This window comes from Apium graveolens, unplaced genomic scaffold (assembly GCF_009905375.1).
Source record: "Apium graveolens cultivar Ventura unplaced genomic scaffold, ASM990537v1 ctg4715, whole genome shotgun sequence".
In the NCBI taxonomy this organism is placed as follows: Eukaryota; Viridiplantae; Streptophyta; class Magnoliopsida; order Apiales; family Apiaceae; genus Apium; species Apium graveolens.
In genome coordinates this window covers 20,829-92,917 of record NW_027418655.1, presented here as the reverse complement: position 1 = coordinate 92,917, position 72,089 = coordinate 20,829, and the positions used below count along the sequence as shown (strand labels likewise).

The following is a 72,089-nucleotide window of genomic DNA, read 5'->3' as shown; positions in this document are numbered from 1 at the left end:
TCAATCCAGAAAGGATATGGAATTCAAAGAAGGAGACCCATTGTTATTGAAAATGTCACCGTGGAAAGGATTATCGAGATTCGGGAAGAAAGGGAAGTTGAGTCCTGGATACGTTGGACCTTTTGAAATTTGAAACGTTTCGGCAAGGTAGCATACGAGTTGGCGTTACCTCCACACATGGAGCACATTTATAAAGTTTTTCACGTATCGATGCTTAAGAAATATAAACCAGATTCTAGGCATGTAACTGAGTATGAGCCGATAGAACTTCAGGCAGATTTATCGTATGTGGAGAATCCAATAGAGATTCTAGAAAAGAGAGAAAAGGTATTGAGAAATAAAGTTGTAAATTTAGTAACAACATTGTGGAGAAACCCAAAGGTTGAAGAGTCAACCTGGGAGCTAGAAAGCGATATGCGAGAAAAGTACCCTCATTTGTTTACTTAGGAGATTCTGAGGACAGAATCCTTTTAAGGGGGGAAGGATGTAATATCTGGGACATAGCGTCTAATTATTTTTATCAATAAATAATTATTATGTGATTATTATATGATTATTATGTGATCTTTGGTGAATTATCTGATGATTGGTGTTGTTATGTGGATGTTTATATGTGATAAAGTCTAGGTATGTTAATTTTATTATTTCCAGAATAAAATATAGATAATTATGGTATTTTTCTAGTAATTTTTGGACAGTTATATGATTTTATATTGATTTATGAATTTATTAATTATTTTCTAAATAATTACAAAACTATTATATAAAGTCGGGAATCGTCCAACTTCAATCGTTTTTATGTTTTTACAACCCGAAACTCTTCGGAAAACTCCTTCCTAACCTATTCTGATTATTCCAGACATTTTCCGTGTTTTGACTTTTTCGATTTGGATTACGGTTTGACCCGTGCGCGTCCCGACGCAAAATTTTTGATACGATAATCATTTCGATAACATTATTTTCGTATAAATTGTTTTATAAGAATCCCGGTCTTGATAATTATCCAAAAGTGTTAATAGTTATCCAAAAGTTTTGATAATTATCCAAAACAGGTTGATAGTTATCCAAAACATTATCCAATCGGATCGTTTTTGCAGTTACTTAGCGGCTAAGAACTTATTTCTTTCAATCCAACACGATCCAAGACGTACTAATATTCCATAAATATGAATAGCCCTTTTGTTATTTCATTTTATTCGTATAACCATAGTCAACCAGTAAAAACCGATAAAATACAGAGAAAACCCTAATTAATCGTTGTGTTCTTGAAAATCAAACTGACAAACGAAGGCGTTATCGAATTCAGAATCAAGCGTGCCATATATCAAATCGAAGCTCTCGAAAAGTTCTTTCATAATCAATCATCCATTTCAGTGCAGAAATCAAGGTGATTTTATTATTTAATTGTTTTAATTTGAATTATTTAAGGATTAAAATAGGAATTTTTATTCTTGATGTTGTTTGTGTGCTTTGATGCTTGAATCATGTAGATCTTTTCTTCCTGGTCATTTTGGTATATTATATGACTGATTTGGAGTTCAATAACATGTTCAAATTGTTGTTTGATTCTCGAAATTAAAAATTAGGGTTTATGTGTTTGAATGTTCTTAATTGAAAATTAAGCGTTTCTTTGTTAGGGGTTATCAGTTAAAATTGATTGTATAATCTTGTAGATCGTTGAAAAATGATTCGATTGGTATATAGCTAGTTAACAGATGATTCCTGGAAGGCTGTGATCGGAAAATCAAGGTTCGTCGGCGGTGGAACTTCGATCAAATTTTCCAGTTAAAATGTCGATTGTTTGGGTGAATTGATTCCGCAAATACATTCCTGGAAGCAGGAGCAACATTTCCTGTTAGTCTTGTGCGTTTCTGGACAAAAATCATGTCGCCGGAAAAGCTCATGGACGGCGTCCATGGCTTCCCGACGAGAGGGGGAGACGACTGTAAAATTACAGTTTAGTCCCCCGATTTTGCAAACTTTGCATTTTTATACTTCTGTTTTAAAAACTTTTGAAAATCATATTTCAGTTTAAAAAATGTTCAAAAATCAGATTTCTGTTTTATTATTTTTAGAAAATGTATTTTCTTTTTTTATATAATTATTTTTAGAAATTGTTTTTAATTATTTAAAATTCAAAAATTCATTTTCTATTTCCTGAAAATTATTTTTAATTTAAAAAGAAATCTTGATTGATTGATTAATTAATTTTAGTTGACAATTAATTATTTAATTAGTCAATTCATTTAAATATTAATTGATAAATTAATTTAATTAGTTATTAATTAATTTTAATTGATTATTTAATTAGAGTTAATTATTTATTTTCATTTAAAAATTCCGAAAAAATAGTTTCGAGCTTTAAAATGTTATTTAAAATTATTTTCAACTCTCGATAATTATTATTAAATCATTTTAAAGTCAGATTCGAGTGTTCCCTAATATCTAATTATAAAATGATTCGGAGACCCGTTTTAATTCCGAAAAATGTTTAAAAATTTGTATAAAATACTTGAAAAATCATTTTAACCCCGAATCTTCTTTGAATATTTATTCTGATTGAATATCTTACGTGCTATGTGCTATATGTGATTTGATTGCTGTATAATATGACTGTACGTGCATTGTTTGACTGTTTTTGCTGTAACTTTCAATCCGTACGTCCGATTTGGGTGAAACGAAGGATAGATGGAAACGTGTAACGAATAGAAAGAGATCAGAAGTAGTATTGATAAGTACATGTGTTGTTTAACAGAGAAAGCGTGACGTAGAAAGGGAAAACAAGTGGTCAGTGAGTGGGAACCAATTGACAGTGCTAGTAAACTAAAAGCGGATTGATAAGGCAAGTGTTTCTGCTCTTCCTGGTAGTATAATTGCAAGTATTCCTAATCGTTCTTGTTCTATATTGCAAGTACTTTGAAGTACTTAACCCTAAACCCTAATTTTTTTTAATCTTGAGCCGAAAGCTTGATTTCTTGTAAACCATTGATTGTTGAATTCTCATATATGAACCCTCACATACGATACTACTCCACAAATACATATCTACCACATACTGATTCTTGATATGGAATTACGTAACATACGAACCTTTATGCCTTGTATAACAGAAGACCAATCCTAATAACCATGGCACCCTTGGTCTTCTACATTCTGATTCTTTCCCTGGATTGAAAATCAATCTTCCTGTTTACTTTGTTATACCTTCAGGGTATTGTGAATCACCCTATGTTTCAAGATAAATATTGTTTATGGTTTAGTTTATTGAATTACATTATTTATCATGTTATTATTATAGAATTGGATTATTTTTAAATATGGACCAGATTCGTGGTCGGACCAGATTCATGGTCATGATAGGCCAATGTGTGCCTTGGATCCAGTATATAGAGCAAAGCTGGGAGCCTTGCTCGGGGTTAGTGCGTGACTGATCAGCAGCCTAACCTTGGTCTTTTTTAAAAATGAAAGTGAATATCCAATTCTAATTATTTCTTATCAGGAAACTTGATTCCTTATATCATTTCAATTGATCATTATTAATCTCAGTGATGTTAGTCGCTAAACACGCGCTAAATTACACGCTAGTATACGCGTTCGCAAGTAGTATAGAATTATTTCTAGTTCATTCCCACAGAGACCGGCTTGGTTAGTAAATTAATTTATGCACTTATGCACCGATGATATTGCTATTATTCAATGCTAAGACGATAACAAATTGAGATTTTTTATAACTAAGAATTAAACTAACAATTATAACTAAGAGAATAAGAATGATTGAATTAATATATATATGGGATTCTAACTTCATTAAATACTTCATTCAATAGCCTTTCCGTTCTTAACCTTAGCATATAATGGTGATGACACTAATCAGATAACATGAAACTAGTAAACGCCAACTCAAAACAAAGATTCACAAGAATAAACTAGATCGTCTTCGCCTTTGTTGAATTATGCTATAGGTCTCTTGCCGTCTTCTCCTTAGCTCTGATATGTCTCAGGCTTGATATCAGGATAAGTTATGGAAAACGACCTAAAATTATGATTATATAGCAGCCCTGATCAGCAGAGAAGTCCAAAAATCAATCTTCTATTCAAAACAGGATTCTTGAAACCCGACCCTGATCAGCGCGGGTGCGCTGGCTCTCTATAGTTTGGGCGCGGCCGCGCGCTTGATCAGCGCGGGCGCGCGCTTGATCAGCGCGGGCGCGCTGGGCTTTTGCCAAATATCATCTTTCTTCATTTTCTTGCTGCAATGAGCTGGTCTTCGCGAGCTTTTATTCCAACACCTTCCTAACACCAAATTAGCACCAAAATAATGCTAATTCACCTGATTACCTGGAAAATGCCTGAAAATGCAAAAACACTAGAAAACACATTTAATCACCAACAACTTGAGTACAAATACTCCAATTCAAAGCTTTCCGGAGCGTAATAAATTGTCATAAATGCCACTCAACATACCCCCAAACTTGAATCGATGCTTGTCCTCAAGCATAAACAGACTCAAAGAACAAGAAATAAAAATGCATGAATGTAACTAAATGAATGCAATGATCCCCATAGAATAACTAAACCAATCAACAAGCAACATCTCAACAAATGCAGTTATTCGCATAAAGATCAATCAAACCATACAAATCAATCTACAAACCAGAGACGTGCGTGTGTGCAACTTCTTACAGATATACTATCGCAACTAGATCAACAATCATGACTCACTACTTATAAAAGCAATCGCAAGTTTATAAATAGAATAAAAGCTAGACTCAAAATAACTTATAACACTTCAATTCTTATTTTGGAGTTTTACATGGATTCATGCTTTTATTCACAATAAAATAACACAAGTATGCTTATTTGACCGTGCAATGAGTGAGGCCACAAAAGACTTATACAATAGTACCCATGTAACGAGCGTTAGGTTAGCGGATACCAGACTATAAAAGCCTTAGGTCACTAGGCACAAAGTCCCCTAAGAACTTAATAACTCGAGTACTAAAGAGCCCACTCGTGATCAATTAGACATAAAACTTATTTATTTTCTTTTTTTCTCTTTTTTTTCACAAATTTCTGAACGAGTGCGTTTCGCTCCATCTCGTTCAACCCTAGACTACTCATATAAATATGAGCCGGCTACTAGCCATTTGACACATAGCCACAAAACTAGCAATGAAATCCAATTTTCTCCAATTTTTTTAAATATCCATGCTAATTTATTATTAAGAGAATATCCTAAATTCTAAATATAAGTAAGCGATTAAACCTCGACAAATAAATAAACCATGACCATGATCTAGCATGCAAATCAATTCGATAAGACTTAACATCACTAAATACAACATCACAACACTAGCATCAATATCATAAGTTAATCGGAAAAATCATCTAAGGGATCATGTTATTATGCAAATGCATGATACTATATGAACAAACTATCATAAAAACTACCAAAAATTAAAAACAAAAACTATATCGTAAAATATGCAAACTATATGCACTAAACTATCATGAATATGCAACTATATGTGACTCACACAAAATATATTCCCTAAACTACTACCCCCAAACTTAAAATATTCACTGTCCTCAGTGAAGGTAATAGGAAGGAATCAGGCATACCTAATCCGAATCAGGATCCTCACCCTCAACAGGTGGAGTGTCAGGCATGTCTGGAGGTGGATACATGGAATCCTCACAAAAAACTGGCCACTGGATGTCAACACTGGTGGCTCTGAATGCAGTCCCAAGTGCCTGCGCAAACCTACTATGAATGTTATGCATATCATCCATCCCCCTCGCTAGACGCCTATACTGCTTCGTACTCAAACAAGCTCCAACCTCTGCTCCTGCTTCCTCCTGCTCCTGCTGCGACGAACTAGCTTCTGCACCCAACTCAGCTCTCCAAGCCACCTTGCTAGCCTGTTGCGTACCACCAGCATATGACTGAGGCGCTGGACGTCCTCTTGGCAGATGATCATATGAATAACCAAGCCCCTTAGGATCGGGCTTGCCGCCATACCACTCAACCATGATCAACAGCGTAGAACTGTCGATAGGAGCACTGGGAAGCTGCAACTGCTCATGTGCTGGCCAATGAACATCAACTGCCAACACAACTTCGTCACAACGGACGCAAAGGGTATCGAACCTGTAGTACCTCCTCTCAAGAATCTTAAAATCCCCTGGTAAATAACCATCCCCAAATCAATATAGTCGCCTTGAAGAATACCCCATAGCAGACGAGCACGCTCCACAGTAATCTCATGCACATGTTAAGATGACATGATGTTAGCACAACTAAACGAGTTCCAAGCTCGTGCAAACCTATTCATGCACAATGCAGGGAACGTAGAGTAATCAGTAGTGCCCCTCTTGAACTTCCAATGAGTCTCAGGCACACACAGAGTAGCAACAATAAGATCCAAGTTGAAGTCCTCGGGAGTCTTATCAATCCAGGTGTCCTAACCGGGCTTCCTCGCGGGCTGCTCAATCACCCTCCTAATGGCATCAGCACTGTACTCTACAGTCATCCCCCTAACCACCGTGAAGCCATTCTTCTCCTCCTTTGCATTAGCATAAAACTCCCGCACAACACTCATGGGCACAGCAGCGGGAGCCTCATAAAAAGAAACCCAGCCCATCTCCAGAATCATCTCCAACAACTTACCCTCCTTCCCTGATGGCAGAAACCCTCGCTCCTTCGTAATAGGCTTCGAGAGAATCCTCGTACTCCTCTTTAGCCCCAGGAGTATAAAAGCATGGACTCACACCACCTGCATATAAAGAATCGGTGGTGCTGCTGTTTACTTACGTTCTTTGTCTCTTGGGTGCCATTGGGATTGAGTAAGAGAGAATAAAAGATAAGTGTTTGAGAGAGAATTGTGTTTGAGAATTTGTGAAGTGGTGGAGAAGTTTGTGTATAAGTGTATCTATTTATAGGTGGGAAGATGAGAATTAGATATGGAATAGAAGTGGGAATTGATTATGGGAATCGTGGGAATAATGGGGTTGATTTGGAGAGAGAAATTTGGGATATGGAAGAGCAAAATTCGGTTTAAAATTGATTTTGTAGTTTAAATCCCGAAATTCCCTTAAAAAGCTGTTGTTTTTATTTTTTTCTGATACAGGGACCCGACGCGGGTGCGCTCACCTTCTGGAAAACCGGCGTGGACGCGCACTAGATCAGCGCGGGCGCGCTTACCTTCTGGTAAAACAGCGCAGCCGCGTGCTAGATCAGCGCGGGCGCGCTTGGCTAATGAAGTTGACCCTGAATTCTTTTTCTTTTTTTGATTTTTTTGTATTTTTCTCCTTTCTTCTTGCTTCCTCTACCTACTAATGTACAACAAACTTGGGTTGCCTCCCAAGAACCGCTTCTTTTACATCGCTAGCTCGACGTAGAACCTTGAGCTCAAATGGATAATAAAACGGTACGAAGCACCTCGCGGTTTGTCGTGTCACCATAGTAATGCTTCAACCTCTGACCATTGACCTTGAATGCTTGGCCCAGATCGCTTTCAAAAATTTCCACCGCTCTATGCGGAAATACAGTTTTGATTATGAAGGGCCCTGTCCACCTTGACTTCAACTTTCCAGGAAAAAGACGGAGACGAGAGTTGAACAAAAAAACTTGTTGCCCCGGCACAAATGATTTGAGCACCATACCCATATCGTGCCACCTCTTGACTTTCTCCTTGTATATTTTGTTGTTCGCATAAGCTTGAAGTCGAAACTCATCTAGTTCATTCAATTGAAGCATCCTCTTTTTTCCAGCCGCATCCAAGTCAAGATTCAATTTCTTCAAAGCCCAATACACCTTATGCTCGAGCTCCACAGGCAAATGACACCCCTTACCATACACCAACTAAAATGGCGACATTCCCAATGGAGTCTTGTATGTTGTTCTATATGCCCAAACAGCTTCATCAAGCTTCAAGGACCAATCTTTCCTCGATGGACACACAACTTTCTCTAAAATGCGCTTAATCTCTCTGTTAGATACCTCAGCTTGACCATTCGTCTGAGGATGATAAGCCGTAGCAATGCAATGATTCACATTATACCTCTGCATCATAGCAGTGAACTTACGATTGCAAAAATGCGACCCCTCATCACTGATTATGACTCTTGGAGTTCCAAACCTTGTGAATATTTTCTTATGAAGAAAATTAAGCACTACTTTCACATCCTTCGTTGGCAACGCCTTAACTTCAACCCATTTTGACACATAATCAACCGCCAATAAGATGTACTGATTGTTACAAGATGAGACAAATGGCCCCATGAAGTCAATTCCCCAAATATCGAAGACCTCAACCTCGAGAAGCACATTAAGAGGCATCTCATCCCTCTTAGACATATTACCCACACGTTGACATCGATCACATTTCAAAACGAACTGATGAGCATCTTTAAACAAGGTTGGCCAAAAGAAACCTACTTGAAGAATACGAGCTGCTGTCTTTTCTACATCATAATGTCCTCCATAAGCTGTTGAGTGGCAATCTTGCAAGATCCCCCCCCCCCCCATTTCGCTGTAAGGAATACATCTCCTGATGATTTGGTCAGCTCCTTGACGAAATGGAAATGGCTCAACCCACATATACCACTTCACTTCATGTAGAAACTTCTTCCTTTGAGCATATGATAAGTCGGGAGGCATGATATTACTCACAAGGTAGTTCACAATATCTGCAAACCACGGTTCTTCTTCTTACAATCCAAACAGCTGATCATCGGGAAAAGACTCATTTATCAATGTCTTATCCAATGAAGTAGCATTAGGGTTCTCTAAACACGAGAGATGATCAACAACTTAATTTTTAGTCCCCTTTCTGTCCTTGATCTCTAGTTCAAATTTTTGAAGCAAAAGAACCCATCTAATCAATCTAGGCTTCAAGTCCTTCTTCGAGACGAGATAACGAATTGCCGCGTGATCAGTGAAAACTGTCACTTTAGTCCCAAGCAGATAAGATCGAAATTTCTCAAAACCATAGACAATAGCCAAAAGTTCTTTCTCCGTAGTTGTATAATTCAGTTGAGCACCATTCAGGGTCTTACTAGCGTAGTAGACCACATGAAATATATTGTTCTTTCTCTGCCCAAGAACTGCTCCAACTGCATAGTCACTTGTATCACACATCATCTCAAAAGGTTCATTCCAGTTAGGTGCAGTTATGATAGGTGCCATGATTAAACTCTTTTTCAATGTCTCAAAAGTGGTAAGGCACTCGTCATCAAACTTGAAAGGGACATCTTTCTCTAGCAAACTGCACAATGGCTTCGAAATCTTAGAGAAGTCCTTGATGAAACGCCTATAGAAACCCGCATGACCAATAAAACTGCGAATTCCCTTGGTAGAAATAGGTGGATGAAGATTCTTAATGACCCCCACCTTGGCTTTGTCCACCTCAAGACCCTTACTAGAGACCTTGTGCCCAAGAATAATGCCCTATCGCACCATAAAGTGACATTTCTCCCAATTGAGAACCAGATTGGTCTCAACACACCTCTTGAGAACATGTCCAAGATTTTGCAAGCATTCATCGAAAGAATCGCCAAATACCGAGAAGTCATCCATAAACACCTCCACATTCTGGCCAATCATATCAGAAAAGATGGCCATTATACATCTCTGAAATGTGGCTGGTGCACCACACAGACCAAAAGAAACTCGTCTTAAGGCGAAAGTACCAAATGGACAAGTGAAGGTAGTCTTCTCCTGATCCTCTAGAGCAATACAAATCTGATTGTAACCCGAATAACCATCTAGAAGACAGTAGTACTCATGACTAGCCAACCTGTCAAGCATCTGGTCAATGAAGAACAAAGGGAAGTGATCCTTCCTAGTGGCCTTGTTCAGTTTCCTGTAATCCATACAAACTCTCCATCCTGTGACTGTTCGAGTAGGAATGAGCTCATTTTTCTCATTAGCAACAACTGTGAAACCTCCTTTCTTCGGTACACACTGAACTAGACTCACCCAAGAACTATCAGAAATAGGATAGATGATCCCTGCATCTAGCCACTTAAGAATTTCCTTCTTCACTACTTCCTTCATGATTGGATTAAGTCTTCTTTGCTGCTCAACCATAGGCTTGCTACCTTCCTCTAGCAGAATTTTTTGCATACAATAAGAAGGGTTGATTCCCTTAATATCTGCTATAGTCCAATCAATTGCCGATTTGAACTCTCTAAGAATCCTCAAAAGCTTTTTCTCATCGCTACCTGAAAGGTCAAATGCAAGAATCACAGGCAGAGTAGATGCATCACCTAAAAACGCATACCTCAAATGCTCAGGTAAAGGCTTAAGCTCAAGAGTGGGAGCTTCCTCAATAGATAGCTTAAGGCGTTTAGGAGCTTTGTTAAATTCCTCCATTCCAAGATATTCAAAAGGCATATCAATCTTCCTCTTCCAGGGAGAAGCATTCAAAAATTGCAACTGTTCATCCCCTTCATCATCTTCACTATCGGAATTCCCCAATAAGGCCTTCTTTAAGGCATCAGACCTCAGCAATTGATCAAGTTCCGAAGTCACCGCAGAATCGACCAACTCCACCTTTAAGCACTCCTCATTTTTCGTAGGGAACTTCATGGAATTGAACATATTAAAAGTTACATCCTGATCTAGCACTCACATTGTAAGCTCACCCTTCTGCACATCTATCAAGGTACGACCAGTTGCCAAGAAAGGTCTTCCCAAAATTATGGGAATATTCTTATCCTCCTCGAAATCAAGAATTACAAAATCAGTAGGGAATATGAGTTTATCAACCTTGACCAAGACATCCTCCATAATACCTCACGGATATGTAATAGAACGATCGGCCAACTGCAAAGTCATATAAGTCAGTTTTGGATCAGGCAAATCCAATTGCTTGAAGATTGACAAAGGCATCAGATTGATGCTAGCTACCAAGTCACATAAGCATCTGTCGAAAGATACTTTTCCAATAATACACGGAATAGTGAAGCTTCCAGGATCTTTAAGCTTCGGAGGCAACTTCTGTTGCAGCACAACACTGCATTCCTCCGTGAGAGCGACTGTCTCTAAATCGTCTTGCTTCACTTTATGAAAGAGAATACCTTTCATAAACTTCGCGTAACTAGGCATCTGCTCAAGAGCCTCAGCGAAAGGTATGTTGATATGAAGTTTCTTGAACACCTCCAGAAACTTCTCAAACTACTTATCCAGCTTTTTCTTCTGCAGCCGCTTAGGAAAAGGCGGTGGAGGATAGATCTGTTTCTCTTTTGTATTACCCTCAGGAGAAGTGTGCTCAACATTATTCTTCCTTGGTTCCACTTCTGCTTCCTGCTGCTCTTCTTCTTTCTCAATCCCAGCTTCTTCAGTTGAAACTTAAATTTGTTCGGGATTCATAACCTTCCTAGACCTCAAAGTTATTGCCTTTACCTGCTCCTTAGCTTCCTTCCTTCCTGGCACTTCAGTGTCACTAGGCAATGTACCAGGTTGACGATTTAGCAAGGCAGTGGCAATTTGTCCAATTTGATTTTCCAAGGTCTTGATAGAAACAGCTTGGCTCTTGCACATAAGCTTTAACTCCTCTAATTCAGATTTTTCATTAGCTTGTGGAAGCTGAAGTTGTGTCTTGGTGCATATTGCGGTTGCTGAAAACCAGGGGTTGTATTGCTTAGTTGGGTACTGCTGATAAGGCTGTTGAACCGAATTCTGAGCGTTGATCCAACTGAAATTAGGATGATTGCGGTTGTTGGGATGATAAGTGGTTGGCACAGGTTGTTGCGATCTCTGAAAATTGCTCACGAACTGGGCTGATTCACTAGAAATAGCACACTGATCAGTCTCATGGGCACCAACACAAAGCTCACAGACACTAGTGATTTGATTAACTCCATAATTAGCCAAAAAGTCCACCTTCATCGTTAAAGCCTTAAGTTGGGCAGCTATAACCGTTGCTGCATCCAACTCCAGAATTCCTGCTACCTTTCCCTGAGTTAGTCTCTGGGAAGGATTCTGGTATTCATAAGCAGCCATCAGTGTAATCAATTCATAAGCTTCATTGTAGCTTTTAGCCCACAAGGCTCCTCCTGATGCCGCATCGAGCATGGGTCTAGAAATAGCACCCAATCCATTGTAGAAATAATTTATAATCATCCAATCAGGCATGCTATATTGTGGGCACTTCCTTAGCATCTCCTTATATCGATCCCAAGCCTCACACAGAGATTCTCCAGTTTACTGAGCAAACTGAGTAAGAGCATTCCTGATTGCAACAGTCTTCGCCATAGGGAAGAATTTAGTGATAAAATTTTGAGCAAGATCTTCCCATTTAGTGATAGACCCTGGTGGTAGAGAATGTAACCAGCACTTTGCCTTATCCCTCAGAGAGAATGGGAAGAGTCGCAGCTTGATAGCATCTTCAGTCACACCATTGAACTTGAAAGTATCGCAGATCTCGATGAAATCCCTGATGTGCATGTTGGGGTCTTCAGTAGGAGAACCCCTAAACTGAACTGAGTTCTGTATCATCTGAATCGTGCTTGATTTGATCTCAAAAGTGTTAGCTGAGATGGCTGGTCTGATGATGCTCGAATGAATATCATTGATCTTAGGCTGAGAATAGTCCATCAGAGCCTTAGGAATTTCTGCTTGATCTCCCATCACTACTAAAACTGCTTCCTCGACTTTCTCTTCTTCTTCTACCTTCTCTTCTTCTTCAAAAACTTCCCTTCGAACCACTACAGCTTCTTTCTTGGCTTTATCCAGAGTTCTCTTACGAGACCGAGAACGCGTATGCATACATGCTCGGCAGAGTACCTGAAATAAGACAAGGGAATAGATAAGTAATAATGTCCGAGTCAATGAACTTTAACGACCACTGATGACAAACACATAAACTAATAATTAACACTGCAGTCCCCGGCAGCGGCGACAAAAACTTGTTAGTCGCTAAACACGCGCTAAATTACACGCAAGTATACACGTTCGCAAGTAGTATATAATTATTTCTAGTTCGTTCCCACAGAGACTGGCTTGGTTAGCTAATTAATTTGTGCACTTATGGACCGATGATATGGCTATTATTCAATGCTAAAACGATAACAAATTAAGATTGTTTATAACTAACAATTATAACTAAGAGAATAAAAATGATTGAATTGATATATATATGACAAACATGGGATTCTAACTTCATTATATACTTTATTCAATAGCCTTTTAGTTCTTAACCTTAGCATGTAATGGTGATGACACTAATTAGATAACACGAAACTAGTAAACGCCAACTTTCGTTGCACGAATACCATACTACCAGACATCCACAAAAAAGATAGAAACTAAATAGACACCAATTATATTGAGACCCTATATATCTATAGAATTTGACAACATAACGGTTTAATGCACAATTTATCTATCGTGATTACATAGGGCAAGTAAGATGGTTAAAATTACCTACGAATTATGCGTATCAATACATGAACCTATGCTAGCATGGCAAGTTCTAAATCCTTAAATTTACTTTTGCTTCATTAAGAATTAACACACTATCTTATAAGTTCGCGATGCTCATAAGACGAATAAGCACAACCAATACTAGGTTATCATACAATCACCATACACTAAGGCATTGAAACAAATCAACTAAAGAAATCCATAAATAAATCCGCTAAAACCCCATGATAACGATTAGCCCATAATCAGACTCATTTTCTATGTGGGTTCCGATGAAAGCATGGTATACTAAACGTAGTCTTTATAAACGAATAATATCAAAGTTAACACAAGAGTATAGGTTCAACAAAACAAGAAACAAGCATCCAAGATTACAACTCAAAACAAATATTCACAAGAATAAACTAGATCGTCTTCGCCTTTGTTGAATTGTGCTATAGGTCTCTTGTCGGCTTCTCCTTAGCTCTGATATGTCTCTGGCTTGATATCCTAATAAGTTATGAAAAACAACCTAAAATTATGATTATATAGCAGCCCTGATCAGCATAGAAGTCCAAAAATCAATCTTCTATTCAAAACAGGATTCTTGAAACCCGACCTGGCACGGCCGCGCGCTTGATCAGCGCGGGCACGCTGGCTCTCTATAGTTTGGGCGCGGCCATGCGCTTGATAAGCGCGGGCGCGCTGGGCTTCTGCCAAAAATCATCTTTCTTCTTTTTCTTGTTGGAATGAGCTGGTCTTCGCTAGCTTTTATTCCAACACCTTCCTAACACCAAATTAGCACCAAAACAATGCTAATTCACCTGATTACCTGGATAATGCCTGAAAATGAAAAAAATACTAGAAAACACATTAAAATACCAATAACTTGAGTACAAATACACCATTTCAATGCTTCTCAGAGCGTAATAAAGTATCATAAATGCCACTCAACAAGTGACTATCATTATGACTTGCTGAGCTAGTTAGCTCACTCTTGCAAATATGTTTATGTTCTTTTCCAATTAAGAAGGAAACTGGTGGTAGCGAGGATCCCCAGACAAGTGCGCAAGCTAGGTTTTCAGGTTGAAATGAAATAAGCTAGCGGAAGATGTGTGGCTTAGTTTGTGTTAAAAGTTTATAATAAAGTTTCACTTCAGTTGTAAGATAAATAAATTTGGGATTTGGTATGTTTGTAATAATAAGGTTGTGGCTTATGGACATACTTTGGACTGTTGGGCTCCGTGGATTATGATAAGTAGGGTCATTGCATATATTATTATTATTATATAAATAGGTTTATATATATGGTGTGTGTGTTGTGGACCCCAAACTTCTAACCCAGGTTTGGAGGGCGCCACATGATCTGATCATTATGAGAAGTAATGAGAAGAGGATCGTCTCTGAAAATCTTGATGAGATTGAAAGGTTTTGATTTGAAGATTACAACCTTCATGATTTTAAAAGTCTTAGATGATACATATCACATGCTGGTGATGTGAATCTTGAAGAGATCAACGAAGCTAAAGTTGTCATACCTATAATGGATTTGTATTTATCTAAGTGTAGATGAACAAGGATCTCTCAAGAAGGATTGCAAGTCTGTTGTACTTTTTAAAATTATACAAAATCGGACATAGACTACACAATTGGTAAACTGAGTAAATGCACGATTATAATGAAAATTTGTCACTTGGAAGTGATTGCAATGTGATTCAAGGTGTATGATATGCGATCGTGAGCTTGGACTGCGATACGAAAGATATCTAATTGTACTATGTGAATAGAGTATGTAAATCAGATATTTGACTTTAAGAACTTAAAAGTCATTAGAAAATATATTTCACACTTAGCAGTTGTGTCATGGAAATCCTAAACTTAGCTCGATTCATGATGGAATACGAGTCTGGTGCATAAATAAATGTAGTTAAAAGGCTGAATAGCCACTTTATAAGGATATTCTCAAATGACAAGGAAAACGATTCTTCAATATGCATATATTATGTAATCAATCTATAAATTGGGAGATCATATTGTTGTGTATGCAATTGTATGTCTCACCGCTATGATGAGGACATGATACCGTTAAACAACCATTCTCAATGAGAATTGTCATGATTGACTATGTAAAGTCAAATGATAATGTTTGGATCCACTAACCAGATGGTTAAACTGAGCGAATCCGTTTAAGCCAAGGGAATCTAGTTAGACCGAGAGATAGTTGTAAAATTATCGAGAGGAATGGGCCTTGCCTATTGCTTAACGGCGTCATGGTGGACACCCAACCTTGCTGACTGGAGATCCCAAAAACTTGGTTCAATGGGACAACTAAATCATGATGACCAAATCACTGTGGGGGTAACCCCTAGCCTATTTATATGATGATGAAACAGTGAATATAATGATGAAACAGTGAGACCCATGAGGTATGAGGTTAAGCTTTATGCTTTTAATGATCTTTGACGAATACAAGGATTTGAAGTTTGAATATATAATATTCGGTTGAGTAAACGCGGGTTACTCTATAAGATAAAGATCACCTATGTAAGAGAGAAGTTGGGCCACTTCAAAGGAGAATTGTGAGGCACAATTCTTTAGAAACTCTTGCAGAACTAGGAAGATGTTCCAGGGCCAAAATGGACATAATCATGAGAACTGAATGAGTCAGGAAATATATAGTGATAAGTAAATCATCGTTTACACAAACTGTCGAATAGTTCAAGAACATCACGTAATACTGTCTACCAGTAAAGTCGGTATACTCATTCGAGCGAAGGTTCAAGGAGCATTCTCTACCTATCGTATGCTATATCTGACCGCCAGAACTATCACCAAGTCAAGCTCCGCGTCTGTCTGTGTATGTGGTGTGTGCTACTGGACCATCAATCTCATTTGTGAGGGATTGTTGGACAAACTTAGTATTTTAGACTAAGTTGTGAATCATTTTGAGACTCTATATGAGTGATACACATTATGTGTTAGTGGTGTGTATTTATTGGAATGTATTCTCCTCTTCGAGGGGTTTCCAACGCATATTTACACGCTCAAAATGAGTAAAAGGTGAATAAGAATTGATGTTCCAAAGTGTGACCTTTTAATGTGAAAAGTGGATTTTGTACCACATAAAGAGTAACACAAACCTATTCCTTGGTTTTTCTTATAAATACCATATACCACTTCGAAAATAAATACAAGTTCTTTCAAGCCTCTCTTTAAATATAGAGTCTTAGGGCATCAGTTTTATTAAGTCGAGAAAATAAGAGTCGTCTCTTTAATTCTTGGTCTCTTTAATCTTAAATTTTCCCAATATTCTGGTGATAGTTCTCGAGCTCAGTTCAAGTTCGCTGAGAATATTTTCGATTTATCGATTATACTGGTATCTTGTTTTATCCTGGGAAGCAGGTCGCTAAACACGGATGGTTCGGGGCGAAACCGCTTTAAGGACACAGTTTTCTGGACTCGAGATTAAATCCAATCTTTGTTTTCTTTCTCAAACCCTTCTCCTAACTTAATTATTAATTCTTATATGCTTATGTGATTTAAGAATTAGCAGTGTTCTTATGAATGAGTTATATATTCAATTTATATAATATTGTCTATATCGTACAAGATTGCTAACACTTGATTAATCCAAAAATTGAACCTTTTATTACTCCTTCCATATAATAAATGAAAATAAAAATAAAATAAAATAAAATAAACTAGAGTAAAATAAAAGTACACCACCCAAATATTTCAATAAGGGTTAGTTGAGCATATAAAGACTCACCTAATATTTTAAATAATATTTACTCGAAATAAAGAAATAATAAAAAAATGAGTTTTTCTTATCAAAATAATTAGATATAAAAAAAATTACTAAATAATAATTTCTGAAGCACCTATCTTAGGAATTTTAAATAATTTTCTCAAGATTTATTATTGGCAATATTTGGATTTCTAAAACTAACACTTATGTAACAAAATTGTCAATATTTGGATTTCTAAAACTAACACTTATGTAACAAAATTGTCAATTTAACTTAGGATTAAATAACTGAGTAACAAAATTATAAGATATCTGAATTCTATGATACACTCGATTATAAGTATAGAATAAAATGAAACTCTCTTTGAGAAAATAACCAAATAATTATTAATTAACCAAAAATCAGAAATCCCATATTTAGTTAAATTCCCACGAGATATTTAACGACACAAAATAAGATTAGCGCAAATAGGTAAGAGATAAATAATATCCGAATATTGTTGTGCACTACGTAATAAAACTCTCACTTTAGATTTTTAAAGTTATACATATTAGAGAGAAAATATGTAAATATATATTTAAAAGAAAATAAATATTTAACATTATTTTAAAGATAACAGTTTCTGCAGTTCTCGATAAATATAAGTGTGGCGCCCTCCAAACCCGGGTCAGAAGTTTGGGGTCCACACACACACCTTATTTATAACCTGCTTATAACAATAATAAAGATAATAATAATATGCAGTGACCCTACTTACCAACCACCACGGACCGCAACAGGTTAAAGTATGCACACAAGCCAAACACACTATTATATTACAAACGTTCAAATCCCAACTATTCCAAACTCAAAACTGAGTATTAAACATTATTACAAAGTTTTACAAACTTAATTTATTCCAAAAGAAGCCTACTAGCTCAGCTTCCTCAACCTTAATCCCTAGCTCTCGCGCTGGACTGGGGATCCTCACTACCAACTGGTTCCTTTTTAACTGGAAAGAATATAAACAACATCGCACAAATGAGCTAACTAGCTCAGCAAGTCACAATGACAAAACTGAGAATAATGATCATCAAGTGAACATGATTATGATATCAAGTGAACAATGGATTATGATTTAGAATTGGATATTATACTTTTATTTTAAAAACCAAGGTTAGGTTGCTGATCAGTCACACACTAACCCCGAGCAAAGCACACAGCATTGCTCTAACTACTGGATCCAAGGCACACATTGGCCTAACTTGACCATTATATGGTCTGACCACAAATCTGGTCCACAATTTTATAAAAACAATCTAATTCTAACATAATAACAGAATAAGCAATAATAAACAATAACCAGAATCATTAACAACAATGAGTGTTTAACAATGAAAGGGTTTCAATCCTTGTAAGGATCAATAAGGTAATTTCAAAGCTTGGATGCTGGGTAATGAAAGAATTGGATAACAAGGAATCAACGTTTCAGGGTTTCAAAGATTTGGGCTTTCAAAGCATAAAATACAATAGGTTGAGTATATAAGTAATTCAGTTCAGTTTTTGGTATTTAGTTTGTATGTATTTGTGGAGTAGTATCGTAGATTTGTGGTTCGTGTTTGGGGTATACAATAATCAATGGCTTAGAAAGAATAAGGTTCATGGCTCAAGAACAATAACTGGAATCAGGGTTTGGGTTTCAGTGCTTCAAAGCACTTGCAATATCAACAAGACTATCAAGTACTACAATATCTCGAGAAAGTTCAGAACACTTGCCTGGTATTAGCTTACTATATTGCACTTGCTTCCAATCTCAACCGTCTCATTCCTCAACTACCTGTTTCCCTTTCCTATGTTTTGCCTCTTCTGCTCACATATCATAAGCATTTATCAATATTCAACTCATATGATTCTATTTAACACATACTTCTATATACCCTTTGTTTTACCCAAATCCGGTTAACGGATTGAAAGTTACGCAATAATCAAGTAAACACCGAATATATAGACCGATAGTCAATCAACAAGTCACGTATAACACATAATACATCACGTAATCAATGAAATATCATTTATAAAGAAGTCTCGGGACATAAATAGGCTTTCTGGTATTTAAAATGATTTTTAAAACATTTTTCGGAATTAAAACGGGCCGTTGGATCAATTTCAAGGTAACAAACAGGGTTCGGTTGGCCAATTCTGGCTCCGAAACAATTTTATAATAATTATCGAGCCTTGGAAATAATTTAGAATAATATTTTAAAGCTCGAAACTATTTTTCGGAATTTTTAAATCATTTTTAAATAATTAAATCTAATTAAATAATTAATTAAAATCAATTAATAATTAATTAAATCAATTAATCAATTAATTTTCGAATTAATTGACCAATTAATCAATTAGAAATTAACTGAAATTAATTAACTAATTAATTTAGATTTATTTTTGAATTAAAAATAATTTTTGGAATTAAAATACTAATTTTTAGAATTTTCAGAAATTAAAAATGAATTTTTATAATAAAAATAAATAGGAAATATGATTTTTGAATATTTTTAAAACAGGAATCCTATTTTTGCAAATTCTGGAAACCTCAGGGACCTAACTTCATCATTTCCAAAAGTACAGGGACCAAACTGCAATTTTGCAGTCCAGTCGCCGGAAAACGTCGGGGGTGGCCGGAGAACTCGACTCCGGCATCCTCCCACCACCACAAGCTCCAGATCAATACTACACAACACCAGGAATCTATATCTGCAATCAAAATTCACCAATAACCCCAGACTTGGCCGGAAATTGGCCAAGAACATCGTAAAACTTAAAAACACAACTACCTTCAATTCACTAATCCTCTGTTAACGAGCTATATACCAATCGATTTCAAATTTCATAAGGAACACAACCCACTATAAATCAACAGCTAATAACCCTTGAATCAAAAATCCCCAAATTTCAATTGAAAACATTCATATGGGTTATAAACCCTAATTTTGAAATTCGAAAATCAAACTCGGATTTGAACATGTTATTGAACTCCAAATCAGACGTATAATATATCAAAATCATCAGGAAAACAAGCTCTACAACATGCAATCATCAAATCATACAAACAATCATCTAAACAAAAATTCATATTTTTCATAAAATAATTCGAAAATAAATAAATTTCCAGAAAATAAACCTTTGATTTTGCAGTTCTAAACTTGTATAATCTGATAGTACTCTTCAAAACCTCCGTTTTGGTTACTAGAGCTTCCCGAGCAGATTTCAATAACACCTCCAAATAGTAGTTTGATTCTCAGAAAGATTTATGAATATATGATTTTTCTCTGTAAAATTATATAATTATCTGTCTGCAAATGATTTTGATACGAAATAAAATACGGTAAAAGACTATTTATAATTACGGAAAATTAGTATCCCGTTGGATCATTCCGGATATAAAACGGTACGTTTATTTATAAAACTGATCCAAACGGTATCGGTTTTCGGGATAATTATCCAAACCAGTACAATTTGTACTGCGGTCTTGGTCTCAGCGCCTGGTTACACGTATTACGAAGTGATAATTGGATAGTTTAATAAAAAGCTCCCGTTTATCGAAAATATGGGTTTTATTGATTTACCGAAACGAATATTGTATCAAAAATATTGCGCCGGGACCCGCGCAGAACAAATCGTACGCCAGATCGAAAAAGTCGAAACATGGAATATGCTCGGAATATTACAATTAGGTTAGGAAGGAGTTCTCGGAAGAGTTTCGGGTTCCAAAAACGTAACAACGGGTGACGTCGGTTGGTTCTCGTTTTTATAAAATAGGTTTTAAATACCCGGAAAACGATTTTATAAATTTCATATGATCCTTATAAATCCATAAATCAACATAAAAATAATTAGAAAGATATGACAATTATCTATATTTTATTTTAGACATATAAAAATTAAAATACTCAGTTAATAATATTTTTAAATATCCAAACACCGATAACACTTAACAATTAATTCACAGAATAGATACTGAACACACATAATAATTATTTAATAGCAAAAATAATTACACGATATATCCCGGATATTACAATAAGCGTTATCAACTAATCGACGCGCGCACTTGCGATGGCCATAAATTAATAATAAATAATTTAATTCACGCACTTACTTTCTAATTGCGATAAGGATAATTACTTGTTTAAAATTTTTTGCGGACGTTACAGTAATAAATGATTGGAATCTCTCAAGACGCATATGTTGCCTTCGATGATCAGTCGCGAAATAACACCGGCATGCCGAAGCACATCTAAAAAAATGGGGGTACCCAAAACGGCAACACATTGGACTATAATAATAATCATATATATTATTGTATGTCATAATTTATGCACACTCTGGGCCGGCGCCATGACCTTTTACGCAACCATCCAATCTAGAATATAAGAATTCGGTAAAAAAATGGAATTCTTATACAACAATCAACTACTATTCCTGTATATTAGGAATAGTCAAAACCAACTTTTATACCGAACAGTGTATCTCATTGTCCAAGAAACAACCAATGAATCACTGTTTACCAACAACAATGGATTCTAGAAAAATAATTACTAGAAGTATTTCTGAACCAGTATCACAATGATAAGTTATATTGAAAACAATATTATAATTCAACTAACAAAATATCGAGTTAAGGTGAAAATAGTTCCATAAACATAAGTAAACATTTTTGTATTCAAAACATTTAACTATTCCAGAAGTAGAATAACAGATGAAAACTTACCTTTTAGTTTTTAGCAATTAGCCACACTCGCAGTTAAGGGTGTGCAAAATTTGGGCAAAACCGAAACCGAAAACCGCTAAAACCGATAAAAACTGAACCGTATAAATTTGAACCGAAATCAGACCCAAAAAATTAAAAAACCGAAACCAAAACCGATTGTGCGTTTTGGTTATACCTTAAGACCGAACCGATAAGAACCAAAACCGGTCCGATTATTAAAATAAATTAATAAATAAATTATATAAAATTTTTAAATTTAATAAATACATATATTTTTTATTTATAAATATAAGTAATAAAACTGAAGGTTTATACCTGAACTACACAGTGGACATATTGGGCTATTAGTATTTTAGTACTTGGGCTTTAGCGTGTAATGCTAACTGATCATAAGACTTAGCATTTTTTTAAACACATAGATTACATCTCACGATGATTCAACCAAGTAGAAAAATGATATCCGCTCTTTGTATAGACATGAGGTTAGTAAATTATATTGACTAGTAGTTCCAGATGGGGCTATTTATAACCAAATCATTGTAAGTTAACGGCCAACCAGTTATATTTGAGTGAAATACATAGGGTGAGGATAAATTGTTGTCTTTGTGTCATGACCTGTGCCTCACTTTGCTATACACTACTTAGCAGTTCTTCTCTTTTTTTTTAAATACAAGTCGTATTTATTTTGTCAAGTTTGTGTGATACAATTTTAAATCGGAAACCGATCCGCTTATAACTGAACCAAGGTTTCTTAAACCGAAACCGAACCGATGGTTTCGGTTGCGGTTTCGGTTTTAAATTTTAAAAATCGAGAACATGCGGTTTTGGTTCGATTTTATTCAAAAACCACCCTGATCTGACCCGCCCTCTCCCCTACTCGCAGTAACTATTCTGACATCTTGTCTCAAGACAATCACCGTCTTTTATTTCCACCAATCCTTTAATCTGTTTCTTCTGCGGTTGTTGCAAACCCGAGATGCAATAAAATTTCACTTTAATATTGATATCGACATCTAGTCTCAATCGTCTTGAACCATTCACATCTATAATTAAAAGATATCACTTTAGTCGTGTAGACGATAATAACTCGGCGATTTCCTCATCTAAAACTTTATCGTCTACCCATACGATAACCCATACATAAGACAACAATTACATACAATAATCTGACAACACGTACTCACATAATTCACATAGCACGTAAACACATAATTTACGTAACACATAATTCAAATCATCAAAATATTTGACTCGGTATGTCTAAAACTCAAACCGAGTCCAGATACGACTTCTCAGTCAATACGCGACTTAGAATTGTTTACAAAATGAGCGATCTTTCGCTAAAAAATTTTTATGTCTCATAGGTATTTTTAATGGAAGCGAAATATTTTTCTGAGTTTAGACATATTTGTTTCGTATTAAACATATGAACATTCTATTTATTACGAATGAAATAAGAATGTTTCAATTAATAATAATATTAATTGATTATTCAATACTTTTATATATTTTGAAAAGCTCAAAATAATTTTAAAATATTATTTGGCTCAATTACAAATAATTACATTTTATTTAACTGTTTATAAATAGAATTAATTGATTAAATAATTTAATCAACCAATAAAATTTATAATTAATTAATTAAAATAAATTATAAATAATTAAATCAAACTTGGATTTTCAAAGAAAAATAATATGGAAAATAACGTTATGGAATTAAAATGATTTACTTGATCATTTAAAGATAATTAACTAAATTAATTTTGATATTAAAATCAATTTTGGAAATAAAATATGAATTTTGATTTATTTTTAAAATAAAATCTCAGATACAGATTTTGGAAATGGTTTTGGGGATTTTAGGATCAAAACCGGGTCTAAATTTATAACAAACGGGTCAAGAAAACCCACCAGACTGGGTCGAACGTCGGCCGTATTCTGGGAAAGTTCCGGCGGCTTCGCGGCTCCAGCGATCTCTGACGACGCCCAAAACACGAGTTTCTGGCCCCATTTTCAGCACAAAATCATGCGACAATCTCACGAAACCAGAAACAACAACTAACATCACAAATCTTTCCATGAGAGTCGATTCCGCCAAATCAAAAATAACCCGACGATAATTTTCCGGCCGATAATCAACCCCCACAAAACGATAACCAAACTTGAAGATTTATAACCCAAAACGGAGCTCTAAATCATACCAATCTAACCCAATAACTCTAATTAACAAATAATCAAGAACAACTTCGAAAAAAATCAAAATAAAAATGATGAACAAACCCTCTTTTTGACCTCATTAAATTCGAACTCAAAATATGCGAATAAATAGGTAATTCAATTATAAATAGAGGGGTATAACTATTTATGGATTCAAAATCACTCCTCGAAACCCCCAAATTTGACAAGGAACCCTAGAATTTAAAATTTTAAATTTAACCATCTTGAAGATTATTTGATGATGGATTTCCAAAGAACAGATCGCGGGCTTCGATTTGTTTACTCGAACTTGAAATTTGGAGTTCAAAATCACATTTAAAAGGTTGTTTGATTCATTAGATGTTCAAGAACTCAAGAATAGGGGATTTTACTATTTTTTGCAAAATAAAAATTATAAATCTAATTTTTAATAACATTTTTGTTAATAAAAAACCTATTAATAATTACAGAAAAATACTCCTAAAATTATTTGGGGCCTAAATATATCATTGAATAAAAATAATTAACCTAACATCAATAATAAATGGGGGAAAATACAATTTCAAATGAATACAAAAATTATGTCAAAGTTCCCAATAATTATGAACTTTCCGAAAATACAAAATTTAAAATATTTGAAAATCCCATAATTTTTTAAAAATGAAAATACAATGTTTGTGGGATTTGACTTTCCGGTAAGGGCGGGTCCAATAATCTTTTGGAAAATAAAATATTTTCTAAATTAACAGTAAACCCCGAAAACAACTATAATATATGTAAATGCATGCAGAACGAGACAAAACATGTAATACATAATAAAAGCACTTTGACACACATCCAAATTGTGTATAAGTTCATATAACACGTAACAAATATCCAAAAAATACTCTGGTCCTCACGGGATCGCACGTAAATCTACCTCATGTTATATCATTGCCAACAATATTTTAAATGATAATAAAGACGTAATAATTCATTTAACACTTTACAAATTACTCGTAAAATATTATTTTTGAATATCTTCACAATTCACTCGAATCAAGGTAAACATGGATAACATACCAAATATAATTTTAAACATGGATTAAATAGCCAATCGATCCCCAAAATTTTAAAACGAACTCATCTGGCCGATAACAATAAAATGACCGGCTTTTAATAAAATTTTAAAAATAATAAATTTAAGTAAATATTTTCAGAAAACTGACAAGGATCGATACAACACTAACAATTAACACCTTAAGCCATAAAAAGACACAACCTCATCATCAGAAATAAAATATCCATAATTTTATTGCCTCAAAATTGAAATGATCACATAAATTAATCCAAATAATAATAACATTGATTCCTGAAAATTCAGGATATTATAGTGATACTGCAATATCTTGGCAATCTACAAAGCAGACTTTTGCAGCAACTTCTTCGAATCATGCAAAACTGTTAGCACTTCATGAAGCAAGTCGAGAATGTGTATGGCTAAGATCTTTGGTCTACCATATTCGAGAATCATGTGGTCTTTCAGTCAATAAATGAAGTCATACTGTTTATTTAAAGATAATGAAGCATGTATCACTCAGACTAAAGAAGGTTACATCAAAGGAGATATGACAAAACACATTGATCCAAAACATTTCTTCACTCATGAACTTCTACAAATGGGAGAAATTGATGTTGGTAAGATTCGCTTGTGTGAAAATCCAGAAGATTTGTTGGTAAGATTTGAATGCGTAAATTTCGAGATTTATGTTAGAATGAGAGGGGGGCCATGGTAATTGAATTATGTATAACACATGTACTTTTTTCCTTCACTAGGGTTTTTTCCACATGGGTTTTTCTAGTAAGGTTTTAACGAGGTATGATGTTATTACATGTCATCTAAGGGGGAGTGTTATGTATATTAGTGGATGACTCTAGAATATTCTAAGCTATAATCTTTCATCTTCATATAACTTAAGACTTTTGACTTTACAATTGCATGACCCTTGACTTTACAAGTCAATGTAACTCATGTCTAATAGGCCTATAAATAGACTTCGCCCTTTTGAGCTTGTAATATAGAACATATATGAAATACAATTCTTGAGCTCTCTCTTTTCTCTCTTCCTTATATATTATATATTATATCATAATATATTATTTTTTATTTTAAGAGTGACAAACAACAATATTAAATGTTTAGAGACAAAACATGCTCATGATTTCTTGTTAGACATTACTATATAGGGACTGAGAAAATATATGACCCAAATTGAGTATCAAATGATTTTGTGCTACACTCATGATCCTCTTATTTTTAAATGGTGCATATTGTCTTTTGTGTTTATCTCGCATGGACAAATTTGGATAACATGTTATTCATTGTCAAAATCAACCAGGTTCCAAGTCTCGTTATGAAATGATCCGATATATATTATATGATATTACTCGGAGTGGAGAAATTATGGCTCAGAAGGAGGCTCTAACGAACTTTATCATCTCTCCACGAGAAGTTAGATAGCCTCTCATATCAACCGATATTTTGGTTTACAGTTGAAATGCAGGAAAACACTATCGATCTCACAGAAATTTCACCGTTGAGTGATTTTAGTAAGGACGTGGTGTTTATATCCGACAACAACTAAGACATCAACTGAAATAAAAGGTAAATAAACATGATGAGGCGTGTAAAGATAATCGACATTGTTTTATATTGTCTATTTTTTACGCATTCGAATTTTGGATTCCGAAGCAATCGAATTTCTGAGCATAATACAAAAATTCATGTATAAAAATATATAATGACAATTATATATTCAACGAATAAAATTTGTAATTCAACAAGCTCTCGTGAGCAGCTTGTGCAACGCTCATTTGTAACTTGAATGTCATTAACATGTTGAAAAATCAATAAAATACAATAACCATTGTAATGACAATAAAACAATAAACATAAATAATTAATAAAAATTACTACAAGGTATTAGTTTAGTTCACAATTTTTCATTTGAAACAAAATTATAAAATGAATGTAAACTTTTTGGGTCTTAATTTTGTTTAAAAACATAAACACTTTAATTTAATTATTTTTTATCAAGTATCACCAATGCTGTAAAAATCGGGAATCGGGAATCATATAAAATTGGTTGAACTACCGATTTAGGATTAATCGAAAATATTAATCGTAGTAAAAATCGGATGTAATTAATATTAAATAATTATTTAATATATTTATTATGATTATATTAGTTATTTATTAAACATATATATAGTTATTCTGTCATATAAATTCCATAATTATTCATATTTAAATGAATGTAGTATCTTCTAAAGAAACTCGTAGTAATTAATCGAATATTAAATATTGAATTGGTCGGACGCCTGGTAGAATTAATCTGGGATTAATCGCTTATATCGAGAACTTTTAGAACACTAACTATCGCAAATAAAAATAAAAAAAATTGGCTTAAAACTAAAACTAATGTAATTGCAAAAAAAATAGTGTTGTAGAAAACGGGAATTGAACTTAGTCGGTGGATGCACCGTTGAGGGATTAATCGAGACATAATGATTAATCGAATCATTAATCATAACTACTTTAATTCTTTTTTATATATATGAATGTTAATATATGTAACTAATTAATTTATTTTGATTATACATACATAAATATAATATATATCTATATAAATAAATTTAAAATATGTAATATTATTAATATTAATATAATAAGATTTAAGATTTAACTTATGAATTGAGATTGATGTGAGATTAAAAATTAAGAAAGTTCATTATTTAACCCTTTAAAATAGGAGTTATGTATACGAGAATAATTTTTTTCATTATTTTTTTAAAAATTTACTTTCTTTTTTTCTATTAAATTTTTTATTTTTTTTACCAATGTGACCGATTAACTCAATTTTTATCAAATAATCCGATTTTTGATCAATTTTCGAAAAAAATAACTTTTGACCCAATTTTCGCTTAATCAATTTTTAACCCCGAACAGCGATTGCCCGATTAATAAATCGCAAAGACTGCCAAAAAAATCAAAAGAACCCAAGAAAAGGGGCAATTAAGAAACCGGGGCTTAATCATCTTGATTGTAATGGTTTACAATCAAGATGATTTTTTTTATACCAATATTAGAAGAAATATCAGATGATGACTACAACAAACAACTAGCTGAAGAAATAGTTAATGTCTGTATAGAAACCCTGGGAAAGGTGAAAATTTATTTTAAAGATGACACATTCAACTTGCTCAACAAAGAAAAGACTGAAAGTTACTCAACTGTAGAACTTGAAAGAGCAATTAGTCTTATGAATGGAAATGATGCTTTTACTAAGATGAGGAAGGTTGAACTGGCCGGAAGGTTAAAAGAAAGAGATGAAAGGCATACAAGGGAGAAGGCTGAAAAGGAAGAAAATGAAATAAAGAAGGCTAAAGAAATTGAGATGTTTGAGAAGAGGTCAAATGAGCTTAAAGCAAAAGGGTTGAGTGGAGTTTCTTCTGATGATGTATTTCTGAATATCAAGACTCATAGATTATCAATGTACTGGAAAAAATATCTTGACAGTTACTCAGTAAGTGAATGGTTGAAACTGGTGAAAGCTCTAAGAGTGACTGAAAATAATTGTAGAACTTGAGTGCCTTGTCAAAATCAAGGATTTGATTAGAGAACAACCATGATATGAAATATTTAGATGATTCTGTATATTCAATTCTAAATATAACTACAAGATGTATCTCATGTATAAAACATGTACTTTGTCAATCTTAGCTTGAGGTTATTCTTGTTATCAAGCATGAATTTGTGACAAGTAATCTTCTCACAAATTGGGGGAGATTGTTGTGCAAGACATGCATGTACATAACAAGACTAAGTCACTTTGACAACCCTAAAAATTAGTTGTATGATAATCTTATTGTATTTGTATTTTTTGAGTCGGTAAAAGTGTGAAGGAGATTAGACTGGAAGATTTTTCAATGAATAGACATCAAGCTAAGGAATAAACTCTGGAAGAAGATCAATCCTGATCATGCCTCAGAGAGAAGTGTAGAAGCTTGGAATTGAATAATGTTGTTTTTGGAAAAATGTTCTAAGTTACATATCGATAAGTCACAGATCAAGATGTATAGAGATGTCTGTCGAGAAGTCAAAAATGACTTTTAAAGAAGTCATTCTACTTGTAGAGATGTCATTCTGCTTGTAGAGAAGTCCAAAGAGATATCGATAAGTCAAAAATGCATGTAGAGAAGTGGAGATATTAACAAGTCAAAACTGCATGTAGAGGAGTGGAGGTATTGACAAGTCAAAACTGCATGTAGAGAAGTGGAGATATCGACAAGTCAAAACTGTATGTAGAGAAGTGGAGATATCGACAAGTCAAAACTACATGTAGAGGAGTGGAGCTATCGTCAAGTCAAAATTGCATGTAGAGAAGTGGAGATATCAACAAGACAAAACTGCATGTAGAGAAGTGGACATATCGACAAGTCATAATACTAATAGAGAAGTAAAGATATCGATAAGTCATTATACATATCGATATGTTACTTCTCTATACAGTATAATAGATCTCGATATCAGCTCAAAACTCAAAATACAGACAACTTAAAGATCCAAGATTATCTGGTCAACAAACAATTCTATCATTAAATTGGAAAGTCTACAAATGCAGCTTGAAGAATGCAAGATCAAGGGCCAAGATGAACTGGACAAAGGAGGGTCACAGACCTAATAGATTGTATGCAGATATGCTGCACTTAAACTGGAAATTGGAAAACAGACATTACAAAATATGTTAGTCCATTTTAATGCAACTCCTGTAAACTGTGCATGTTAATCTATGAAACATGTCACGGGTCTTTTATTTAGAAGTAACGAAAACAGATCTAGAAATCTTGTATTCTCTCAAGAGAAGTAGTTGAGTTCTTATCATTCAAGAATACAGATTTGTAGCACAACATTTTTGATTTAAATATAAATCAAGTGAGTTTTGATAAATTACTTGTGTCTTTTACATCCATTTATTTATCACTACAAATTAATATTTAGTTGTTGAGTTCCGAAGCCTAAACACTATCTGATTTTCAAGAATATAAGATCAAGAAAAAAAACACATTCACCCCCTTCTGTGTTGCACTTTATACCTAACACAAATGATGTTAATTTATTTATCTTTGTTGCTTCAAGGATACATTCTTTTTTTTTGAAAAAGTCTTACTTGCATTAATCAAATACCCTCAAGGGCAATATTACATCGAATAAAATCAGGAGCAGCATAACACCACTCTTTAGGACCTGACATTGAATAAGCTGTCTGAGCTAATGCATGGGCTACTTGATTCGCAGATTGATGAACAAAAACAAATAACACTTCATCAAAGTGTTTAAACAACTCCTTACAATCTTCCACACGCATATCAAATATAGATTTTCCTTTCCTCCCTTGAAACGCATCCACTAGGAGTTTAGCATATGACTCAAACATAATCTTCCTTGTTCTCAAAGTTTTAATCCACGTCAACGCTTCTTTTAGGCTCATCGCTTCAGCCTCACGTGCATACAGACGACCCCGGATTAAATTTGTTCTAGCTCGAATAAAACCTCCTTTTTCGTCTCATACTACATGTAATATATGGGAAAATTATGTGAATATTTTATGTTAAATAAATAAATATTATGTTTTTTATAAATTTAAAGTGATTATTGCCATGATATTAGATGTTATAGCTGTTATGTGTGTTTCCGTGCGGGCCAGAGAATTTTTCGATTGATTAATATGTGTTAAAACTACAATTATATGAATCGATATGTAATTTGGACTCGTATTTGATTAGGTCTTTAGCAAGGTACCTGTTTAATCTCGATGTATATGCATTTGAGTGTATTTTACGTGTTTTTGGAATTTTCTGTTAATTTAATTATCGTTTTTATTTTTCAAAACCAACGGACCGGGACCCCACCGGGACGTCAAAGCCCACAAAAATTCACATTTTTTTTTATAAAATCACCCGCATTTCAAATACGCATTATTTTTGCATTTTTTAAATAATTCATAATTTTGTGGAATTTGCTAAATATATTATTTTCAAAATCATTCCCCATAAAATTATTTTCTCGAGTTAGCTATTTTAAATTAAGGGAGCAAAACATCGTTTATTGATTAATGGAGCATTATTTTTGTGTAGATATAAATAGCACCTTTAATTATCTTTAATTTCTTTTTAATTCATTAAAAACATATCCCGAAGAACAAAATTGGGGGTGAACGATTGTTCTTGACACAAATCTTCTGATTCCCGGAGTTGTAAACCTCTGTTCTTTACGTTCTTGATACCGAATTCAAGCCCTTGAAGAGGCGGTTCTTTTGGCACCAAATTATGAACTAAGGTTCGATACTCTGTTTATTCCGTGTTCGTCGGAATCAACGAGAATCGGAACTTCTTTATTTCATGAATCTTTGCTTATTTTGATGGTTGTTAGTTGTAGTAGAGATCATAACGGTTTTTTTGAGATATGAATTTCATATGTTTAGTTTCGATTTCGTGAAAGTTGATTGTTCTTCATACTTGTCAAATTTTGTTTTTGATTTTGAGTGTTTATTGGATTGTAAGGATTATGTATTATGATAGTAGGATTCCTGAGGGTCAATTTCATATATAACTTGTCAAATTTGATTCAGTATTCAGTAAAAATGAATTTAAGTTTTTATAAAGTTTTGAGTTTGGATTATAGCTTGATTCTTGATTGATTGTTGTTATAATTGCTACGAATCGATTGTGTATTCACAGGGCTTCGTTTTGATAGTTAGTACATTAGTTATAGTTGAGAAATTTGGTGATGCGTTTTTCCGATGTGTTCGTCGGAGAAATTGGAAGTTTTGGCCGGAGAGTTCGAATCCGGCGTTGGTTGTGATGGCTGAGTTGTCATAGGAATTGCTGCAGCGATTTTGATTTGATCCGGGGAGTAAAAAACTCGAAGGGGGTGAACTGTTTTGGTGCAGATTGGGGTGGCCGGACTTTCCGGAGTTGTCGGAAAAAGTCACCGGATTCTGGGTTTTCCAGAATTCCGGTTGACTGTTCTTGGCGACCCACAAATTTCTTTGTGACCCGTTTGGGTCTAAAAATGACCTGGTTTTGATTCCTGAGAACCCATTTCCAATCTTTGTAAACTGTTTCTAGCAATTTCCCTTTACTTTTAATTCAAAATTCATTTTTTATTTAAAAAAATGTTATATATATTATTTTAAATTCTAAAAATTATTTACTTAATTATTTTAAATTTCTAAAATTATTTTCTTTTATTATTTTCAAAAATATAATTTGATTTAATTATTTATAATTCATTTTAGTTATTTATTTATGAGTTTAATTAATTGATTGATTCATTTAATCAATTAATTTTATTTATAAATAGTTAAATAAATATAAATTGTAACACCCCAAAATCCGAGGTCGGGGATTCGGGTTGTCACGAGTTCCATTTCCCTTAATAACACCCAATCTAAATAAACAATCAACTACTCTGTACTATGACCCCACAATATACACACACACGCCACAAGTTATAATCTCAGAGATGAATACTCAAAAATAACACAAGTCGTTTTATTCCACAATTATAAGCCATTACACCTCAAAAGGGTTCTGAATAAATTTACATCTCTTTGCCATTATTACAATTCATATTATACATAAGTTTGGTTCATCAATAGTTGAAAACCTAGCCTACTGGTAGCTCCTACCTCAGCTACGGCGGCATCAACGCTTCCAGAAGACTGCAGAACGTTTTCTAACCGCTTGCGAATCGGGAGCTTGGTCCTGTTCATCTTGTCTATCTGATGTTGTGTGATGAAAGAAGAAAGCAAGGGTGAGCAGCAAGCCCACCAAAATAATATGTATAATAATTTACAATATATGAGCATTCTCATGGTACTCATGAAAATCTTGGTCAAAAGAAATGAACCAAGTTTGATATCTTAATGCGATGAAGTCACAAAATATTCAGTATATATATATACATATATACTTTTCAAAATATTGGAAGTTCTCTTCCATGCATAATATACACATAGTTCCAGTTTATAACTGTATAAAAATATCGTTGCAAGGTGATCTCATATATCTAACATTGTCTCAACATTTTTCTGAAAGTCTATGTCATTCATAAGACAACCATTAACTAGATATAAGTTTAAAAGATGAAGTTACAAGATACTCCAATATGCTTATATCTTTTCTGAATACTACTTGAACTACCACCGTTCCAGTTATAATGAGCTTTCAACAGTTCATCACATAGATGAGACTACAAGACAAGATTTGAATAGATTAAATCTTTGAAGTATTATTGAAGGAAATGAAGTTATGATATACTTCACTAAGTTCTGATATATATATATATCCACATATACATCTTCTTTATGCATTTCCTGAAAACCTCTGTCATGTAAAGTATGAACAGAGTTTGAAACATCCAATGAATTTTGAAAAGGAAAAGAATTTTGGCATAAACCAGATATCTTGCTGATCAGGCAAAGATACCCATAAGTAACCTTTTCTACTAGTAGATGGACGAATTCCCCACTGGTCATCACCCTGGTCGCAATAGGACCTTATGCTGGACTGCCACTCAGCCACTTACGCATTTGATGGACTCCCACTGAGCCACTTACACTATCATGGACGCCCACTGAGCCCATGTTGCTTATGCCGACTCAATAGATGGACTTACTTCCTGAACGTTGGGTAAGTAATCAATTCATTTACCAAAACTGCAACCTTGTTGCGAATATAAAATACACCATAGAGCCGGATCCCTTAGATTTTTGAGCGAGTATTCAAGTCCCCTTACAATGGAAGATCTTGAATTTGAAAACAAGTTTTGGGATCCGCTCTACCCTTTTAAGAATGTTTGGAGTATTACTGATTTATTAAAATAAATCAGTCCCGATATGAAAGAAATATCTGAATATTATTATTTAAATAATATTCCCATAAGAATAATTGAGGTAGAAGTTGGAAAACTTATACTTGAATGAATAGCAAATAATCAAAGATATACTTATACGAAAGTAATATCTTTATTTGAATAATCAAAAATAAGTTTGATTATTGACACCTTATTCTTTAATACAATAAAGAATATTATTAAGTAATAAGCGGAGTCATAATACCTCGAATGAATACTATAAATAATATTCATAAAATAAAAGAGTCATACATCCTCAAATGAATATCCAAGTAATATTCAATAATAATATAAAGGAGTCATACATCCTCACATGAATATCCAAGTAATATTCAATAATAATATAAAGGAGTCATACATCCTCACATGAATATCCAAGTAATATTCAATAATAATATAAAGGAGTCATAAGCCCTCGAATAATATTCGAAATAATATTCAATAAATAATATAAAGTTATCGAATAACCCTTATTCGATTAATAGTTTTGAAAACTATAACCATATATATATATAAGTATATATATATACATATATACAAAATCTACTCGGGTTCCTCGACTCCCGATTTTTGAAAATGTTTTCACCTTTTGGGTCCCTATACTAAGGGTATATGCAAGTTACCGCTATCCTCTAGCATAGTTATTATCAACTGGACCAACAGATATATATGGCAAGAATACGAAACAGGCATGCATATGTACCATATAACATGCTACAATATATCCCAAGAGTTTGCTATAACAAATATGCATTTAACGCAAGATCATGTATATACACATATACATCACAACAACAGTTATAACGGGTAGAAAACTTGCCTGAGCGACTTGGGGTGATAAAAGGCTCGGGACGAGTTTGGTAAACTATAAACAACTGTTAGATATATTTGATAATGTCATGGCTAATATGTTTTATGTTTAGCTTTCAGATCTTGTGTGAACAGGATAGATCAGTACTTAACTGTTGATCAGTACTTATACTGGAAGTCAGGACTTAAGGATATCAGTACTTATATTATCAGGAGATAATCATCAGAAGATAGATATCAGAACTTAAGTGCTGAAGGACAATCAGATAAGGACAGTAGCTAATTAAAGGAAAGAAGATAGAGATAAAACATAAGAAGAGATATGCATGAAGAAGGAATTCCGTGAAGAATGGAATACTTGGAATAGAAGATATCTGATTGATATATTTTAGGAAGCAGAATTATATTCCATATCAATTAGCGATTATCTTGTAACTGTGTAGTATATAAACAAAGGCATAGGGTTTACACTATAAGTATTATCATTATCGAAGTTATTATTCTATATAACCCTAGCAGCTCTCGTGATATTTGTTCATCACTGAGAGGTAACAGTTCCATATTGTAACAGAGTTTATTATTTCAATAAAGTTTGTTTTCTGTTACTCAAGTTCTTTAAGTTCGATTTGAGTGTACTATACACTGTATTCACCCCTCTACAGTGTGTGTGTGACCTAACAATTGGTATCAGAGCCTATATGTTAACTTACATACAGTTAAAGATCCAAACACAATCATGTCGGACACAGAAACTCCAACTAAGCCTACCACAACTGAGGAACCACCAAAGACACAAATTCAGAGTCGGTATGAGACCATCAGAGTCCCCATACTGAGACCATCTGAATATCCCATATGGAAGGTAAGGATGACCATGTTCCTGGAAGCAACAGATCCAGAATACCTGGATAGAATCAAGGAAGGTCCTCACAAACCAACCAAACTCGCTGTTGCAGTTGCAGGTGAAGCAGCAACGACCGTACCAAAGGAGAAAAGTGATTATACTGCTGAGGACATAGCATCAATTGCTAAGGATGCTAAGGTACGACACTTACTGCATAGTGCCATTGATAATGTAATGTCAAACAGGGTAATCAACTGCAAGACTGCTAAGGAGATATGGGATGCTCTGGAAACAAGATGTCAGGGAACTGACACAATTAAGAAGAACAGGAAGACAATACTCACTCAAGAGTATGAACACTTTGACTCAAAGACTAATGAGTCATTGAATGATTTATATGATAGATTTGTCAAACTTTTGAATGATTTGTCATTGGTTGATAAAGAGTATGATCTTGAAGATTCAAACCTTAAGTTCCTGTTAGCTCTTCCTGAATGCTGGGATTTGAAGGCAATGACAATAAGAGACAACTACAATCTTGAAGAAACAACTCTTGACGAAATCTATGGAATGCTCAAGACACACGAGCTGGAGATGGAACAAAGAAGCAAGAGGAAAGGAGGAAAGTCAAGGACAGTTGCTCTTAAGGCTGAAGAAGAATTTCCCAAAGCAGCTTCCTCAAAGAAAGACAAGGGTAAAGCTCTTTTCATAAAGTCTGATACTGAGTCATCAAGTTCTGAGAGTGATGATGACTCAGATTCTGAAAGCTTGCCTGAGACTGATGCTGATGAGGAGATGATGAAACTGTGTGCTCTTATGGTGAAAGGAATCACAAAGATTGCATACAGGAAGTTCAGGAAGGGAAAGAAGTTTCCCAGGAAAAGCATAAGTTCTGATAAGAAGAATTTTAGAAGATCTGAAGGAAGAGGAGGAAAGTCTGACAGAGGAGATTACACCAATGTTAAATGCTATAACTGTGGTGAGAAAGGCCACATATCTCCTGACTGCAAGAAGGTAAAGGGTGACAAAGGCAAGGCTCTTGTCACAAAGCAGAAAAGCTGGACAGACACCTCAGATTCTGAAAGTGAGGAGAACTATGCATTAATGGCAAATGCTGATAAAGAAAGTGCTGAGAGCAGTTCTGAAGCTGCTGAAACAAAGGTACCTCAGACTACTTATGCTTTTCATACTGATGATATTAATGAGTTGAGAAGATATCTTAAAACCATGTTTGTTAGTTATAGAGATCAAACTTTAATATGTGAAAGATTAACTTCTGAAAATCTTGCATATAAGAAAAGAAATGATTTCTTAGAAAAAGAGTTAGTCATATTCCATCAAACTCAGAAGGATAGAGATGATGCTTTTTATGTTAGGGATGAAGTGCTAAAAATGAATGAATCTCTAAAAACTGAGTTAGAAAAGGAAAGAGAGATAATCAGGACTTGGACTAACTCTGGCAGAACAACTCAAAATTAGCTAAGTAGTGAAAATTGGAAAGAGGGCTTAGGTTATGGAGAAAATAAGAATGATAAAGGAACTGAAGAAATTAAGCCTATTGTTAAGCAAAAGCCAAAGTTAAAACCTGTTAAGTTTGTAACTGTAAAGTCTGATAATAAGAAATCAGAAGTTAAAGAGGAATTAACTTCTGACAAACTAAAACAGGAAAAGACAGCTGAAGTAAACATAGGCTTAATGACAAAGAAGCAGCTTAAGCATAAGCTGAAAGTTGTCAAGAATGCAAACAAGGTAAATCACCTAGGAAAAATAGGAATGGAAAGGAAGGTGTGAATAAAAGCAATGATTATAAACCTGTTCCTGATGCACCTAGGAAAACATGTCATAACTGTGGAAGTTCTAACCATCTGGCTTCTTTTTGCAGGAAAAATAAGAATATTAACTCCTTACCTTCGAAATCAGGAGTTAAGAGTCAGTCAGTTAGATACAAACCACAAAATCCTTGTTTTCATTGTGGTAGTTTATGGCATTCCATTTATACTTGTAAGGAATATCATAGTCTGTACTATGATTATTATCAAATAAAACCTTCTTTGAAGAAAGTTTCCATTGTTCCTTCTAGTATAAATTCTGATTCAAAGTCTGACAATGTAAATTCTGATAAGAAAAATGTTAACATAAACTCTGATGCTAAATTCGCTGCAAATGTTAACAAACTTAATAAGACCAAAGGATCCAAGCAAGTCTGGGTCCTTAAAACTAATAATTAGTGGTCTTTATGATTGCAGGGCAACAGGAAAAATATTCTAGTTCTGGACAGTGGATGTTCAGGTCATATGACTGGAAATAAGGCCCTGCTATCAGACTTTGTGGAGAAAGCTAGCCCAAGTGTTTCTTATGGAGATGGCAACATTGGAAAAACATTGGGATATGGCAATATCAATCTTGGGAATGTCATCATTAAAGAAGTAGCTCTGGTCTCAGGACTTAAACACAACCTTCTGAGTATAAGTCAAATCTGTGACAGAGGTTATCATGTTGATTTCTTTGAAGAACACTGTGAAATTGTGAGTAAATCTAAAGGCAAAGTTGTTCTGAAAGGATATAGACGTGGTAACATTTATGAAGCTAAGCTTTCAACAAGTACTGATGGCTCTGCAATCTGTCTGTTAAGTAGAGCATCAATTGAAGAAAGCTGGAATTGGCATAAGAAACTCTCTCATTTAAATTTCAACAATATAAATGAACTGGTCAAGAAAGATCTTGTGAGAGGATTGCCAAACACAGTATTTGCTCCTGATGGTCTTTGTGATTCATGTCAGAAAGCCAAACAAAGAAAATCTTCATTCAAGAGCAAGACTGAATCATCAATTCTTGAGCCTTATCATCTTATACATGTTGATCTATTTGGTCCAGTAAATGTCATGTCTATTGCAAAGAAGAAGTATGCGTTGGTCATAGTGGATGAGTTCACCAGATACACATGGGTGTATTTCTTGCACACAAAAAGTGAAACTGCATCTATCTTGATTGATCATGTCAAACAGCTGGATAAAATGGTCAAAGATTCTGTGAAAATTTTAAGGAGTGATAATGGCACTGAGTTCAAGAATTTGATAATGGAAGAGTTCTGCAAAAGCCATGGAATAAAGCAGAAATTTTCTGCTCCTGGAACTGCACAGCAAAATGGAGTTGTTGAAAGGAAGAATAGAACTCTCATTGAAGCTGCACGTACAATGCTTGAAGAAGCAAAGCTTCCAACCTATTTCCGGGCTGAAGCTGTGCAGACTGCTTGTTTTACTCAAAATGCAACACTCATTAACAAGCATGGAAAAACACCATATGAGATGGTGAAGAAAAAGAAGCCAAATCTGAAATATTTTCATGTATATGGATGCAAGTGTTTTGTTCTCAAGACTCATCCTGAACAGCTATCAAAGTTTGATCTAAAAGCTGATGAAGGAATCTTTGTTGGATATCCACTTTCCACAAAAGCCTTCAGAGTCTATAATTTGAGAACAAAAGTGGTCATGGAATCTATCAATGTCTCTTTTGATGACAAGAAGATCACTGGTCTTAAAGATTTCGTTGACCATGATCAGCTGAGATTTGAAAATGAAGACTCATATTCTGATACTGAAAAACCTGACAGTCTAAGTCCTGATACTACAAACTCTGACGGATTAAACTCTGATGTTATTGAAACTGTGGTGACTACGTTAAAGGAAGATGCACCTATGCAGGGGGAGCATACTCAAGATCCTACCACATCTCAAGAAACATCAGAACATGCATCTGGCTCTTCAAATTCTGATTCGTCAAGTTCTGATAAGCCAAGTTCTGATAGTGATGAAAATCTAAATACTGAAGAATCCAACTCAGAGAGCATAGTTTCAGGGGGAGCATCAGAAAATGAAAATGAAGATAGCATGGATCATGGGGGAGCATCCAGTTCTAGAGAAAACCTTCCATCTGCAAGGAAGTGGACAAAATCACATACACCTGATTTGATAATTGGAAATCCTGATGCAGGTGTCATAACTAGAACAGGTACTTCAAATGAGTGTCTATACAATTCTTTTCTCTCTCAGACTGAGCCAAAGAAAGTAGAAGAAGCTCTTCAAGATGCTGATTGGGTGCAAGCAATGCAGGAAGAGTTGAATGAATTTGAAAGAAACAAAGTCTGGACCCTAGTGCCAAGACCAAAGAATAGATCTGTTGTTGGTACAAAGTGGGTATTCAGAAACAAAACTGACAGTGATGGCATAATTACAAGGAATAAGGCAAGGCTGGTTGCAAAAGGATATTCTCAACAGGAGGGAATTGATTATGATGAAACATTTGCACCAGTTGCTAGGTTAGAAGCCATAAGGATATTTTTGGCTTATGCTGCTCACAAAAAGTTTACTGTCTTTCAAATGGATGTGAAAAGTGCTTTTCTCAATGGAGAATTGGAGGAAGAGGTATATGTTGAACAACCTCCAGGTTTTGTAGATACCAAACATTCAGATTATGTCTACAGGCTTGATAAAGCACTTTATGGACTTAAGCAAGCTCCTAGAGCATGGTATGAGACTTTAGCTCAGTTTCTTCTGGAAAGTGGATTCAACAGAGGGACAATAGACAAAACACTGTTCTACCTCAACCATGGAAAGGACTTACTTCTGGTCCAGATTTATGTTGATGATATCATTTTTGGATCTACAAATGACAAACTTTGTAAGAAGTTTGCCAAACTAATGCAGTCAAGATATCAGATGAGTATGATGGGGGAACTTAGCTATTTTCTGGGCCTTCAAGTCAAGCAGAATGAGGAAGGCACTTTTATTTGTCAAACCAAGTACACCAGAAACTTGCTAAAAAAATTTGGAATGCAAGATTGTTCAAGTGCATCCACTCCAATGGCCACTGCAACAAAACTGGATAAGGATACCGGTAAATCAGTAGATATTACTGACTACAGAGGTATGATTGGCTCTCTACTCTATCTAACTGCTAGTAGACCTGATATCATGTATGCTACCTGTCTTTGTGCAAGATTTCAAGCAGATCCAAGAGAACCTCACTTAACAGCTGTAAAAAGAATCTTTAAGTATCTTAAAGGAACAGCTGCTCTGGGATTATGGTATCCTAGAGAATCAGATTTTAAACTAATAGGTTACTCAGATGCAGATTTTGCAGGTTGCAAAATTGACAGGAAAAGCACAAGTGGAAGCTGCCAATTTCTTGGAGGCAGATTGGTTTCTTGGTACAGCAAGAAACAAAAGTCAATTTCCACATCAACTGCAGAAGCAGAGTATATTGCTGCAGGAAGCTGTTGTGCACAGATTCTTTGGATGAAGAATCAGTTACTGGATTATGGGTTAACATATTTCAAAATCCCTATTTACTGTGATAATCAAAGTGCTATTGCTATTAGAGGTAATCCAGTTCAACACTCAATGACAAAGCACATCAGCATCAGGTACCACTTCATCAGGGAACATGTGGATGAAGGTACAGTGGAATAGCATTTTGTTCCCACAGATCAACAGTTGGCAGATATCTTCACAAAACCATTATGTGAAGCTACTTTTACAAGATTGGTAAATGAACTTGGAATGGTTTCAGGTTCTTTCTCTAAATCTGCTTAGACTTGTTCTGTGTTATCAGACTTTATGCTCAGTATTTACAGAATTAATCTCATTGTGTATTCTGTGCTTAATTGATAAATGTCTTTAAGTACTGACTGTTGTCTGATATATGTTTCTAAACTCTGATAAGTGATATGTCTGTTTCAGTAATTATTCAATCCTATGAGGATAACTGTGCTAGATACTGACCTAGGAATCTTCAAATAAACAAATGATTCCATGGAAGAAGTAATTATTTCAGTGGAAATCTTATGACAATAGCAAATTCTGATAATTGAGCTTAGTTAAGTTTACTTTGTATATCTTATTACTAAGTCACAAATTAGAATAATGCTACTCATCTGTTAAGTTCTGATACTAGTAAAACTGCTGAATGTACTAAGTGATGATAGACCTCTCTTATCAAAAGAAAAAGCAAAAAGATCAAAGATTAAAATCAGGTACTCCTTTGAGATCTAGAGTAAAATTGTGGAAGGGACGACCCAAGTGCATTGCTGGTATTAAGTAAATATGCATTAGAAAAGTAAAATATTTTCTTGGTGACTTTTCACACTCTATGATTACTGGAGAAATACTCTGATAATAGCATAAATTCTGATAAACAGTCGTGACTCACTTACACTGAGAAGCCACTGTAAAATAGAATTTCAAAAGATGCATAAAATTAGCACAAAACAGTTGAGGTGGACTCAAGCATAAACTCATTCTTCAGTAGGTTTCAGGACCATGACAGATCTTTAGCAAAATTTTAGTTATGCCTTACTTCTAAGATGTACTGAAGTGAATCAGACTTTACTCTTTGTCTGTTTTTAACTTAATGCACACACTAATCACTCCATCTGAATGATGAAAATTTCTGTGGTGGTCTATGTTATTTTAGATAAACAGTCATTGTGTCATTATTGCACAAATTCTGAGGACAAGTTCTAAGTTACACGTTCTGATGATTAAGTTCTGACGTCCATAACTCAGAACTTGTATGAGTATTTACTAAGATGAGCATTCCTTTTTTGAGTTAAGAAATTATGTTCTGATGACTGTTAAGTTCTGGTATAGGTCTAAGTTCTGATTTCTCAGTCTAATCCTTTACTTGGCTTATCTTTGAATGAAATTTAATAACAGTCTCAGTTTGTACTCGCATATGTTGAAGTGGAAGATTAATAGTCACTATGATTAGGATTAATGGTTTTGTCCTTGAACAGTCCACTGTTTCTTGTGTCTTGTGCGGTCTAGACCATGATTCCTCTTTCCAATGACTGTTATTCTTTTTCAAAGTCTAGGGAGACGAGGTAGAATTAATTCTACCTGTCAGCATTAAATATCTTTGCGTCTCTTGGCATTCTTTTACCTATATAAACAACCACTTCACATCAGTCTTTCCATCACATTCTTCTCACACACTTATCCTCCTTCTTCTGTCAAAAACACAATGGTTTGATACAACATGTTTTTGAACACACAAACCTTCACAATGGAGCTCAGTTGTGCCGACTGGCAGCAGGAGTGGCATATAACAGCCATTCCTGAGGAGATCTGGGACTCTGTCCCACAGGAGGTGCTGGCTCACCTTCTATTCTTCGAGATGGACTATCATCGCCATCTGGAGTGCCTGGAGGAGGAAAGGCGGGAAGCTATCCGTCAGCAAGAGCGAATCATACGACTCGCCATCTTGTTCGTCGAAGATAGGAAGAGGAAGATGACTTAATCTCGTCTTCTTCCTGTTCTTCTTCATCCTCAGCTTTGTCAGGCTTCTTAGCTAGGACTAAAGCTGTTGACGTTAGGATTAGAAGCTTAGGGCAAATCTTGTATTGATGTAATTTCTATTTCATATATGTATTGACTTGATATATTAATGAAAACTGTTTTTACTTCAAGATTTTATCTCTGAGTTATTTTATCTTGTGTTGTTAAATCCTGCTTGATATTCTGATGACCATTTCAATTTTGTCTTTATTTAAGTTCTGATTCTTTGTCAGCACTTATTCATCGAAATTATCTCGGTCATTTTTAACATGATTCATTTTCAGAATATTAATGTTGCAATGAAAAATAATTCAATCAGTGCTAACGGTTTAAATTTTGAATTAAAACTGTGTCTCTTGATAAATGGAACGGTTTTTCCTTGAAACAAGGCAACTGGGTAAGTAATCATTCCTGTTTTCTCGAGCCCAGTAACTATCCGTTATTACTGCATGTCTGACAGGTGTCCAACGGTAACATTTTTTTTCAGAGTATAAGAACAACAGAGAGAAGATTTCTTTAATCTTTTATTTTCTTTATACTTTATCTCTCTTCTTACTTTTACTCTCTTTCTCATTCTTTCTCACGTTGGTTTTTCATACAGACATTATTTCAAACATCTAACAGGCATACTTGAATCTCAATATTTTTTCACATGGCACCAAAGGATTTAATCATTGATGGAGCAAAGTTTGTTCCAAACAACTATGCTGCAATTCTTGATCATGCTGAAGCTCCATCTGAATTGCACTTTGTGCAAGATCTTCTTGCACATAGTGAGGTTGGGTACGCCTTAACTCAGCCTGAATTATTTTCAAGTCAACAAGTTCTGCGGTTCTGGAGGACTGGAGTTTTTGATGATGGTGGTAAACGAGGAACTCCCAGTATTATCTTCCAAGTGGGTGATTCATCCTATGTAGTCACTCCTGGTACAGTACGAAGAGCATTACATCTTCCAGAAGATTGTACCTTCTCTATACCAGAGGAATCAGAACTTCGGGGGTTAATGACTGATTTGGGATATGAAAAGAGTCTGACGAAACTTGGACAGTTGAAACGGGCTAATATCAGAAGAGAATGGAGTTTCTTCTTCGATTGCATCACCAAGGCTTTTGGCAACAAGTGTTCAAATTTTGATGCTATTCCCATTATGAGTCAGCACATCGGGTATGCAATTATCAATCAAACTCATTTTGATTTTGCAACTGGTATAATTGGTTTTATTGGGGATAGGATGACAGAGGATCGAGATGTTGTTTATTTTGCTAGATTCTGTCAACTTATTTATACGTATTGTACTGCTGAACCCCAGTTAGTCAGCACTCAAACCTAAGGTTGCAAAAAGGTACTTTAACGACCTGATAAATGCTGACACAAAGAAATTAATGGTGAGACAATTACAGATTCCTCAGTCTGTGAAACAGATTCTGGTAAATGCTGATCCTGCTACTTAAAAATCTGTTTACTCAAATGTTCAACCAACTCACCATAACCAAAATCCATCAACCTCAGTACCTACCTCTCATTCTACTCAACCTACCCTCAGAACTTATCTCAAATCCTATCTCTTCACTTCACAGACTGCTCAACCTTCTTCTTCAGCACCTACTGTGAAGCCTACATCCTCTAAGCCAAAGTGAACAAAGACTGTTCCTCAAACACCTCAAAAGAGGAGGAGAATTACTTTGAGAGATGAATCAGATTCTGAGGATCAGATTCCTTCTTCAGAACCTGTGGTAGATGAAGCTGAGAAGGCAACTTCTCAGAAGGATTCTGCAATTGGGGGTTCTAGGCTTCTCAAGAGGCTTAGACGTATGACGGTTCCTGAAACTCCCAAGGAATCCAAATCAACAAGGAAGTACAAGAAACAGAGGGCACAAAGGCCAGTTTCAGATGATGAGGAGGAAGCAGCTAAGGAAGGGGATCAGGAATCTCTGATCTCACAAGACAAGGAATTTGCTCCAGTCACTTCTTCTCCATCAACTCCATCTCAGGAACCTGTATCTGACAAGGCTAATTCACCTTCTGTGTCTCTTGTTGATCCAGGCACAAGTGCTGAAATTGATATTCAGAACCTGGTTGTGCCTGAAATACTTTTCTTAGAAGCTCCAACAGCAAATAATCCTTCCACAACACCTGTTACTGATGCTGTTCAAACTCCTGAGTTATCACTAACACCTTCTCTGCATCAAGATGCTGATGATCAGATTTTAGGTGAGCATCAGGATATGGCTGTTGATCAGAACTTAGTATCAGATCAGCAATTAGAGGATGCTGAAGCCTCCATTGCTACTCACACTGTTGTCTTATCAGAAGATACTGATTCTCTAAGTTCTGATGCTGCAAATGTTGGAGATACTGGTGAGGCTGCTACAACTGTAGATGCTGATGAAGCAGGTCCTTCAGGACATACTCCTCCACTGACTCTTCCTAAGTCTGAACTGGTAAAGGAGTTTGTTATCAGGGATGCACCAGTACCTTGGAGTGAAACTCCTGCAGGTCAGGAGTGGACTAAGGAATGGAACTTAGTTTCCTGTGTTCCAAATGCTTTACATCTTGCTGAGCACTTGACTAAAGCTGATGAAATGTTACATTCTGATGATTTTAAAACCCAGCTAAGAGTCACTGCATTGAGTACTAAACATCTACAAGGTCTTCATTCCAACACTCATGCAGAGCTACACAAGATTCAGGAGAACTTTATCAAACAGGAACAAGTTTGGAAAATTGATAAGAAAAAGTTCTTCCAACCTACCATTGACAGGGTTGCTTATATTGAGAAAACTCAAGAGAAGCAACAAGCTCAGATTGATCAAATTCTGACAAATCAAGCTTCTCAGCAATCACAACTTACTGAAATCCAGACCTCAGTGGAACTACTTATCTCTCTTTTATTACCTGCTGATGCCAAAAAGGGGGAGAAGGTAATTAAGTCCAAATGCAAAACCAACAAGACACTGCAAGGAAAGGATGATGGAACAGATGACCAAGGAAACTCTGGAATGGGTAGTGGTCATAGTCAAGGTAGAAGGTTTACATCAAGACAAGCTAGTCACAGAACAAGTTCTGATACTGGGAAAAGAATAAGTTCTGCTGCTGGTAAAAGGATAAGTTCTGATGAACTTCTAGATCTTGATGAGGAAATGTCAAGACAGTTATTTCTTCAAGAAAATCCAGGGATGGACTTGGAAAGTTTAAAGGAAGAAGAAGCCAGACTTAAATCAGAAAAAGTCACATCTAAATCTGAAGCTTCTGGTAAAAAGTTACTTCCAAAACCTAAAGGCATTGTGATCAAAGAAAGGATACATACTGAAGAAACTTTGGCTAGATCACAACCACAGATAGATCCAAGATCCAAGGGTAAAGAAAAGGTTGGTGAACCTATCAAGCCTTATGTACCTCCTGAGGAAGAAGAAATTACTGGTGTAAAAGATGATCTTGCTCTGACTTCAAGAAAAGTTCTTAAAACAACCTCTGACATGGCTCAAGTTGTTCAGAGTCAAGAAATTGTAAGTTCTGATATTCAGAAGAAGCAAGTAACCTCTGACAGTGCTCAAGTTAACTTGATATCAGAAAATAGATCTAAAACACTCCTACCAGGATTCACTAAAGCAAAACAGACTCAATCTTTGAAGACTACTCCAAGTGGTTTTGAAGCAAGAGTAGTTACTGGAAAGGAAGCTAGAGATAAAACTGGATTGGGAAGTGCTGATGAAAGAAGAGTACACAACACTACCGATGATCCAACTTCCTTGAGTGAACCAGGTATTGGAGCAACTCCTGAGAGATTGAATCAACTAGAATCTGTACAGATGGTTTACCATACCTACTTGAAAGAATACATCATGTTGTATTTCATGACAGATGGTAGGGTTTATCATATAAGACAAAATGCCATTCCTTTGAAGTATTTTGAAGAATTGGAGCATGTACTTTTCTTACTTCAAGTGGATGACAGAATAACAGAGACTGCTGCAAACTACTTAAAAGAACAGATTCAGAGACAGAAAAGGCTTTATTCTGTTAAGTCTGACAGCAGATATGTTCCAAAGTACAGAGATCACAATGGGGATATTGTTGATATGAAGCCTAATACTGCACAGATTAGAACGTATCTTGGTATTAAGGGACTTGAATTCAATCTTGAATCTGACAAAGCTTATGTCATAAGACTAGACCAGGAGTTAAGGAAAGCAAAGATTAATGATCTCAGAGCTGCAATCTTTCAAACTGGTGAAGATACTGCGGAGCTTAAAGGTGTTAAAAGGAGAATGATTGATGAACTAAGATATGCTGAGAAATGTTTGTTGAAGAACTATCTCAGAACAACTCCTGACATCAGAGAGATCAGAAGTTAACGAAGCCAAGTCGAAGATCTACAACTGCTTAAATTCTGATATTTATACAGATTGAAGTTGTTATCAGAAGTTGAAAGTGGTAAAACTTTAAGGACTGTAAGTTGTAGTTATCTAGTCTATTTCTCATGCATTTGTACTTAATGTTTTTGACATCATCAAATATCTGTTTAACTTGTATATTTTGTTAATTTACAAGTTGGGGGAGATTGTTAGATATATTTGATAATGTCATGGCTAATATGTTTTATGTTTAGCTTTCAGATCTTGTGTGAACAGGATAGATCAGTACTTAACTGTTGATCAGTACTTATACTGGAAGTCAGGACTTAAGGATATCAGTACTTATATTATCAGGAGATAATCATCAGAAGATAGATATCAGTTTTAAGTGTTGAAGGACAATCAGATAAGGACAGTAGCTGATTAAAGGAAAGAAGATAGAGATAAAACATAAGAAGAGATATGCATGAAGAAGGAATTCCATGAAGAATGGAATACATGGAATAGAAGATATCTGATTGATATATTTTAGGAAGCAGAATTATATTCCATATCAATTAGCGATTATCTTGTAACTGTGTAGTATATAAACACAGGCATAGGGTTTACACTATAAGTGTTATCATTATCGAAGTTATTATTCTATATAACCCTAGCAGCTCTCGTGATATTTGTTCATCACTGAGAGGTAACAGTTCCATATTGTAACAGAGTTTATTGTTTCAATAAAGTTTGTTTTCTGTTACTCAAGTTCTTTAAGTTCGATTTGAGTGTACTATACACTGTATTCACCCCTCTACAGTGTGTGTGTGACCTAACAACAACAAGTAAGTTGGAATTAAACCAAAGTCACTTGTAAATCTATACTTTAACTAACTTAGACTCTAACGCTTGTTTTGCGCTTATTGATTCTCTTAAGTCACTCGAGTACCCTCGGCTCCACCATTTTTAATAAATTAACCTTTACGAGTTTTAAGGCGATTCCTTCGCGAGTGTCTTACCAACTACCTAACACACTTACCATAAATGTTTCATACATCAATTAACCCTTTTTGGTCTTTAACCTATGTTTCAAAGTAAGGCGAGGGGAAAAGTTTCATTCGCGAAATGCCGTTACTTGAAATGGTCATTTCTCCTAAACCGTGCATCGGAATCGAACGAACTACATATCAAAACGAAGCTCGTAACACGAACTATCTAAACATGGCAATGGTCAAAATCTAGCAGGGGGTTCTCGGGTCCTAATGTTATGCACAAAAACAGTCTAAAGAAAATCGGACGTTACGACGGCTATGTTTACGCGATTTCCCAATTTTAAACCATTCAAAAACCATCACAATTCAACCTCAAATCAATCATACAACCAACATCCATCCTTATCACATCATAACAGCCCCAATCAATTCAATTTTACCAATTTATTCATCTAAACCAAGTCAAAAAATGTGACCAAGAACTTCAAATCTAACAAGCATCACTCCTAACTCCAAATTCAACAAAACCACTTACTAAACAAAGCTCTATCATGAGTACACACTCATTACACTAACCCATCATCTAAACATTATGAAATCCAAACCAACAAAACTTAAGACTAAGGGTTTGAGAAGTTATACCTTCCTTGGAGAGTGGAGAATCACTTAGGAAGCCTTAAATAACCACTAACTATCTCTACTAAGCTTGGATCTTGAAGAAACATAAGAAAACACAAAGTTAGTTTCTTGAAAACACTATTCACCAAGAACTTTGATGAATTAATTAGCTATGTTAAACATGGAATCTTGAGCTTAAACTTATGGCTCATCTTAGTTATGAATTATGGAAGCTAAAGAAACAAACCTCTTGAATTATGATTAAGTGGAGCTTGGGTTTTGGAATTTTCTTCCTTGCTTTTCTTCAAAAAGCCGAGGCAAAGAGATGGGGGAAGAAGGAGATGTATTTTTTTGTGTTTTGTTTGGTGAAATGAAATGTTTTGGCTTGGTTGGTTACTTTTTGATTTATTTTAGGTTAATTACCTAATTAACCTTGATTTTGTGTGGTTATAATTCATCCACACCTCCTCCCCTCCTATGTCATGCTTACATCACATTTCTATGTCATCATCCCTTTCTTGTCCTCTTCTTATTGGTTGGATGACATCATCCCCTCTAATCTCTTTGATTAGCTTCTAATTGTTTGCCTAATGACAGCTGATCTGTTATATGGTTCGCTTTAACTTTCGTTCTCGTTTCTCGTTTGAGGGATCATACCCGGGATCTTATTACTTAGATTCCCTTAACCTTTCTCAATACATTGTATTCCTTTTTATGATCCTCTCTTATAATCCTTTAATTTAAATCATTTTTATCCTGTTACCTTTTTCTCAATTCTTTCCGTATCTAGTGGATTTCCGGGAAAAATCAAAGTGTTCGGATTTGGATTCTGACGATCTTTACATACACTTATATCCCATATAAAGTACTAATAAAATCTCAGAATATCCATATCAGAACCCCTACATAGTGTGGCATGAAAAGTTTTCTCATTCAGCAAAAACACTATTCATAAGGGTTTCAAAAATTTCCCAAAAATTGGGGTTATTACATAAATTATTTATGATTAACTCAAATAATCCTTAAAAATTATATTTAAACTTTTAAAAATTATATTTTGGTATTTAAAAGTCAATTAATATTAGTATTAATTGATTTAATTCTATTTATTTCTTATTGTATTCATAATAATTAAACCGTTCGTCCGTTTAATACGAAACGAACGCGTACAGACTCGGAAAATATTACGCTTTCAATAAAAATACTTTTGAGACCTAATTTCTTTTGTATTGCAATGTCGTTCGAATTGTTAGTCCTTTTGAGTCGGTATCTGGTCGGTAAACACTATTATTAAACTGATTTTAATTTTGAACGTACTAAAACCTATGTTTTGACAACCTGACTTATGTGTTACATGAAATATGTGATTGACATGATTACTTGTTACGTGATATGCATGCTATCTGTTTACAGTCTTAAAATGCCATGAGTAGTTATAAACGATCGGGTAGATGTCAAGACGTATAGTTGCGTCGATTGAGTTTGGTTCTGTCAGTTAAGATAGTCCTTTTGTTTATAGAATCGAGTAGTAATGAGTGCGGTCAAGTGTTAGACGGAGATAGTATCCAGCAACTAAAAGCAGAGTTATAGTAAGAGGTTATCAAGCATATCAGGCAAGTACCCCTAACTTCACTTATTGTTCAAGTGACGTTTATTTCGAATCATATTATGCAAGTATTTATATCTTCACTTATCATTCAAGTGATATTAACTCTGAACTTTATTCTTTTAATTTCCATACTATTCTAAGTTCAGAATAGTTAAACATTTTATATTGCGCTACAAATTACGCTATACAGTGGAACGTTGAATTGAGATTAGCGAATAACTAATTGTTCTAGTTATTTCGCCATCGATTTTTGTGATAGCTCTGGACCATGAGAAATGGGGAGTTATATTATTAAGGGTGTCATTTGTTTCGACTCCTTTGATCAAAATGTTTTATGGATTGGATGAATGCGTAAGTGACCGGGACGGACGGTCCAACGGAGGGCTATTTCTATGTGTTATATGAAATGTTATGACACAATTTGTGCCACAGGCAGATATATTGCCTTTTTAATTTGAGTACTTGTATTTTGGAACATGTTTCTACGAACCATGATCCAGTGCTATCACATGGGCTGATCAGCATGTGATAGTACGTCCGTCGGAGTTAGATTCCAATCTAAAAATTATCGTTTATTGATGATAGCTTGTGAAGCTTTTATTATTGATCAAATATCACTGGTTTTATCCTGTTGTTCAGTTATTATCAAAATGTGGTTTATCATTTCAAGCACACTTTATACTGCTTGCTGAGCATTTCTTTCGCTCATACTTGTTTATCAAACTAATCTTTTAGCTAAGCCAGAGCAGGCTTGAGTTCCAGGCTTGATCAAAAGTCAAGTGCTTGTAGATAGTTTGGTGTGTTTTCCAAGTAGACTGTTTTGGGATGCTTGAATAGTCTAGAGGTTTGTAATAAAATTTGAATAAGTTGTAAAACTAATTAGACTTATGGTTTGTAATAAAAATTGGTTTGTATTAGTATCTGTTTCATACTATAACCTCTGATCGATCCAGTTGCATGCAAGGGGTCATCTTTATTATATTATTCCGCTATAATTATTTTATTATGGTTTATTGGTTAGTGACCCCCAAATCTAGACCCCGGGTCTGGAGGGCGTTACACTACACATCCAACTCCCAACTGATCCATTCCATGTCTACAAGGTGCATCTATATTCACTTTATACCATCCATCCGGGGGCTTACACCACTGCATGCGCTTAACTGTTCTACATACATGACTCGTCTCTTTTTGTTTCTTAGCTTTATCTCACTCTGTTAACATGCTTACTGCCAATTATTTGACCCCAAAAACCGAAATACTTACCTTCTCCCATACCCACCTATTTCGTCTTTGCCACAAACCCCAGCACACCAGTCCTATCATTCGACAAGTATCTTTGTTCGCCAAACTCAAAGCTCTTTCCAGAACAACCATAATCGTATCATTCTCCCTCGTTAACACATAATTCTGAATACCCACTGCCATCCATACTTCCTGAGAGAAATAATACCCAAAAAGAGCATGAATATCAGTTTCTGCATAGTTCCGACACCAAGGACATTCCGCTGATACATCTACTTGTTTGCCTCGTAGTGTAACTGCTGTAGGTAGCACTGCTCGAACTACACGCCACAAAAGATTTGTGACCTTCCCTGGAATCTGCATTCCCCAAATCTTCTTCCAAAAAACTCTATTAATATATTATGCTTCCCTTCTTAGTTTTTTATACCCACTTTTTACTGAGAAATCTCCCCTATCCTCTAATATCCAATACCAGTTGTCATCCTTACACCGTATCAGAATTGGAATTTGTTGTATGAGCTCCCTTTCAAGCTCATTAAACAAATCCTTTAATATTTCTCCATCCCACTCACTTCCATCCTCCGTTATAAGACTAAGCACTGTTGCTTGTTCCAATTCTGTGTACCTTGCTATGGTAAGGTACCCATTTTGCAGAGATGGAAACCATGGGATTTGCCATATTCTAGTATCCTCACCATTACCTATTCGCCTCCTACACTCCGACTTCAGAAGATCTTGAGTTTCCAGGATACTACGCCAAACATAACTCGGGTTATTTCCCAACGTGGCATTCAAAAAATCTGTTTTAGGATAATACCTTGCCTGCATCAATTTTGTCACCAAAGAGTTACTACCATTTACTAAACGTCAAGCCTGCTTAACTAGCATGACCAAATTGAAATATTTTAGCTTTTTAAACCCCAATCCTCCATCTTCTTTCACCATACACAATTTATCCCATGACATCCACCTAATGCCTCCATTCGTTTTTCCATTTCCCCAAAGAAAATAGTTCATTCTCTTCTCAATTTTCTTACACACTGCAATCAGAATCAACATCAAGTTCATCCAAAATTTTGGAATGGACTGAGCAGCTATTTTTAACAAAGAGATTTTTCCCGCTTTTGACAATGGTTGAAACTCCATAGCTACAATGTCTCATCTATCCTTTCAAATAAATAACCAAACTTCGACGCCTTATTTCTTCCTATATGCATTGGAACACCTAGATAGCGCCCTGGTTCATTCGCTTCTCTTACACCCAACAGAGAACAAATCTCTCTCTTATTATCTCCGTCCGTATTTGGAGAAAATGTAACCAGCGATTTATTAAAATTTACTACCTGACCAGAGATGCTTTCATATTAATTCAAGATTTCTTTCATCACCTTTGCTTCAGCTACTGTTGCTTTGAAAAAGAAATAAAAATCGTATGTGAAGAGTAAATGTGATATAGCAGGAGCTCCTCTTGCCATAGTACAGCCATGAATCAACCCCGCTTCTTCGTTCCTCCGTATTATAGCACTTAACCCCTCGGCACACATTATGTATAAATAAGGTGATATTGGGTCACCTTGACGTAGACCACGTTGAGGCACAACATCACCAAAAACTTCTCCATTATGCAAGAAAGAGTAAAAAATAGATCGAATAAAAGTCATTACTCTATTTATCCACATTCCATGAAACCCAAATCTTTGCATCATATTTTCAACAAAATCCCATTCCAATCGATCATACGCCTTTGAAATATCTATTTTCAATCCCACTACCTCATTCTTACCTTGCGTGCGTCTTCTCATATAATGATTAACTTCATATGCAATAAGCGCATTATCGGTTAACAACCTCCCTTCGATAAATGCACTTTATTTCTCCAAAATTATTGATTTTAAGCTCGACTTCAGCCTATTTGTCATCACTTTAGACATAATCTGCACCAAGACGTTACATAACAATATTGGCCTAAGGTCAGCCATTGTTTGAGGCGCTTTCGTCTTAGGAATCAAGCAAATTAAGGATTGATTAGCACCATTTGGAATAACACCAGTTAACATGAATTCCTGGAAAAACCGAGTAATATCCCTCCCTACTACACTCTAGAATGACTGAAAAAAAGTCGGGTTTAGCCCATCTGGCCCCGGTGACTTATACGGATGCATCACAAATGTTGTTTCCTTCATCTCGTCCTCAGTAACACTCTTAATGAGCTCAGCATTATCCTCCTCAGATACACACTGCACAACATCTCTATCCGTTAATTTTCCGTTCAATGTTTTTGAAGTAAAGAGTTGGACAAAATAATCTTCAATTACACCTCGAACTTGTCCTGTGTCTTATTTCCACTCCCCAGCACCGTCTTTTATCCTCAACAACGTATTATTTTTTTCCTCATTGAAGCATATATGTGGAAAAGTCGAGTATTCCTGTCTCCTTCCTTTAACCAAAAATATTTTGCTCGTTACTTCCAATATATTTCATGCTTTTACAGTAAATTTAAGTACTTACATCTAACTTCATTATATATTTGGATACCTTGAGCATATCGATGACTTCGAAGCTTCCTTAACCTTGCTCTGTACTCCACACTTTGCCTTCTATAATCTTCACTTAGGCCTCCCCCCCATTCCTATAACTTGACACCACATAGACGTACTTTATCAACTATACCCAGTCCATTTGCTTCCTCCCATCCGTTTTTGACAACAGTTAGGCAGTCCTTTTCCTTGAGCCAAACATTTTCGAACCGAAATATCTTTTCCTTTCTTTGATACACCTGTCTATTAAGCTGCAAAAACAGAGGTAGATGGTCTGAAGTAGCAACTTCGAGCACCTTCACCTCAGCCTCTGGGAATAAAATACACCAACCCTGATTTGCCAAACCCCTATCCAAACGCTCCTGCACCCAGTTAAATTTACCCCTCGACTTCTCTCATGTGTACTTCTCCCTTAAAAAACCCAAATCTCTTAAGCCATAGTTCTGAACTGCTTCTGAAAAACCCTGCAACAAACTCGCTGGATGGGCATTACCTCCTTTCTTTTCATTAGAAAACATGAGATCATTAAAATCTCCTATTATACACCATGGGAGATTTGAATTCGTCGATAAACTTCGTAAAATATTCCATGATTCTCTTCTTCTCTGTCTTTCCAGACATTCGTAAAACCCTGTATATCTCCATCTTCCCATATGCTCATTTTCGACCTCAACATCAATATAATGATTACTTGATTCCCTTACTTTACATCCTCCATTATTCTTCCAAAAAAGAGCTAAACCTCCACTATGTCCCTGAGCTTCAACTACATAGCTGTTAGATATATTTGATAATGTCATGACTAATGTGATTTATGTTTAGTTTTCAGATCTTACTTAAACAGGATAAATTATTACTTACGGGAAATCAGGACTTAAGGATATCAGTACTTATATTATCAGGAGATAATCATCAGAAGATGGATATCAGAACTTAAGTACTGAAGGACGTTCAGATAAGGAAGGCAGCTGGTTAAAGGAAAGAAGATCGAGACAAACATAAGAAGAGGTATGCATGAAGATAGAATTCTATGAAGAATAGAATACTTGGAAGAAAAGATATCTGATTGATATATTTTAGGAAGCAGAATTATATTCCATATCAATTAGCGATTATCTTGTAACTGTGTAGTATATAAACACAGACATAGGGTTTACACTATAAGTGTTATCACAATCGAGAAGATTATTCATTGTAACCCTAGCAGCTCTCGTGATATTTGTTCATCACTGAGAGAGAACAGTTCCATACTGTAACAGAGTTTATTGTTTCAATAAAGTTTGTTTTCTGTTACTTGAGTTATTAAAGTTCGATTTGATTATACTATACACTGTATTCACCCCCTCTACAGTGTGTGTGACCTAACAAGTGGTATCAGAGCCTATCTGTTAACGCACAAACAGTTTAAGATCCAAACACAATCATGTCTGAAACAGAAACTCCAACTAAGCCCACCAAAACTGAAGAACCTCCAAAGACACAAATACATATCCGATATGAGCCTATTAGAGTTCCCATTCTAAAGCCATCTGAATATCCTATATGGAAGGTGAGGATGACCATATTTCTGGAAGCTACAGATCCAGAATATCTTGATAGGATCAAGTAAGGGCCTCACAAACCAACCAAGCTTGTTGTTGCAGTTGCAGGTGAAGCAGCAAAGTCAGTACCAAAGGAAAAGAGTGACTACACTACTGAAGATATCGCATCAATTGCTAAGGATGCTAAGGTACGACACTTACTGCATAGTGCCATTGATAATGTAATGTCAAACAGGGTAATAAACTGTAAAACTACAAAGGAGATATGGGATGCCTTGGAAACAAGGTGTCAGGGAACTGATACGATTAAGAAGAACAGGAAGACAATACTCACTCAAGAGTATGAACACTTTGAGTCAAAGGCTAATGAGTCATTGACTGATTTATATGATAGATTTGTCAAACTCTTGAATGATTTGTCACTGGTTGATAAGGAGTATGATCTTGAAGATTCAAACCTTAAATTCCTGTTGGCTCTTCCTGAAAGCTGGGATTTAAAGGCAACAACAATAAGAGACAACTATAATCTTGATGAAACGACTCTTGATGAAATTTATGGGATGCTCAAGACTCATGAACTTGAGATGGAACAAAGAAGCAAGAGGAAAGGAGGAAAGTCAAGGACAGTTGCTCTTAAGGCTGAAGAAGAATCCCCCAAGGCAGCTACCTCAAGGAAAGACAAGGGTAAAGCTCTTTTTACAAAGTTTGATACTGAGTCATCAAGTTCTGAAAGTGACGATGACTCAGAATCTGAAAGCTTGCCTGAGACGGATGATGATGAAGAGATGATGAAGCTGTGTGCTCTTATGGTGAAAGGAATCACAAAGATTGCATACAGGAAGTTCAGGAAGGGAAAGAAGTTTTCCAGGAAAGGCACAAGTTCTGATAAGAAGAATTTCAGAAAATCTGAGGGCAGAGGAGGAAAGTCTGACAGAGGAGATTATACAAATGTCAAATGCTACAACTGTGGTGAGAAAGGCCACATATCTCCTGATTGCAAATAAGTGAAGAGTGACAAAGGCAAGGCTCTTGTCACAAAGAAGAAAAGCTGGACAGACACCTCAGATTCTGAAAGTGAGGAGAATTATGCCTTGATGGCAAATGCTGATAAGGCAAGTGCTGAAAGCAGTTCTGAAGCTGCTGAATTAAAGGTACCTCAAACTACTTATGCCTTTCATACTGATGATATTAATGAGTTGAGAAGATATCTTAAAACCATGTTTATTAGTTATAGAGATTAAACTTTAACATGTGAAAGATTAACTTCTGAAAATCTTGCTTGCAAAAAGAGGAATGATTATTTAGAAAAGGAGTTAGTCATGTTCCATCAAACTCAGAAAGATAGAGATGATGCCTTCTATGTTAGAGATGAAGTACTTAAAATGAATGAATCTCTAAAAGCTGAGTTAGAAAAGGTAAGAGAGATTATCAGGACTTGGACTAACTCTGGCTGAACAACTCAGAATTTGTTAAGTAGTGAAAACTGGAAAGAGGGCTTAGGTTATGGAGAGGATAAGAATGATAAAGGAACTGTAGATATTAAGCCTGTAGTTGTTAAACAAAAGCCAAAGTTAAAACCTGTTAAGTTTGTAGTTGTAAAGTCTGATAATGAGAAATCAGAAGTTAAAAAGGAATTAACTTCTAACAAACTAAAATAGGAAAAGACAACTGAAGTAAATGTAGGCTTAATGACAAAGAAACAGCTTAAGCATAAGCTGAAAGATGTTAAGAATGCAAACAAGGTAAAGTCACCTAGGAAAAATAGGAATGGAAAGGAAGGTGTGAATAAAAACAATGATTATAAGTTTGTTCCTAATACTCCTAGAAAAACATGTCATAACTGTGAAAGTTCTAACCATCTGGCTTCTTTTTGCAGGAAGAATAAGAATATAAACTCCTCACCCTCAAAGTCAGGAGTTAAGAGTCAGTCTGTTAGATATAAGCCACAAAATCCTTGTTTTCATTGTGGTAGTTTATGGCATTCCATTTATACTTGTAAGGAATATCATAGTTTGTACTATGATTATTATCAAATAAAACCTTCTTTAAAGAAAGTTAGCATTGTTCCTTCTAGTGTAAGTTCTGATTCAAAGTCTGATAGTGTAAATTTTGATAAGAAAAATGTTAACATAAACTCTGATGCAAAATCCGCTGCAAATGTTAACAAACTTAATAAGGCCAAAGGATCCAAGCAAGTCTGGGTCCTTAAAACTAATCATTAGTGGTCTTTGTGATTGCAGGGCAACAGGAAAAACATCCTAGTTCTGGACAGTGGATGTTCAGGACATATGACTGGAAATAAAGCCCTGCTATCAGACTTTGTGGAGAAGCCTGGCCCAAGTGTTTCTTATGGAGATGGCAACATTGGAAAAACATTGGGATATGGCAATATCAATCTTGGGAATGTCATCATTAAAGAAGTAGCTCTGGTCTCAGGACTTAAACACAATCTGCTGAGTGTTAGTCAAATCTGTGACAGAGGTTATCATGTGGATTTCTTTGAAGAACACTGTGAAGTTGTAAGTAAATCTACAGGCAAAGTTGTTCTGAAAGGATACAGGCGTGGTAACATCTATGAAGCCAAGCTTTCAACAAATACTGATGGTTCTGCAATCTGTCTGATGAGTAGAGCATCAATTGAAGAAAGCTGGAATTGGCACAAGAAACTCTCTCATTTAAATTTCAACAATATAAATGAGTTGGTTAAGAAAGATCTTGTGAGAGGAATGCCAAAGTCAATATTTGTTCCTGATGGCCTTTGTGATTCTTGTCAGAAGGCCAAATAAAGGAAATCTTCATTCAAGAGCAAGACTGAATCATCAATTCTTGAGCCTTATCACCTACTACATATTGATCTATTTGGTCCAGTAAATGTCATGTCTATTGCAAAGAAGAAATATGCTATGGTCATAGTGGATGAGTTCACCAGATACACATGGGTGTATTTCTTGCACACTAAAAGTGAAACTGCATCTATCTTGATTGATCATGTCAGGCAACTGGATAAATTGGTCAAAGATTCTGTGAAAATAGTAAGGAGTGATAATGGTACTGAGTTCAAGAATTTGATTATGGAATAGTTCTGCAAAAACCATGGAATCAAGAAGGAATTTTCTGCTCCTGGAACTCCACAGCAAAATGGAGTTGTTGAAAGAAAGAATAGAAGTCTCATTGAAGCTGCACGTACAATGCTTGATGAAGCAAAGCTTCCAACCTATTTCTGGGCTGAAGCTGTGCAGACTGCTTGTTTTACTGAGAATGCAACACTCATTAACAAGCAAGGAAAGACACCATATGAGATGGTGAAGAAAAAGAAGCCAAATCTGAAGTATTTTCATGTATTTGGATGCAAGTGTTTTGTTCTTAAGACTCATCCTGAACAGCTATCCAAATTTGATCTAAAAGCCGATGAAGGAATCTTTGTTGGATATCCACTTTCCACAAAAGCCTTCAGAGTCTATAACTTGAGAACAAGAGTGGTCATGGAATCTATCAATGTCTCTTTTGATGATAAGAAGATTACTGGACTTGAAGATTTTATTGATCATGATTAGCTGAGATTTGAAAATGAAGACTCAAATTCTGATACTGAAAATCCTGACAATCTAAATCCTGATACTACAAACTCTGATGGATTAAACTCTGATGTTATTGAAACTGTGGTGACTACGCTAAAGGAAGATGCATCTATACAGGGGGAGCATACTCAAGATATAACCACATCTCAAGAAGCATCAGAACATACATCTGGCTCTTCAAGTTCTGATTCGTCAAGTTCTGATAAGCCAAGTTCTGATAGTTCTGAAAATCTAAATTCTGAAGAATCCAACTCAGAGAGCATAGTTTCAGGGGGAGCATCAGAAAATGTTAATAAAGACAACTTGGATCATGGGGGAGCATCCAGTTCTAGAGAAAACCTTCCATCTGCAAGGAAGTGGACTAAATCACATACACCTAATTTGATAATTGGAAATCTTGATGCAGGTGTCAGAACTAGAACAGCTACTTCAAGTGAATGTCTTTACAATTCTTTTCTTTCTCAGACTGAGCCAAAGAAAGTGGAAGAAGCTCTCCAAGATGCTGATTGGGTGCAAGCAATGCAGGAAGAGTTAAATGAATTTGAAAGAAACAAAGTCTGGACCCTAGTGCCAAGACCAAAGAACAGATCTGTTGTTGGTACAAAATGGGTATTCAGAAACAAAACTGATAGTGATGGCATAATTACAAGGAATAAGGCAAGGCTGGTTGCAAAAGGATATTCTCAACAGGAGGGAATTGATTATGATGAAACATTTGCACCAGTTGCTAGATTGGAAGCCATAAGGATATTTTTGGTTTATGCTGCTCACAAAAAGTTTACTGTCTTTCAAATGGATGTGAAAAGTGCTTTTCTCAATGAAGAATAGGAGGAAGAAGTATATGTTGAACAACCTCCAGGCTTTGTAGATTCCAAATATCCAGATTATGTCTACAGGCTTGATAAAGCACTTTATGGACTTAAGCAAGCTCCAAGAGCATGGTATGAGACATTACCTCAGTTTCTTCTGGAAAGTGGATTTAACAGAGGAACAATAGACAAAACATTGTTCTACCTCAACCATGGAAAGGACTTACTTCTGGTCCAGATTTATGTTGATGATATCATTTTTGGTTTTACAAATGACAGACTTTGCAAGAAGTTTGCCAAACTGATGCAGTCAAGGTATCAAATGAGTATGATGGGGAAACTTAGCTATTTTCTGGGCCTTCAAGTCAAGCAGAATGAAGAAGGCACTTTTATTTGTCAAACTAAGTACACCGGAAATTTGCTGAAGAAATTTGGAATGCAAGATTGTTCAAGTGCATCCACTCACATGGCCACTGCAACAAAACTGGACAAGGATACTGGTAAATCAGTAGATATTACTGATTACAGAGGTATGATTGGCTCTCTACTCTATCTAACTGCTAGTAGACCTGATATCATGTATGATACCTATCTTTGTGCAAGATTTCAAGCAGATCCAAGAGAACCTCACTTAACAGCTGTGAAAAGAATTTTCAAGTATCTTAAAGGAACAGCTGATCTGGGATTGTGGTAGCCCAGAGAATCATATTTTAAACTAATAGGTTACTCAGATGCAGATTTTGCAGGTTGCAAAATTGACAGGAAAAGCACAAATGGAAGATGCCAATTTCTTGGAGGCAGATTGGTTTCTCGGTTTAGCAAGAAACAAAAGTCAATTTCCACATCAACTGCAGAAGCAGAGTACATTGCTGCAGGAAGCTGTTGTGCATAGATTCTTTGGATGAAGAATCAGTTACTGGATTATGGGTTAACATATCTTAAAATCCCTATTTACTGTGATAATTAAAGTGCTATTGCTATGACAGGTAATCCAGTTCAACACTCAATGACAAAGCACATCAGCATCAGGTACCACTTCATAAGGGAACATGTGGATGAAGGTACAGTGGAATTACACTTTGTTCCAACAGATCAACAACTAGCAGATATCTTCACAAAACCACTGTGTGAAGCTACTTTTACAAGATTAGTAAATGAACTTGGAATGGTTTCAGACTTTATGATCAGTATTTACAGAAATTACTCTTTTTGTGTATTTTGTGCTTAATTGAAAATTGCTTAAGTACTGACTGGTGTCTGATGTGACTTTCTAAACTTTGATAGTGATATGTCTATTTATGTAACTATTTAATCCTATGAGGATACCTGTGCTAGAAGCTGACCTAGTAGTTTTCAATATACTAGAGATCCCACGTTAGAAGTAATTATTTCTGTGGAAATCTATTGACACAAGCAAATTCTGATATTGAGCTTAGTTGAGTTTACTTTGTCTATCTTATTACTAAGTCAAAAACTAGAATGATGCTTCTTTTCTGTTAAGTTCTGATACTAGTAAATCTGTTGAATATACTAAGTGCTGATAAACCTCACTTATCAAAAGAAAAAGGAAAACAAGAAGAAATAAAAATCAGGTACTCCTTTGAGGTCTAGAGTAAAAATATGGAAGGGACGACCCAAGTGCATTGCTGGTATTAAGTAATATGCATCAGAAAAGCAAATAAATATTTTCTTGGTGACTTTTCACACTCTATGATTACTGGAGAAATACATTGATAATAGCATAAATTCTGATAAGCAGTCGTGACTCACTTACACTGAGAAGCCACTGTAAAATGGAATTTAAAAAGATGCACAAAATTAGCACACAACAGTTGAGGTGGACTCAAGCATGAACTCATTCAATAGTAGGCTTCAGAATAATGACAGTTTTTTAGTAAAATTTTAGTTATGCCTTATTTCTAAGATGTACTGAAGTGAATCAGACTTTACTCTTTGTCTGATATTTAGCTTAATGCACACACTAACACTCCATATGAATGATGAAAATTACTGTGGTGATCTATGTTATTTTAGATGAACAGTTTATGTGTCAGATTGCATAAATTCTGAGGACAAGTTCTGTTGAACGTTCTGATAATTAAGTTCTGAAGAATCGATATTAGAATTTGTGTGAAGAATTATAAAGATAGGCATTCATTTTTTGAGTTAAGAAATCATGTTCTGGTGACTGTTAAGTTCTGATATAAGTCTAAGTTCTGATATTAAAATTCTGATCCTTTACTTGACTTATTTGTGAATAAAATCTAAAAACAGTCTCATTTTAAATCAGAATATGTTGGGGCGGAATATTAATAGTCAAAATAATTAGGGATAGTGATACACGTACATGCACAGTAATTTTTACTTGTTTCTTATGTGCATTAAACCCTGTTTTACCTTTCCAATGACTGTTTTTCTTCTTCCAAGTCTAGGGAGACGAGGTAGAATTATTTCTACCTGTCAACATTAAATTTCTTTGCGTCTCCTGGCATTCTCTTGCCTATATAAACCAACACTTCACATCAGCCTATACATCAATTCTTTTCTCACAAACTCACTCTCCTTTTCTTCATACCAACACAATCATGGTCAACTACAATATGTTTTTGAACTATGAAACCTTCAACATGGAGCTGAGCTGTGAGGCATGGCAGCAGGAATGGCACGTCACTGCCATTCCTGATGAGATTTGGGACTCGGTTCCCCAGGAGGTTCTCACCCACCTCCTGTTCTTTTACATGGACTACCATCGCCATCTGGAGCGATTGGAGGAAGAAAGGCTGGAAGCTCTCCACCAGCAAGAGCGAATCATCAGACTCGCTATTCTTTTTATAGAGAGTAGGAAGAAGAAATAATTTATTTTATTCTTCCTGTTTTTCTTCATCGAGTCTTGCCCTGCTTCTTGAGCTAGGACTAAGGCTATTGATGTTAGGTTTAGAAGCTTAGGACAATCTTGTAATGCTCTGATGTAATTTAAATTTCATGAATGTATTCTCTTAATATATTAATGGAATTTCTACTTTTTGTAAGTTTTTGTCTCTGAGATGTTTGTAATTTAAATGCACTGATAAATCCTGATATATCTATATTCTGATGACCATTTCATTTTTGATTTAAATTAAGTTCCGATCTTAAAATATCAGTACTTGTTTATTTGATTTATTTTGGTCATTCTCACACTCGAATTTTTTTTCAGAATATTGGTCTTGTAGTGAAAATAATTGATTAAGTGGGAACAGTTTAAATTTTGAATTAAAACTGATTTACCTCAATTAATGGAAAGTGGAACGGTTTTTCCTTGAAAAACTACAAGTGGGTAAGTAATGATTACTATTTTCCAGTGCCCATTAACTATTCATTATTGTTGCATGTCTGACAGGTGTCCAACGGTTATATTTTTTTTTACCAAGTATAAGTAAGAGAGAGAAGATTATACAATCTTTTATTTACTTTTATACTTTATCTCTCTTTCTTTGTTTTTACTCTCTCTCATCTCCTGACGTTGGTTTTTCATACAGACATTTTATCAAACACCTAACAGGCAAATCTTAAATTTCAATTATTCTCATGGCACCTAAGGATTTCATCATTGATGGAGCTAAGTTCGTTCCGAATAACTATGCTGCAATTCTCGATCATGCTGAAGCTCCGTCTGAGTTGCATTTTGTGCAAGATCTTCTTGCACACAGTGAAATTGGGTATGCATTGACCCAGCCTTCAGTCTTTTCAAGCCAACAAGTTTTGACATTTTGGCGGACTGGGCATTTTGACAATGGTGGTGCTAATGGTACTCCCAGCATTGTTTTTGAAGTGGATGATACTGAACATGTGGTAAATCCTGGTACAATTCGCAAGGCCTTACATTTACCAGAAGGCTGTATTTTTTCAACACCGGAGGAATCAGCTCTACAAGAGTTAACGGCAAGTTTGGGGTATGAGCAGACTTTGGCTAAGCTTGGACAGTTGAAATGGGCTCATATCAGAAAGGAATGGAGCTTCTTCTTCGACTGCATCACTAAAGCCTTCGGGAATAAGTGTTCCAACTTTGATGCCATTCCTATAATGAGTCAGCACATCGGGTATGCTATTATTAACCAAACTCATTTTGATTTTGCAAATGCTGTGATAGGTTTCATAGGGGATAGGATGACAGAAGATAGAAATGTAGTTTACTTTGCTAGATTCTGTCAGCTTATATATAACTTTTGCTGTACTGATCCCCCTCAACTAGCCAGTTCTTTATATCCACCCTTTAAAATTGCAAAAAGAGCCTTTAATGACTTGGTAAATGCTTATCTTAAGAAAATGGTGGTTAGACCTTTACAGATTCCTCAGTCTGTAAAACAGATCTTGGTCAATGCTGATCCTGAAACCTATAGATCTGTTTATTCTAATGTACAACCAACCACCACATCCCAAACACCACAGCAACCATCAGAACATACCACTCATACATCAATTCCTCAACCTTCCCTCAGAACATATCTCAAATCATATCTTTCAACTTCACAGACAGCTCAACCTTCATCCTCAGCACCTACTGTGAAGCCTTCATCTTCCAAGCCCAAGAGGACAAAGACTGTTTCTCAAACACCACAGAAGAGAAGGATGATTGTTTTGAGAGATGAGTCTGATAGTGAGGGACAGGTTTCTCCATCAGAACCTGTTGTTAAAGAAGCTGAGAAAGTTCCTTCTCAGAAAGATTCTGGAATTGGGGGATCTCGGCTTCTCAAAAGGCTTAGAAGAATGACTTCTGCTGAACCTCCCAAAGAATCCCCACCTTCAAAGAGATACAAGAAACAGAGGGCTAAAAGGCCAGTTTCAGATGATGAGGAAGCAGCAACTAAGGAAGGAGATCAGGAATCTTTGATCTCACAAGAACCAGAATCTGCTGAAGCCACTGCTTCTCCATTGACTCCAACTCATGAAGCTGCTACAGAAAAGGCCAACACACCATCTGTGTCTCCTGTACATAAGACTGTATCTCCTATTGATCCAGGCACAAGTGCTGAAATTGATATTCAGAACCTGGTTGTGCCTGAGGTACTTTACTTAGAAGCTCCAACAGCAATTAATCCATCCATAACACATGTTACTGATGCTACTCCAACTCCAGAATTGTCTACTACACCTTCTCTGCATCTAGATGTTGAAGATCAGAATAAAGGTGAGCATCAGGATATGGATGTTGATCAGAACTTGGAACCAGATCAGCACTTAGAGGATGATGCTGAAGCCTCAATTGCTTCTCATACTGTTGTTTTATCAGAAGATGCTGATTCTGTAAGTTCTGATGCTGCAAATGCTGATGATACTGGTGATGCTGCTCCAAATACAGATGCTGCTGAAGCAGGTCCTTCAGGACATACACCTCAGCAAACTGTTCACAAAAGTGAACTAGTTAAGAAGTTTGTTACAGGAGAAGCACCGGTGCCTTGGAGTGAAACTCATGCAGGACAAGAGTGGACTAAGGAATGGAACTCAGTTACCTGTGTTCCATCTGCAAAGACTCTTGTTGAGCACTTGACAAAAGCTGATGAGATGTTAATTACTGATGATTTCAAAACACAGCTTCGAGTCACTGCATTGAGTACTAAACATCTACAAGGTCTCCATTCAACTACTCATGCAGAGTTACATAAAATTCAGGAAGAATTAATCAAGCAAGAACAAGTTCAGAAAATTGACAAGAAAAAATTCTTCCAACCTACCTTTGACAGAGTTGCTTATATTGAGAAGACCCAAGAGAAACAACAATCTCAAATTGATGATATTTTTGGAAAAATCAAGCTTCTCAGCAATCTCAACTTGATGAAATCCAAGCCTCAGTGGAATTGCTTGTCTCTCTTCTGTTACCTGCTGATGTCAAAAAGGGGGAGAAAGTAATTAAGTCCAAATGCAAAACTGATAAGATATTGAAGGGGAAGAATGATGAAAAAGATGACCAAGGAAACTTTGGAATGGGTGGAGGTCATAGTCAAGGTAGAGGTTTTTCATCAAAAAAAGCTGAAATCACAAGTCACAGGACAAGTTCTGATGCTGGAAAAAGAATTACTTCTGCTACTGGTAAAAGGATAAATTCTGATGAACTGTTGGATCTTGATGAAGAAATGTCAAGACAGTTATTTCTTAAGGAAAATCCAGGAATGGACTTGGAAAGTCTGATGGAAGAAGAAGCCAGACTTAAATCAGAAAAAGTCAAATCTAAATCTGAAGCTTCTGGTAAAAAGAAACTTCCAACACTCAAAGGCATTGTGATAAAAGAAAGGACAAATTCTGAAGCAACCAAAGCTAAGTCACAACTGCAGATAGATCCAAGGTCCAAGGGCAAAGAGAAAGTTGGTGAACCTATCAAGGTTTATGTGCCTCCTGTGAATGAAGAAATTACTGATGAAGATGCTGATCTTGCTCTGACTTCAAGAAAAGTTTCTAAGACAACCTCTGACATGGCTCAAGTTGTTCAGAGTCAAGAGATAGTTAGTTCTGATATCTCAAAGAAGCAAGTAACCTCTGACATAGCTCAAGTTAACTTGATATCAGAAGATAAATCAAAGGAAACCTCTGACATTGCTCATGTTAAACCTTCAAAGAAACTCCTACCAGGATTCACTAAAGCCAAACAGACTCAACCTTTGAAGACTGCTGCAAGTGGTTTTGAAGCAAGAGTGGTTACTGAAAAGGAAGCAAGAGATAAAACTGGATTGGGAAGTGCTGATGAAAGAAGAATACAGAACACAACCAATGATCCAACTTCCTTAAGTGAACCATGTATTGGAGCAACTCCTGAGAGATTGAATCAACTAGAATCTGTACAAATGGTGTACCATACCTACTTGAAAGAACACATCTTATTGTACTTCATGACAGATGGTAGGGTTTATCATATAAGGGAAAATGCCATTCCACTGAAGTATTTTGAAGAGCTGGAACATGTATTATTCTTACTTCAAGTGAATGACAAAATAACAGAAAGTGCTGCAAACTTTTTGAAAAGTCAAATTCAGAAACAGAAAAAGCTTTATTCTGTTAAGTTTGACAGCACATATCTTCCAAAGTACAGAGATCACAAGGGTGATATTATTGAGATGAAGCCCAACACTGCTAAGATTATAACTACCTTTCTGGGTTACAGGGCTGTGGAATTCAATCTTGAGTCTGACAAGGCATATTTGATCAGACTGGATCAAGATATAAGGAAAGCTAGAATTAATGATCTCAGGGCTGCAATCTTTCAAATTGGTGAAGATACTACAGAACTTAAAGATGCTAAAAGGAGGATGATTGATGAACTCAGATATGCTGAGAGATGTTTATTGAAGAACTATCTCAGAACAACTCCTGACATCAGAGAGATCAGAAGATGAAGCCAAGTCAAGATCTACAACTGCTTAAATTCTGATATGAATACAGATTGAAGTTGTTATCAGAAGTTAAAGATTGGTAAAGCTTTAAGGACTGTAAATTGTAGTTATCTAGTCAAATTTTCATGCATTTGTACTTAATGTTTTTGACATCATTAAATATCTGTTAAACTTGTATATTATACTAATTTACAAGTTGGGGGAGATTGTTAGATATATTTGATAATGTCATGACTAATGTGATTTATGTTTAGTTTTCAGATCTTACTTAAACAGGATAAATCAGTACTTACTGGAAATCAGGACTTAAGGATATCAGTACTTATATTATCAGGAGATAATCATCAGAAGATGGATATCAGAACTTAAGTACTGAAGGACGTTCAGATAAGGAAGGCAGCTGGTTAAAGGAAAGAAGATCGAGACAAACATAAGAAGAGATATGCATGAAGATGGAATTCTATGAAGAATAGAATACTTGGAAGAAAAGATATCTGATTGATATATTTTAGGAAGCAGAATTATATTCCATATCAATTAGCGATTATCTTGTAACTGTTTAGTATATAAACACAGACATAGGGTTTACACTATAAGTGTTATCACAATCGAGAAGATTATTCATTGTAACCCTAGCAGCTCTCGTGATATTTGTTCATCACTGAGAGAGAACAGTTCCATACTGTAACAGAGTTTATTGTTTCAATAAAGTTTGTTTTCTGTTACTTGAGTTATTAAAGTTTGATTTGATTGTACTATACACTGTATTCACCCCCTCTACAGTGTGTGTGACCTAACAATAGCAATCCGCATAATTCAGCTTTTCACATAAATCCACCATTTTATTCTTCTTTGCCAAAGTTTCTGATAAAAAAATAGTACTAGGTTTTAATTGTAGGGTAATTTATTTAATAAAACGAATTATACGTGGTTGACCCAGCCCACGATAATTCCAAGATAACTGACGCATTGGGCTAGACGGGCCTATAAAACAGGTCCCGCCTCTATTAAGTTTTTTGGCCCAAGTTTTTGTATATTGTCAAACAAAATCTCTGGTCCATTATGCATCAAATCTCCTTATCCATATGCTTACATTTCGCATCAGTTATGATTGTAATATTTTCAAAATTTAAATTACCGCCTAATGACACTCCTTCCGCATTCATAGGGATATTTCCTCGCACATCACCTTCCTGATCCTGTTGAACTAGCACAATCCCATTATTCTCTCCTACATTCTCGCACAGTTTACCATCAACCTCCATGAATCTCTCCACCGTCTGTTTTGCACCTTGCGCGGTGGTTGAAGTCACCGTTCCACCAGTAGTTTGAGCCCATGTATATCCAGACTCTCCCCCATTCCGCAGACAAGGTGCTCCAATGTTTTGTTTTGCTGCATTCTTTAATGGAGCTCTTAACCACGAACCATAAGCTCGATCAATGGTTTTATCCGAATTAGCATACACAATTCCACACTCTCTTTCTGCAAGCCTCAGGACGCCACATACAAAACAGAATGTGCTTAAACGTTCATACTTAAAGTTAACCCACTCCCATGCCCCCCTCCCATTTGATTTTCAATCTCCTCTTTAGTGGCCTCCCCACATCCATCTTGACACGAATACGTACATACATTTTCCGATCTCCATTCATATTATTCACATCTGCCTTAATAAAAGATCCAATAGTGTTCCCAATGCTCTGCAAAATTCTTTCCGACAACATACCTGTTGGTAAATCATAAAATTGCACCCAAATTTCCATTGTATTTAACTGTAGTAAGTTTGGGTCTTCATTCATCTACAATTTCTGGTACAACAAAAGACTCTGCTCGAACGTCCATGGCCCTCCATCCAACACCTTTTGTAAAATCCAATTTATGATGAAACACAAAAGAGTAAAGAGTACCTTTATCCTCTAATATCTCGTATCTCTACCCCTTCCTTAGGCCGCCACAGTGAAGCTAACACGTTCTGCATAGCCAGGAAATTTATATTTTTATCAGTAGAAATCTGCCAATTAAAACAAATGTCTCCCTCACTTGTTCTACCTCTTCCTCACCAACTACCGATCTCCCTTCTTCCTCTTCGTCCATCCTTAACCTTGAGTACATCTCCTACAGGCTAACAGATGTTGTTGCCAAAATTTATGTAAAATGAATACTAAGCAAAGAAATCAAATGCTTAATATATTAAAACTTGTCACATGAACAAACAAGACTATTACCTTGCAAATGTGCAAGACTTACCTTTTCGTAGAAAAAACACTATTTAAATTTTATAGTCATCACTTTGTGCTACTATGTCAAATTCACCAAGGTACGTCCCCCTTTTACCTTATTAATACCTGAACCGGATCTTTAGAATTATTTTATAAAAATAATGTAAATATGATACATTAGTAGGAATCAAGAATACATTTTATTTATTTGCAAAATGGTATATATTGCAGGACTTTTGTTTAACACAAAACTCTTTTGTAGCTTATACTCATGGATGAGAATTTGGAAAATTCATCAATTAAATAGTTTGTCCCCCAAAACTAGTGCACATTTCGAAAAATCTTTATTTTAGTTGATGTTGTAAAAATTTACATATTAATATTTATTTTTAAGAGTGTAAAACAACAACGTTAAGTGTTTAGAATCAAAACATGCTCATAATCAAAACATGCTCATGATTTTCTGTTGGACACTATTATATAGAGACTAAGAAAATATATGACCTAAATTGAGTATCAAATAATTTTGCGCTACACTCATGATCCTCTTATTTTTAAAGGGTGCATATTGTCTTTTATGTTTATCTTGCATGAACGAATTTGGTTCGCATGTTATTTATCGTCAAAATCAACCAAGTTCTAAGTCTCGTCATGATATGATCATATATATATATTATATGATATTACTCGGAGTGAAGAGATTATAGGTCAGCAGGAGGCTCCAACGAACATTATCAATGAGAAGTTAGATCACCTCTCATACCAACCAATATTTTGGTTTATAGTTGAAATAGTTGAAATACAGGATAACATTATCGATCTCAAAGAAATTTCACCGCTGAGTGATTTTAGTAACGACGTGGTATTTATATCCGGCAGCAACCAAAATAAAGATAAATAAGTATGATGTGTGTAAAGATAATCGACACAATTTTATATTGTCTATTTTTTACACATTCAATTTTTGGATTTCAAATCTGTTAAATTTATGAGCATAATACCAAAATTCATGCATGAAAATATATAAATGTATTCAACGAATAACATTTGTAATTGAACGAGCTCTCGTTAGCGGCTTGTGCAATGCACATTTGGAACTTGAATGTCATTAATATATTGAAAATAATAATAAAATATAATAACAACCATTGTAAACGATAATAAAACAAATAAATATGAATAATTAATAAAAATTACTACAAGATCTTAGTTTAGTTCTCAATTTTTTATTCTAAACAAAATTACAATTTGAACTTAATCTTTTTGGGTCTTATTTTTGTTTTAAAACATAAACACTTTAATTTAATCACTTTTATCAAATATCGCTAATGTTATAAAAATCGGGAATCGTACAAAATTGGTTGAGCTACCGATTTAGGATTAATGGAAAATAATAATCGAAGTAAAACTCAGATGTAATTTAATTTAAAATATTATTTAAAATATTTATTATGATTATATTAGTTATTTATTAAGCAAATATATATAGATATAAATTCCATAATTATTCATATTTTAATTAAAAGTAGTATCTTCTAAAAAACTCATAATAATTAATAGAATATTAAAAATTAAACCGGTCGAGCGACTTGTAAATAATTAATCCTTGATTAATCGGTTATATCGAGAACTTTTAAAACATCAGTTATCATAAAGAAAATAGAAAAAATTGGCTTAAAACCAAAATGATGATACAAATTCCAAAAAAATAGTGGTTGTGGAAAGTGAAAGAGACTTAGTTGGTTAATGCACCGTCGTGGGATTAACAGGGAAGAAATGATTAATCTGGTCAATAAATAAGAACTAATTTAATATTATTGATATATAAATATTAATTTATATAATTAATTAATTAATTATGATTTTACATATATAAATAATTATATATTTATACAAATAAATTTGATATGTAATATTATTATTATCAAAATAAATATAATTTTTAAGATTTAACTTATGAATTGAGTTCAATTTGAGACTAAAAATTAAAAAAAATTATTATTTAATCGTTTAAAATAAAAATTATGTGTACGAGAAATAATATTTTTCTTAAACTTTTTACAAGTTTACATTTTTTTCTATATATTTTTAAAATTTTATATCAATATAATTAATTTTGACCGATTAACTCAATTTTGAATAAATAATCCGTGTTATTTTTAATTTTCAAAAAAATAATTTTTGACCCAA

General features: G+C 35.2%; 2 protein-coding genes and 1 non-coding gene across 3 annotated transcripts; 1 reads left to right on the top strand and 2 right to left on the bottom strand.

The window, feature by feature from the left end:
* The first annotated feature begins 12,140 nt into the window (after window positions 1-12,140).
* On the top strand, window positions 12,141-12,247 carry LOC141702170 (small nucleolar RNA R71). The gene has a single exon (XR_012567042.1). It is a non-coding gene; the product is annotated as a small nucleolar RNA R71 (small nucleolar RNA).
* An 18,077-nt stretch (window positions 12,248-30,324) lies between these two features.
* LOC141702169 (uncharacterized) lies at window positions 30,325-30,636 on the bottom strand. The gene has a single exon (XM_074505875.1). The coding sequence runs from the start codon at window positions 30,634-30,636 to the stop codon at window positions 30,325-30,327; it is 312 nt and encodes a 103-aa protein (XP_074361976.1).
* Window positions 30,637-52,252: 21,616 nt separating this feature from the next.
* On the bottom strand, window positions 52,253-53,514 carry LOC141702168 (uncharacterized). Its single transcript, XM_074505874.1, has 2 exons — window positions 53,242-53,514; window positions 52,253-52,675 (listed from the first exon to the last, which is right to left on the bottom strand). Exons 1-2 carry the CDS (start codon window positions 53,512-53,514, stop codon window positions 52,253-52,255), a joined length of 696 nt encoding a protein of 231 aa, XP_074361975.1.
* Between the last annotated feature and the right edge of the window lie 18,575 nt (window positions 53,515-72,089).

Coding starts and splice junctions, on each gene's coding strand:
- LOC141702169 (XM_074505875.1), bottom strand. CDS start 30,636: ATGAGCCTAAAAGAAGCGTTGACGTGGATTAAAACTTTGAGAACAAGG.
- LOC141702168 (XM_074505874.1), bottom strand. CDS start 53,514: ATGACTTTTATTCGATCTATTTTTTACTCTTTCTTGCATAATGGAGAA. Junction 52,676..53,241: donor CAACAGTAGCTGAAGCAAAG/GTGATGAAAGAA, acceptor AAATTGATGCAG/GCAAGGTATTATCCTAAAAC.